The sequence below is a fragment of the Eurosta solidaginis genome, chromosome 5 (assembly GCF_040869045.1).
Source record: "Eurosta solidaginis isolate ZX-2024a chromosome 5, ASM4086904v1, whole genome shotgun sequence".
Classification (NCBI taxonomy): domain Eukaryota; kingdom Metazoa; phylum Arthropoda; class Insecta; order Diptera; family Tephritidae; genus Eurosta; species Eurosta solidaginis.
Genome location: NC_090323.1, coordinates 100,522,110 through 100,594,198, shown reverse-complemented (window position 1 = coordinate 100,594,198; position 72,089 = coordinate 100,522,110). Strand labels below are relative to the sequence as shown.

General features: G+C 39.9%; 1 long non-coding RNA gene across 1 annotated transcript; it reads right to left on the bottom strand.

Annotated features, from left to right (window-relative positions):
• Positions 1 to 21,616: 21,616 nt before the first annotated feature.
• On the bottom strand, positions 21,617 to 50,365 carry LOC137252628 (uncharacterized). Its single transcript, XR_010953634.1, has 5 exons — positions 50,054 to 50,365; positions 49,883 to 49,964; positions 49,486 to 49,819; positions 22,534 to 22,615; positions 21,617 to 22,470 (listed from the first exon to the last, which is right to left on the bottom strand). It is a non-coding gene; the product is annotated as an uncharacterized lncRNA (long non-coding RNA).
• Positions 50,366 to 72,089: the final 21,724 nt, after the last annotated feature.

Here is a 72,089-nt window from a genome sequence, read left to right as displayed (position 1 = left end):
TGCACCAATTCATACAACTGTTCCAAATGCCACTCTCGTCACCACACGCTGCTGCATGCGGACACAATTCAGCAACCGGCGGTGCGCAGTCCTTTCAAAGATGCGGATAATACCCCGTCAACTTCGGCACAGGCGCGGAAAATACAGGAATCGGGACAACCACCTTCCTCTGCGAATCAGAATGTCAAATCCTGCCATGCCAATTCCAGTACAGGTGTGCTATTAGGAACTGCTCGCATACACATTCGCAATAATGGTACCGACTTCTCAGCGCGGGCATTAATTGATTCTGGGTCCGAATGTTCCTTCATAACTGAAAGAGTGAAACGTAGAATCAATTTTCCAGCGAAGAAAATGCATGCCCAGGTTTCAGGCATCACAAATGCGGTGTCAGCTCAGGTGAAAGAGGCATCCAATATTTAATTACGTTCACCAGTGGATCCTTGCTTCAGCCTGACTACACCCGTTCTAGTTCTAGCCAAACTCACTGGGAATCTACCATCCTGCCATATCAATGCCATGACGATGCACGCATTGCCAGACTTGGTTTTGGCAGACAAAAGGTTCTACGTCAACGAAGACGTATACCTCATACTTGGCGGAGACATATATCCCCAAATTATAATAAGCGGTCTAAAAAAGAATGTGCTAAACACACTCTTAGCCCAAGAGACAGTGTTCGGTTGGATACTAACCGGTCGTATCGAATCACCGAATCCAACGAAGAGCATTATGTCTTTCTACAACGAGGTGGCGTTACACAACCAACTAAGAGCTTTCTGGGAGGTAGAAAATGTGGCCAAGAATAAAATATTAAATGATGAAGAAAGGTATTGCGAAAAATTATATAAAGAAACAACGAAACGTGATGAAGATGAAAGATACACCGTGTCACTACCATTCAGGCAGGATTACCCTAATAATATTAATTTAGGACCGTCCCTGAAACGCGCATGCTCTCAATTCTTCCGGAATGAGGGGCGGGTAATAAAAAACCCAGAATTAGGTAAATAATATGTTCGAGTGTTGTCAGAGTATGAAACGCTCGGACATATGAAAAAAATTTAAAAGAATATCCCATCCGACGATTAAGATAATTATTTCCTGCCCCACCACGCCGTTACAAAAGCAGAAAGTATAACCACCAAGGTACGAGTTGTATTTAATGCCTCAAGCCCTACGGCGAATGGCACTAGCTTAAACGATATTCTACTCCCAGGCCCAGTTCTACAAGCCGATCTACCCATACCAATCTTACGATGGAGACTATAGCGCTTCGTCTTCAATAGCTACATCGAAAAGATGTATCGACGAATTTGGGTGAACGAAAATCACACCAAATTTCAACGTATTGTGCATCGCACTTCCCCGAATGACCCTATTAGTCTTTACGAATTAAAGACAGTTACCTTCGGAGTGAATTGTGCTCCACATCTAGCGATAAGAGCGCTTCTACAACTGGCTGACGACGTAGCAAATTCACACCCCACACCGGCTAGCATACGAAGAGAGAGTATGTACGTAGATGATGTTTTATCTGGAGGACACACAATAGCGTCAACCATCAAAGCAAGAAACGAGATTCGCGAAGCCTTACACTCAGGTGACTTTCCATTACGCAAGTCGACTTCAAATTGTGACGAAATTCTAAAGGACATCCCCAAAACGAATTTGCTCAGCGAGGATTTCTTAGCGTTCGAAGAAGCTAGTTCGGTAAAGGCCCTGGGAATACGATGGAACGCTCACTCAAATGTATTTTATTTCAAAGCAGGAACCCTAGAAAATGGCGAAAACATCACCAAACGAGCAGTCATATCCGATACAGCCGAACTTTTCGTCCCTTTAGACTGGCTTGTGCCAATGGTTATTGTGGCAAAAATACTCATGCAGAATATATGGTTAGAAGACACCGCTTGGGAAGAACCAGTATCGACCAGTACGCTGGAACAATGGAAAACGTTCACCCACCAATACCATGAGATCTATAAAATAAGGATACCTAGATGGGTCAACTTTTCTCCAGGAATCGACATCGGGATCCATGGATTTTGTGACGCATCCGAAAAGGCTTATGCAGCGGCCGTTTGCATGCGCGTAAAAATGGATAATGACACCTGGACAAACCTGCTTCTAGCTAAAACCCGAGTAGCCCCAGTGAAAACTCTTCCTCTTCCACGATTGGAACTTTGCGGACCCGTGCTGTTAGCGGAAATCACAGAATCAATTTTCAGGAACCTCAAATTGGGACCAGTGAGAGTCCACCTTTGGACGGATCCAACTATCGTACTCGCATGGATACGAATGCCGCCCTGTTCCTGGTCAACCTTCGTCGCACAACGGATCACCAAGATCATCGACATGGTTGGTAGCAAAGACTGGCTTCACGTGAACTCGGAGTCAAACCCAGCAGATTTAGGCAGTAGAGCATTACTTGCGTCTGAGTTGGTCAACAATTCGTTGTGGTGGCAGGGACCTTCTTGGCTGCAAGAAGACACTTCCCAATGGCCAGCACAAGGAAGTGACTACACCACCTTCGTAGAGGAAAAGAGGGCGAAGAACTGCGCAACAACAACCGTAAATACCACCTACATTCTTCAACGCTTTTCTGACCTACCTAGGGTTTTACGGGTGCTATCATACGTTATGAGGTTCTACCGAAGAACTCACCCCGTAACAAAAAATTCATTCCATGTCATGTCGCACATAATCTCCCCTGATGAAGTTAAGGCCACTACACGACTTTTAATTAAAATCTATCAGAAACAACATTACAGTTCAGAATATAGAGATTTGAAGGCCGGAAAATCAATTGAAGGGATAAGTGCAATACTCTCACTTAATCCCTACTTAGACCAAGATGGCATCATTCGGTTAGGAGGGCGACAATCCTCCTCCCATACAACTGCTGGTTATTCCATCTGACAGTCCTAATGTTTAATCAACAAAGTCTGCATGGGGAAAACCAACTCATATTACGTCAGATACGCACCCAATACTGGATTCCTAACATCAAAACCATGATTAGGGCAACAATTTACAATTTCAAAGTTTGCACTATACACCGAAAGCGGGTTCAGACCCAGCTTATGGGTATTCTCCCTCGCAAATGCACGACATTCAGCCGTGTATTCACAAATACTGGAGTCGATTTCGCCGGACCCTTTTACATCAAAAGTTACCGCGGCAGGGGGTGTCGCCTATCCAAAGTCTATGTTTGCCTTTTCGTGTGTTTTTCCACACGAGCAATTCATCTGGAGGCCACTACTGACCTCAGCACACCATCATTTCTTGCGGCATTTGCCCCGTTTCATATCTAGGTGCGGATGCCCAGAAACTATGTACTTCGACAATGGTACGAACTTTGTCGGAGCGTCACGATCCTTCCGATGAGAATTCAGGACTTTCATCTCACAAGCGCGAGAGAACACCGTCTCAAAATACAGCCACCAATCACTCACTTGGCATTTCATACCTGCGTGCGCTCCCCATATTTGAGAGCTGTGGGAGGCTGGAGTGAAAAGCTTCAAAAGCCACTTCAAAAAGTTAGCCTCACCACACAAATTCACCTTCGAGGAATTCCATACACTCTTGTGCCGAATCGAGGCATGCCTGTACTCGCGGCCGCTCAGCCCGGCATCCAGTGACCAAACGAACCTAGAGCCGCTTACCCCAGGCCACTTCCTCACAGGCAGCGACCTACTGGCTCCGCCAGAACCACATGCGAGTGGGAGCCTTGCCTCGATGATCAATCGGTGGCAGAAACTCAAAGCCCTCCATCGCACTTTTTGTAAACGATGGAAAGTGGAATATCTATCCGAACTTCCAAAACGCGTGAAGTGGATGTATCCCAGACAAAATATAAAAGTGGGAGATCTCGCTGTCCTCAAAGAGGACAACTTATCTCCCAACGAATGGAGGTTAGGTCGAGTTGTCAACGTACACCCCGGCGAAGATGACCGAGTACGCGTATGCATAACTCAAGAACGGATGAACAAATTTGGCTGAAAATTGGTGGAGAGGTAGCTTATAACCAGGGAACGGATATACGATACTTTTTAGCCCGTTCTGGCTAGAGTCTTGAAATAAAAACGTGGACCTGGGTAATCCTGGGATGTGTTTGTACAATATGGGTATCAAATGGAATCTGTTTATGAGTAGTTTGATACTGAGTATTTTTCGTACCCCTGGGTGACTCGGGTCTCGAGATATAGGCCAAAACGTGGACGCGGGCACCCCTAGAATGTGTTTATACAATATGGATATCAAATGAAAGCTGTTGCTGAGTGCTTTACTACAGGGTAGTTTTCATACCTATTGGTGACTAGGGTCTCGAGACATAGGCCAAAACGTGGACCAGGGCACCCCTAGAATGTTTTTATACAATTGGATATCAAATGAAAGCTGTTATGAGTGCTTTAGTACAGGGTAGTTTTCATACCTATTGGTGACTAAGGTATCGAGATATAAGGCCAAAACGTGGACCCGGGCACCCCTAGAATGAGTTTATATAATATGGATATCAAATGAAAGCTGTTGATGATTGCTTTAGTACAGTGTAGTTTTCATACCTATTGGTGACTAGGGTCTCGAGATATAGGCCAAAACGTGGACCCGAGCACCCCTAAAATGTGTTTATACAAAATGGATATCAAATGAAAGCTGTTGATGAGTGCTTTAGTACAGGTTAATTTTCATATCCCTGGGTGACTAGGGTCTCGAGATAAAGGCCAAAATGTGGATCAGGGTAATACTAGGATGTGTTTTTACATTATGGGTATCAAATTGAAGCTGTTGATGTGTGCTTTAGTGCAGAGTAATTTTTATATCACTGTGTGACTAGGGTCTCGAGATATAGGCCAAAACGTGGACCCGGATACCCCTAGAAGGTGTTTGTAATATGGATAGCAAATGAAAGCCGTTGATGTGTGCTTTAGTACAGAGTAATTTTTATATCGCTGAGTGACAAGGGTCTTGAGATATAGGCCAAAACGTCGACCCGGATACCTGTACAATGGTGTGTATTATGGATATCAAATGAAATCTATTGCTGAGAGCTTTAAAGTAATTTCCATTGTAATATTCGATTTAGCAGCATCAACCTGGCAAAACTGATAAATAAGCATGCGAAGCCGAAATAAAGACATGAATTAATCAGCCCTATTCTGCATTTCGACTTGGATTGGAATTTTTTCGATTTGGCAATTTTGGTATTCTGTGTTCCAATCACTTTCGATCCAACTTCGAATCGTTCGATTTTTTGTATTCTGCATTTCGATCGTAGTTCCGTTTTTCTAAGTTGCAAATTAGTTGGCGGAAAAATATTTTCTTTTTATTTTTTTATTAATTTATAACAGAATTTTAACAAAAATGTAAGTAAAACTTGTTAAGAAACGTAGAAGGCTTGATGATGATTGTTTTTTATATGTTTCCAGGTCAAAAACAGCATGTCGATGTCGAAGTCCTTGAACGTATTTGCCCCGCAAAAGTATCTAGCACATACTTGAAAGCTTCCTTGTTAAGTCGAAAGTTTTTTTTGAACCTAAATAAGAAAATAAGTCATTAAACTTTACCACTTTTAAGTTCAATTTCTTACAATTCGTCACTCATCTCAAATGGATTACACAAATTTCGCAATATTTGCCTTTCCATTCTCGCTTGGCAATTTTCGTATGCGTTGCTTTCCAACTCCAAAAATAATGCCGCGACTATTGATTCCATTATAATAGACAGCTATAATTTGTGTCTGTTCGTTGAGTCCAATTATATGCCACAGCAAGCTGCCGGCGTAGAGGAAGGTGAAGCGAAAACGTAAACAATCCTTGCGGAAAGAATAAATAAACCTTTATAAAGTATTTTAGGCCACTGCAATGAAATTAGCATCCTTAAAATTCAAAAATGTCAACTATATTCGTGCAGGATACGTTTTAACAAAACTTGGTGGCCACGGCAGGGAATTGGCCAAAAGAACGACAAAAACGCACTTACAATTATGAAAGCACTTCACTCAAAAAAATATAATTAAATATAATATATTATATTGCTTTTTTTTGTACAAAATGGCGTGGATAATAAAATATAAACGTTTTTCAGTGTTTTTTACAAATTTTCATTAATTTATTTTGTTCCAATGTTCACACATTCCGTACCAACAGCTGATTTCGAAAAATCATTTGCTCTTCCTCTTCTCTTTACGATTCCGTCGTAATGCAGAATACCAAACTTCGATTAAAGCGGAGCGTAGAACGGGAACGTAATCGAAATGCAGAATAGGGGTGAATAATACCCACATACCTGTATATGTACCTATGTACGTCCTATTCGATTTGCCTGAAATTTGGTGTATTAATTTGCCTGTATTAGTATTTACGATCCTTTTTTCCGGGAACTAGACCAGAGACGGACAGGGACTGGGATTAAAACCACCCTCTGGGACTGGCAATAAGAGATGAAGGAGAATGAGAAGAACTTGATAGAAGAGAAAAGAGAGTAGGAGAAGGAGACTGAGAAAGAGATAGAGTGAGACGAAATAGAGATAGATGAATCGAAGAAGACGGAGGGAGGAGTGAGTAAAAGATTAAGAAAAATATAAGAGGGGGGAGGCAGAGTTGGACGGAAAGAGCTTATTAAGATGTATGCAGATAGAGCAAATTTAGGGCAGAACAACGTCTGCCTGGTCTGCTAGTAATCCATTAAATGACATTGCTCAAATTAATTGGTTGGTTTGTTGAAGTCTGAGCTCAGCACATGAAAAATTAAGATTTTTGGACGATATCCTGTGATATCTTTATATGGCTCATGTTCCGGTACGTGCCTATCAGGGTAAACCATTTTGCCTTTGGTTTAACAGATCAGTTCGAGCAATGATCATCAAGCGCAATAAAAGATACTCCATTTGGAAAAGGAACCGCAATGAAACAAATTGGGTTTACTGCAAATTTACTTTTTTTTAATTGCTTTAAATGCAAGGAAATGACATTTCACCGGGTGAAGCCGGTCCTGACATCTTATATACTTAAAGGCAATCCTTTGGAGCGGACATCTGTTGTAACTAATCTAGGTGTTATTTTCTATCCGAAAATAAGTTTTAACATACTCGTACTCTATAAACAAAGCAATGGGTGTACTAGGATTTATCAAACGTTGGGCTAAAGATTTTGATGACCCTTATTTCACCAAGATCCTTTATATCTCGCTGATACGTCCTATTCTCTAGTATTGTTCACGTGTTTGGTCTCCAACCTATCAAAGCCATATTAATCGGATTGAGTCGGTCCAGAGACAGTTTTTACTTTTTGCATTACGTGGTCTGAACTGGGAATCAAGTACGCATCTTCCACCATATAGAAAAAGGCTCCTCTTAATTAATTTGCCATCTCTAGAAAATCGTAGAATTTTACTCGGCGTTATGTTCACTCATAAGCTCATCATCAGCGTGGTTGACTCCCCTGACCTAATCAGTCAACTAAATTTTGCTGTTCCTGCTAAAGCCTCCAGACATTTTGCGCCTTTTTATTTACCTATATGCCGGCAAAATATTGCTAGAAATTTGATATTCTAGCAAATCTCTGCGTGATAAGACCATCAATTAATATCGTCTGCATAAAATAATTGAATTACTGTGTTTAAAAACACTATCAGCCCAATTCTAAACCAAAATTCCGTGCGAGTTTTTTCCCTTCTCCCATTCCTCGTATTCTAAATAAAAATTCCTTGTGAGTTTTTTTCACTTCTCCCTTTCCTCCTATTCTGAACAATGTTCGAAAAAGCGGAAACCGGCTATGGGAGAAAAGTAGGTATTATGAATGTGAGGGAGAGGGAGATTTCTCTGCCATTTCATAGGAGTTTTTTCACTTGTTAAATTAAAGGGAATTCATCAAAATAGTTAATGGAAATTGGTTCTTTTAGGAAAGAACACTTATTTGTATAAATTTGTGCTAAAATATGTATTTACATTCTACCACAATATTCTCACTGTTAATACAACAACAACTATAACCACAAAATTCTTTATTTTAAGTCGAAAAGTATATCATAAGCAACGGTAGAGCTCTTGGTATACATATTTGATGCAGCCATCCAGAAATTGCGCAAGGATTTTTTAATAAGGCTTAATAGATTTTGGCATATGACGAAGGACGAATTCAACTCAACTTGGCCGCCAGAAAATTGCTTTGCTGAATGAAAGCAGGCAACTCCGGCAGATATGTGTTATGCGGCCGTCTTCTTCTTATGTTCCGTTGTTGATGTTGCTGTGGCACCAATTCATTACTCATTTCAGTGAATACCACATGAAATGCAATAAATACTGTGCATTGTTTATATTTTATTTCTTAATTTCCAACAAATTTGCAACAATAATTAAACTTTTCAATTTTTTAAACAAAATAAGAAATGTGCAACGAAATTTCAATTGACAAAACAGCTGACTTCGAAAATTCGAAATCCCTATTCCCCAATTATTGTTCTCCCTAGGAGAACAGAATTGGAGGAATTTTTCCGCGGGAATAAAAAAATCCGCGAGAACAAAATTCCGCGAGAATATTTAGAATTGGTCTGTATAAATAAAACTCGAGACAGGCAAATAGCATTAAATTTTAGTGCTTTGAATTGTGATATACACTTGAAGTGTCATTTGGCATTGTCGTTAACAAAGTTAAAACAAAAAATTTTAAATTTTACCCTCTGACACACATACATACTCCATTCAAACATTGTTATTGCGCCAAAAATTAAGCGAAAGACGACAAGGGTAATGGCCAAATCACCACTCATTTTCCCCAGTGAACAAGGTTGCCAGTCAACTGACAAATATTAAGGTTACCAGGTGTATCGAGACTCCCAAATTTTCTTTTAATTCGCATTGGTCACGTCCAATTGTTATTATGCCTTACACTGCTCCTCCTGCTGCCCCGAGACGTCGCTTGAGCAAAGGTTCTCCCACACCGAAGACTCCGAACATTGATGAGGGTACAGTTGTCACTTTAACAGTCGTTTATAATACACTGAAGGAAGTAGAGTCGAAGGTACAGCAACATACTGATCAGTTACGGATATTAATCGAAAGTGTCTCTCAGAGAATTGGTGAGGTGGAAGCCAAGCTCACAAAACGGATCGAAGCGGAGATTTCGTCGGTTTCTGCTGCTTTTAGTGAATAATCGGAGCGTATACTGTAGCTGAATGAGAAGGTGGGAAAGGCGGAGGCAGGAGTCGAACGATTAAATGCGGATCTTGCAAATAGTTTAAAGAGTAGATCGACTCCTGACACTTCTGCTGACACTGTCGCCTACAGCGTGCCGTTCAAGGAAGGAGAAAACCTTAAAAGCATCTTCAACCTTGTTTTTCGGTCAACTGACTTCCAATCTCCACAATTTAGAGACATTTTTCGAACTACAATAAATATCCGAATAGCATTGAAGACAGTAACCTTGCTATGCTGAACATATTATGCAAACGCCAAAAAGGGTTTAATGTTGTTATTTTAAATGCGCGTAGCCTGAACATCGAAAAGATTATTAGAGCCGTGTTCGAACCTTCGTGTGTTGACGTTATTTGCGTATCCGAAACCTGGTTTAGACCTGAAGTCAAGGACGCCCATTTTGACATAAAGGACGACGTACTGTATAGGATGGATAGGAAGGATAAGAAGGGTGGTGAAGTAGATATATATTGCAGAAAGTATCTTAAAAGTCGGTTAATATCAGTTATATCTGATAGCGATACTGAGCATTTGTTAGTTGAAGTGCCTGGTTCATTGTGCAAAGTCCTTTTATCATGTGTTTATAATCCTCATAAATGTTGTAGTGTTAATGAATACTCTACAATGTTGTGCTCAATCGCTGTTGATTTTATTGATATTATTATATGTGGACATTTTGATGTAAACATTTTATGTAGTGACGTATATAGCAGCCGCTTGTTGGACGATGTTTCCGGTGTTGGTCTTGGTGTTGTTAGGATGTCTGTTCCCACAAGATTCGGACAAAATTGCTGTCCTAGTCTTCTCTATTATTTCATTGTGTCTCATGTGTCAATTGTTTTAAAGTTCGATCAAATGTTGTTTGTCTCGGACCATTGCCTAATTTTCTATTCGTTTTAAATTCAGTTTAAGTATAGTTTCTAGTCCGTCCTTTTCCCAGATGACTGAATGCTGAACGTTAATAATCCATTAAATGACATTGCTCAAATTAATTGGTTGGTTTGTTGAAGTCTGAGATCAGCACATGGAAAATTAAGATTTTTGGACGATATCCTGGGATATCTTTATACGGCTCATTTTCCGGTATGTGCCTATCAGGGTAAACCATCTTGCCTTTGGTTCAACAGATCAGTTCGAGCAATGATAATCAAGCGCAATAAAAGATACTCCATTTGGAAAAGGAACCGCAATGAAATAAATTGACGTGAATACAAGCTTGTCCGGAACGAGGCCACAGCCATTATAAGGCGAGACGAGAGAAGTGTAAATATTTTAGTAAAATGTTGGACATATCGTTGCCGGATCATATTTTATGGCGTAATTTAAAAAATCTTCGTGAACATGTAAGTGACAGTTCTGATTGTTCCCTCTGCCCCGACTTTCTAAATAATGCATTTGTTTGCCGTGTTTTCCGGTCTTGTGTTAGTACTAGTACCCCCACCTGTACTTCCTCTGCCATGCCTGTGTATCGAGTCTTTGAATTTAAAACTGTATCGGAATGTGATGTGGCTAGATGCATTTACAATATAAAATCGAATGCAATTGGTGAGGACAACATACCCATTAAGTTTGTGAAATTGATTGCACCATACATTTTGCCAACCCTCACCCATATCCTGAGTCATAGTAGCACGACTTCATGCTTCCCTAATAGTGGATAGTTGCAATGGTTCGACCCGTCGCCAAAACTTAGTCTGCGTGTTGTCCCAGTGATTTTCGGCCAAAAAGCATCTTGCCTGCTCTCTCAAAGGTCTTCGAGATATTGCTGTCCGAAGAAATACATGACCATATTGAAAAGTTTGCACTGTTGTTGTTGTTGTAGCGATAAGTTTACTCCCCGAAGGCTTTGGGGAGTGTTATCGATGTGATGGTCCTTTGCCGGATACAGATCCGGTACGCTCCGGTAACACAGCTCCATTAAGGTGCTAGCCCGAACATTCAGGAACGATTTATATGGCCACATTACAGTCCACAGGCCATCCCTCCCTCCCCACCCCCAAGTTCTATGAAGAGCTTGGGGTCGCCAGACCCTTGTCTGTTAGTGAAACACGATTCGCCGCGGATAGATGAGGTTGACAACTGGGTTTGGAGAAGCTATATATTGCGCTGGCAACCTGAAGGTTTGCGCTACACAGCCCTTGAATCTGGTGTTTTAGTCGCCTATTACGACAGGCATGGGTGCCTTTGATGGGGATGTTGCACCTTGCTCTCACCGGCGTCACCCCAAATCGTCGACTAGTAGGTGTTTTTTGCACCCTCCCTCCCTCATAGAGGGGCGGAGCCTCCTCGTGGTGGCACCTGATAACTCTTCGGCGACGAATTCGAGCGGCGACCTTTCCTCCCGCCCTTTACCCTATCTTTATTTCTGTTTCCCATAATCTTCCTTTGCATCTCCCCTCCTCCTTAAAAATGGGCTGGATCAAGCTATTATACGCCCCGTGCCGAGGATGATCCTAGCTGGGGCCCATAAGTAGCCCAGTCGCTAACGGAGTGCATCGAATGCCGGGCGACCTTCGATACTATTTAAGCCTGGACCTTTCCCCTTCTCCGCTGCTCGTGGGTTTTTAGTATGGAGAATAGAATTTTTGATGAAAAAAATAATAAGGAGGCGGCTCTCCTAGTAAGAAGTCGAGAGGAGCTTGCTCCGCAAAGGTTACGGCTCAGCCGGGCCTCAAGTCAGCTGAGAGAACTCCTCAGAGGTTCGCTGCCACAGCAGCAGCCAGGCAGAAAAGAGCCGAGAGATTATTCCGGTGGAGTAGTCCGAGGGCCAGTACCTCTCATGGAGGGGGTACTGGCCGGGGAGCCATCAGTGCCGCTACCGCCCTATCTTGGCCCCCACCAGCAGGCCTTCCACCCAGCGACAAGCGTTTGGTGTGTTCATTGCTGGGGGTCATGGGAAGTGGTTGGGGTGTGCTATAGGACCAAGGGCCAATATAGGCAGGGTAGGGCTGAGAGAGAGGCCACCTTGGGGTGTCCGAAGGCCGGTACCTCTCGGGGAGGAGTCACCGGCCGGGAGGCCTTTGGGGCGGCTGCCGCCCATCCTGTAGCCCCCACCAGCATGGCTGCTACTCAGCGTCAAGCGTCTGGTGGGTTGGCTGCTGGGGCTCTAAGGATGTGGGGGTGGCCGGCTCTAGGGCCAAAGGACTAAAAAAGCCCAGTCACCAAGAAAAGCTCTGGGCTGCCCGGATCCTGCGCAGAAATGCCTCCTCGCCTGTTAAGGAGGGGGGAAGTGTCTGCGGAGGACTTGGAGAGGGCGCAGCGTGATCTTGCTTGGGGGAGACAAATGTTGCCGTACTTCAGGCTGGACTGGGTCGAGAGTGATGAAACTTCGAAACGCTAGCCGTCCATAGATGAGTCCAACCCCACGGCACCGAAAAGGGCCAAGACGCAGGGAGGCTGGACGTGGATCATTGGCATTATAGACGAGAGCAGCGAAGATGGCAGGATCCCGATACAACAGTGGAAGTGGATCGAGGCCGCGCTCGCTACGGTGGCCGTTAAGGTTAAAAAAGGCAACCCTGGTCCACCGCCATCTTACACCGATGCAGGGTGGTTCCAGGGCAAGGTCAAGCTAATTGCCTGTGACGACGCCAGGTCGGTAAACCTCTATAGAGCCGCCGTCACGCTGATAGGGGAGGTACTTCCGGGCGCGCGCCTCAAGGTAGTGGAGGCGCGTGATATCCCCTCACGACCAAGGGCTAGAGCCTGGGTTCCATGGACGTCAACGGACCCAGCTGACATCGGGGAGCTGCTCCAGAAGTACAACCTGGGTCTACCGACCAAGAACTGGAAGGTGGTAATCGTGGAGAAATCTGAACCAGCCACGATGCAGATAGTCCTGTTGCTAGACAGCGCCAACGTCGAAGCGCTGAAAAAGCAGGACTTCAAAAATATAAGCCTTAAGGTTTATAAGGCTAATGTCGAAGCCTTGGTCAACCTTCAATCTCGCACGATCACCAAGGCTCATTACCACCGGATAATTTCAGGGAATTCGTGAGAGCACCAAATTCAAGAAATGACTTCATCATACTCGGAGGCGATGCCAATGCTCACCATGCCCAGTGGGGCAGCAGTGATACAAATGACCGAGGTGAGTCTTTATTTAACTATCTTTTAGGCACTAATCTAAGTATATGTAATAGGGGAAATGACCCCACTTTCTTTACCAAGGACCGTGAAAAGGTCCTTGACATAACCCTGGTGTTTAGACAGGATGCCTAATTTTCCGCATCTGTTTGCGATCCCCCAAATTCAACCCTGCAATTTGATACTCGATACTCGATTTAATTTATAACCACCCACACCATCATCGCCATATGCATGTGCATGCATGTACATGCACGTGTATGGGTGCCTTTTGTCAGCACTCATGCATATGCAAGTCGGGGTTGATGTGTGGGTGCCTTTCCCCTCCAAAACGGAGGATTTTGCGGGTCGATACAACCGGCCTCTTGGATTCTAACAGCTAACCTGCACGCACCTGCCGTCAGTGATCTCTACCGTTTTCAACATTACATTCAGGTAATATCGTAACCTTAATATTTCTTAGCTCTACATAATAAAGCATATCCAATTATAACGAGAAATTCTCGTCTTCTCTTATTTCATTTCAAACGCAATTTTCCCATTGAGATCCACCCCGGTGCGCCCACTTACTCAGGAGCAGACGCACCCCGGCCGAACATTTGCACCTATCTCACCGTAACAAGGAACTAACGCTTATATACAGTCCAAATCCATACAAAAACATTATATACACGCTTGGTGATACACTTTGGTGGTAAAATTATCGTGGTGATACACTATTGGTGGGTTTTACTGTTTTTTGGTGATACTCATCATCCACGTTAATCAACAATTTTTTAAAAACCAAAATCATCTTGGTGATACACTGCAATTGACGAACAACATCTTGGTAAAACACTGGGCAAGGGGCAGCCAGCTGAAGCAACTGCAACATTGCAAGCCAACTTGCCACATCAACACCACGCCAAACCACAAATCGCCACAAAGAAGTCAAAAGTAAGTGCAATATTTCTTGCCACTTTTTTTTGGTCATACAAAAACCATGTATAAAATCGATATTCTCAGTGCCACACGCGTAGTGATTTGTTATTAAGCGCCTAAAGTGTAAACAATTTAGTGCCGAAGAGAAAAAGAAGTGCAACGCGAAACATTAACGTTTTTTAATTCCTTGTGACTATCTGGTCTGTCCCCCCACCAGCGGTAAGGCTCATCGGACACAGAACAAGGACGAGGTGCACATAACCTCATTTTCATATAAAAAGTTCACGTCACTCGATTGTGACAATTTTCATTTATCTTTTTGCATCACGTTAATTTTGCTATTTTTCTAAAAAATTTTTGTTACACAGTTTCTTCGTTTTTCGCACAAGATTTATTACACACTTTTACACTTTCCGTCGAGTTTTATATCAGCGCGCCCACTTGTTTATAACAAATTTGAACGTTGAAGTGGCGAGTGGCCCCTTTATTTCCACAAAAGACGTTGTTGTTGCTCTCCCCTTCTCCCTGATTTTTCGGCACAAAATAAGCTGCAAAGCCAGTGAAAAAATAAACAAATTGAAAGCGTTAAATAAAGGGGTTTTTTGTATTTTAATCGGTTGGTTGGGTGATTCGCTCAGTTCATTCAAATTTATATTCCTCACTTAATTCGCTCACAACATTTCATCCAGATATATGGAAGCTTATATCAGGTTGGCCGATCGAATAACCGAGTTCGAGGCCGACTTTAATGATATAAGTGCGGCGCTGCACACAGCACACACTCTATCAATACAGCAAAAAATCTGCAAACTAAGTGGGAAAAACAGAAACCGCCCTCGATGAGTTACTTGACTCTGACACGCTTGAAGCAAAAAAGATTGCAGCGGTCAAGATTAAGCATAAAGCGGCATATGCCGTATTCCTGCGATGCATGTCGAATATGGCTGAACTTCAAGCCAAATTAAAGCAGGAAAAAGATAGGGAGGCTCGTCCTGAAGGAGAACGCGGGCGCGATTATAGTATCCGCCTGCCTGCTTGCGATACTGAGGTATTCAAGGGTGACTACCTAACTTGGCTAACATTTCGGAACCTGTTCACGGCCATCTACAGAAACAACAGTCGATTATGCCCGGTAGAAAAGTTGTTCCACCTTAACCAAAAAACCCAAGGTGAGGCAAAGGATATCGTCAAGAAATGTCCCTTGACAAATGAAGGCTACGAGACAGCCTGGAAAAACTTGTGCGAGAGGTACGAGAATAAATGGATTTTCATAAATTCACAGCTTAAAATTTTGTTTAATTTAAAAAGACAGCGAGTGCGGCAGCTCCAATAAAATGTTACAGCGCGACATAAACAATTGTTTGTCATCCCTAAAAAGCTATCAATAAGATATTTCAAACTGGGATGCGATTATAACCTATTTATGCTCGACAAAATTGCCTGAGAGTACGTTGGCTCTATGGGAGCAGAGAATTGACCACAAAACGGACATATCCAAGTCGGAGGATATGGACAAATTCTTGTCAAATCGTTTTCAGACACTTGAAACCGTGTCTGGTTTTACAGGGAATGCCACTTCTAAAGTGCAAAAATCAAACGCGTCGCGACAATCGACAGAAACCCCTACGAAAAGACTTGGTGCTTTTGAAACAAAAGTATCCAAGCAAACAAAATCAAGTTGTTTGCGATTTAGCCCCGGTAGAAAGGATTAGATTCGTTAAATCCACAAATGGCTGCCTGAACTGTTTATCCCCAGCAGACACAGTGACGAGGTGGACCAATTCATACAACTGTTCCAAATGCCACTCTCGTCACCACACGCTGCTGCATGCGGACACAATTCAGCAACCGGCGGTGCGCAGTCCTTTCAAAGATGCGGATAATACCCCGTCAACTTCGGCACAGGCGCGGAAAATACAGGAATCGGGACAACCACCTTCCTCTGCGAATCAGAATGTCAAATCCTGCCATGCCAATTCCAGTACAGGTGTGCTATTAGGAACTGCTCGTATACACATTCGCAATAATGGTACCGACTTCTCAGCGCGGGCATTAATTGATTCTGGGTCCGAATGTTCCTTCATAACTGAAAGAGTGAAACGTAGAATCAATTTTCCAGCGAAGAAAATGCATGCCCAGGTTTCAGGCATCACAAATGCGGTGTCAGCTCAGGTGAAAGAGGCATCCAATATTTAATTACGTTCACCAGTGGATCCTTGCTTCAGCCTGACTACACCCGTTCTAGTTCTAGCCAAACTCACTGGGAATCTACCATCCTGCCATATCAATGCCATGACGATGCACGCATTGCCAGACTTGGTTTTGGCAGACAAAAGGTTCTACGTCAACGAAGACGTAGACCTCATACTTGGCGGAGACATATATCCCCAAATTATAATAAGCGGTCTAAAAAAGAATGTGCTAAACACACTCTTAGCCCAAGAGACAGTGTTCGGTTGCATACTAACCGGTCGTATCGAATCACCGAATCCAACGAAGAGCATTATGTCTTTCTACAACGAGGTGGCGTTACACAACCAACTAAGAGCTTTCTGGGAGGTAGAAAATGTGGCCAAGAATAAAATATTAAATGATGAAGAAAGGTATTGCGAAAAATTATATAAAGAAACAACGAAACGTGATGAAGATGAAAGATACACCGTGTCACTACCATTCAGGCAGGATTACCCTAATAATATTAATTTAGGACCGTCCCTGAAACGCGCATGCTCTCAATTCTTCCGGAATGAGGGGCGGGTAATAAAAAACCCAGAATTAGGTAAATAATATGTTCGAGTGTTGTCAGAGTATGAAACGCTCGGACATATGAAAAAAATTGAAAAGAATATCCCATCCGACGATTAAGATAATTATTTCCTGCCCCACCACGCCGTTACAAAAGCAGAAAGTATAACCACCAAGGTACGAGTTGTATTTAATGCCTCAAGCCCTACGGCGAATGGCACTAGCTTAAACGATATTCTACTCCCAGGCCCAGTTCTACAAGCCGATCTACCCATACCAATCTTACGATGGAGACTATAGCGCTTCGTCTTCAATAGCTACATCGAAAAGATGTATCGACGAATTTGGGTGAACGAAAATCACACCAAATTTCAACGTATTGTGCATCGCACTTCCCCGAATGACCCTATTAGTCTTTACGAATTAAAGACAGTTACCTTCGGAGTGAATTGTGCTCCACATCTAGCGATAAGAGCGCTTCTACAACTGGCTGACGACGTAGCAAATTCACACCCCACACCGGCTAGCATACGAAGAGAGAGTATGTACGTAGATGATGTTTTATCTGGAGGACACACAATAGCGTCAACCATCAAAGCAAGAAACGAGATTCGCGAAGCCTTACACTCAGGTGACTTTCCATTACGCAAGTCGACTTCAAATTGTGACGAAATTCTAAAGGACATCCCCAAAACGAATTTGCTCAGCGAGGATTTCTTAGCGTTCGAAGAAGCTAGTTCGGTAAAGGCCCTGGGAATACGATGGAACGCTCACTCAAATGTATTTTATTTCAAAGCAGGAACCCTAGAAAATGGCGAAAACATCACCAAACGAGCAGTCATATCCGATACAGCCGAACTTTTCGTCCCTTTAGACTGGCTTGTGCCAATGGTTATTGTGGCAAAAATACTCATGCAGAATATATGGTTAGAAGACACCGCTTGGGAAGAACCAGTATCGACCAGTACGCTGGAACAATGGAAAACGTTCACCCACCAATACCATGAGATCTATAAAATAAGGATACCTAGATGGGTCAACTTTTCTCCAGGAATCGACATCGGGATCCATGGATTTTGTGACGCATCCGAAAAGGCTTATGCAGCGGCCGTTTGCATGCGCGTAAAAATGGATAATGACACCTGGACAAACCTGCTTCTAGCTAAAACCCGAGTAGCCCCAGTGAAAACTCTTTCTCTTCCACGATTGGAACTTTGCGGACCCGTGCTGTTAGCGGAAATCACAGAATCAATTTTCAGGAACCTCAAATTGGGACCAGTGAGAGTCCACCTTTGGACGGATCCAACTATCGTACTCGCATGGATACGAATGCCGCCCTGTTCCTGGTCAACCTTCGTCGCACAACGGATCACCAAGATCATCGACATGGTTGGTAGCAAAGACTGGCTTCACGTGAACTCGGAGTCAAACCCAGCAGATTTAGGCAGTAGAGCATTACTTGCGTCTGAGTTGGTCAACAATTCGTTGTGGTGGCAGGGACCTTCTTGGCTGCAAGAAGACACTTCCCAATGGCCAGCACAAGGAAGTGACTACACCACCTTCGTAGAGGAAAAGAGGGCGAAGACCTGCGCAACAACAACCGTAAACACCACCTACATTCTTCAACGCTTTTCTGACCTACCTAGGGTTTTACGGGTGCTATCATACGTTATGAGGTTCTACCGAAGAACTCACCCCGTAACAAAAAATTCATTCCATGTCATGTCGCACATAATCTCCCCTGATGAAGTTAAGGCCACTACACGACTTTTAATTAAAATCTATCAGAAACAACATTACAGTTCAGAATATAGAGATTTGAAGGCCGGAAAATCAATTGAAGGGATAAGTGCAATACTCTCACTTAATCCCTACTTAGACCAAGATGGCATCATTCGGTTAGGAGGGCGACAATCCTCCTCCCATACAACTGCTGGTTATTCCGTCTGACAGTCATAATGTTTAATCAACAAAGTCTGCATGGGGAAAACCAACTCATATTACGCCAGATACGCACCCAATACTGGATTCCTAACATCAAAACCATGATTAGGGCAACAATTTACAATTTCAAAGTTTGCACTATACACCGAAAGCGGGTTCAGACCCAGCTTATGGGTATTCTCCCTCGCAAATGCACGACATTCAGCCGTGTATTCACAAATACTGGAGTCGATTTCGCCGGACCCTTTTACATCAAAAGTTACCGCGGCAGGGGGTGTCGCCTATCCAAAGTCTATGTTTGACTTTTCGTGTGTTTTTCCACACGAGCAATTCATCTGGAGGCCACTACTGACCTCAGCACACCATCATTTCTTGCGGCATTTGCCCCGTTTCATATCTAGGTGCGGATGCCCAGAAACTATGTACTTCGACAATGGTACGAACTTTGTCGGAGCGTCACGATCCTTCCGATGAGAATTCAGGACTTTCATCTCACAAGCGCGAGAGAACACCGTCTCAAAATACAGCCACCAATCACTCACTTGGCATTTCATACCTGCGTGCGCTCCCCATATTTGAGAGCTGTGGGAGGCTGGAGTGAAAAGCTTCAAAAGCCACTTCAAAAAGTTAGCCTCACCACACAAATTCACCTTCGAGGAATTCCATACACTCTTGTGCCGAATCGAGGCATGCCTGTACTCGCGGCCGCTCAGCCCGGCATCCAGTGACCAAACGAACCTAGAGCCGCTTACCCCAGGCCACTTCCTCACAGGCAGCGACCTACTGGCTCCGCCAGAACCAGATGCGAGTGGGAGCCTTGCCTCGATGATCAATCGGTGGCAGAAACTCAAAGCCCTCCATCGCACTTTTTGTAAACGATGGAAAGTGGAATATCTATCCGAACTTCCAAAACGCGTGAAGTGGATGTATCCCAGACAAAATATAAAAGTGGGAGATCTCGCTGTCCTCAAAGAGGACAACTTATCTCCCAACGAATGGAGGTTAGGTCGAGTTGTCAACGTACACCCCGGCGAAGATGACCGAGTACGCGTAGTCGACCTCAAAACCGAGAAGGGTCAAGTCAGACGACCTTTGGTCAAACTGATCCTTCTTCCAACGGAAGAGACGGATTGCGAAAAGGCTAAGAGCTCCTCCCAACAATCCCTCCATTCCTCCATATCCCTACTTTCAAAAAAAAACTAAGCCCAGCTCTCGTCCACTCAGAACGAGGCCAATCAACCACCCTAATGCAGATCGGTTATCTGCCACAGAAAACAAAGGCACTCAGCCCATTATAATTTAAAATTTTCAAAATTTCAAAACCCAGCTCTCGTTCACTCAGAACGAGGCCAACCAACAACCCTGATGCAGATCCCCCATCTGCCACAAAACACTTATTTTTGAATTTTTACAAAATCAAACCCAAATTCACTCGCTCCCCCGAGCGAGGACCCCAAAACCCTAACATAGATCCACAAAACTTGAATGCACTCTGCCAAAGACACGAGACCAACAGCATTTAGAATAAATTTTTGAAGAGTTTTAAAACATTTCCCCGATTAAGGTGAATTTCAGTTAGCTTAGCTCTTTTGAGTCGACCGACACTATAAGCCCCTGAACTAAAGTTCATCTTCAACAAAGGCACGTTCGAAACTTTCCATTATATTTTAAAACTCAACCCACTTATTCACAAAAAACGTAAAAAGTTTTATGTTTTTATGAACATTGTCGAAATTTATGTTTTTATATTAAGAAAATTGTGAGACAAAGCTGTCGGTTTTTAAGCTAACTGAAATTCACCTTAATCGGGTGAATTTCAGTTAGCTTAAAAACCGACAGCTTTGTCTCACAATTTTCTTAATATAAAAACATAAATTTCGACAATGTTCATAAAAACATAAAACTTTTTACGTTTTTTGTGAATAAGTGGGTTGAGTTTTAAAATATAATGGAAAGTTTCGAACGTGCCTTTGTTGAAGATGAACTTTAGTTCAGGGGCTTATAGTGTCGGTCGACTCAAAAGAAAATGCAATTCGAAAGCTAGCATATTCCATAAAAAATATTAACAGCATACCATTTTCAAAAAAAGAGTGTTGTCCAAAATTGACATTTTTTAATATACCTTATATTTCAAACTGATTATTTCGACGGCTGAGCAGAATATTACCCTATCTCGGCTGTCTTTTCGAAAAAGCGCTGTCTCAGACAACGCCCTATCTTAGAATCCGGTTGAAGAACGGACGGTCTTAGAAAACACGACATGCTTCTGGTAGTTACGTTATGACAATTGTAAAATTAAAGTTGTGTTTCAAAATTTTTCTTGAGCATATATGTATATTTCTCCTTGGCCATGAAAATCTTATTTAAAAATTAACACCACCTATGTCTATTCTTTCAAACAATTACTACTATAAAGTTTGCTAAATCAAGATAAAGGCTTTCATACGAACTTGCAGAGTTTGGAACAAAAAATCTCAATTTAAGTGTTTTCTTTAGCTGAACTTCGTTATGAGATGAAAACAGTGATGCCCAAAAATCTTATACCCACCGCAAGGTTTCGATATCGTGCACCTATCTATCGTGGAATGACCCCAATGTTTATTAATTTGCAAAACAAGATTTTTATACAAAAATTGTTATTCATTACGCAGTAGAAATATGATTTTGATAATTTTTTAGGAATTGTAGCATGTCATTATAGAGCTGCTCTCATTTCTTTAAAATTAGAAGGCATATACCGCTATAATAAATTGTATCAGAAGCACCAATGACTAAAATATATATTACGAGGGGGCTGTCGTCGAACTGCGAAACCTAATATCAATTTTTCGGAAGCTCACTTGGGAAAACAGAGAAATAACTTTTTTGCTTTATCACAGACAATACTATCTCGCTCCATTCAAGCCCCACATCTAGCGGAAAATTCTAAAGAAGCAAAAGCTAATATGCAATTTTTCAAAACCAATGCATCTGTAAGTTCATTTGAAAACCTTTTCACGACCGAGTAGCCCAAACTTATTCCCTTAACCTCTGTCTTCCTCTTTTTCAGTGCGAATTTAAATACCAGTTGAGGTTCTTATCTTATTATCATTTTAAGTTTAATTAGTAAAACTAAGTTTATGTAAAATTGTAGGTAAATGGGCAAAGTAGTAATGTTCAGTTTAAGTTTTTAAACTCGCATTGAAAACCGGGCCTTAGGGCCTTAGAGCTATTTCGGAGTCTTATCTTAAGACCTTTTACGTACCGATCCATGTTTAATATTTAAGTCATCCATCAATATACGCTCTGAATCCGCTGGTGCTGTGTGAACAATTTTTCCATCGAAATAAACGCATTCATGAAAGTGGCGGCCTTATATACGGCTTCCTCGGTGCATTTGTGATCATAAGTACCAAAAATCATTCATAAATATTCCCTCATATATATTCTCCTATTACTTTGAAAATTCATATATTAAGAACCTTTGCCCGTAAACCGATGGATTTTATTGCACGGGATGCTGAAAAGGAAGCTGTTCCACCACCAATCAATAAAGATGGTAGATGTTAGCAGATCCGCTGAGCTCGCTGGCAGTGTCACTAAAAAGGGATAAAAATGAAAATTTCATCTTTTTTTGGTAATAAAAATTTTAATAATTTCACCTGTGGATAATGTCGCTGCTGGTAATGAGCAATCTATGCCATCTGTAGTCTTTTGTGCACGCCTCGTTATTAACCATAAAACCTAGATTTTAAGCATAATAAAAATATATATGTTAAGCTTTTAGTCAAAAGCAGGCGGTTTGGGGGTACTTAACGTCCCGCATTTTATACCTAATTCACTTGGGTAAATCATTTTTCGCTCTAAGTGCCATTGTCAAATTCTATAGCTTATAGCTATCAGTTGCTCAGAAATCAATACAGATTTTTTTTTCGTAAGTCCAAGTTCATGAGCAGCAACAAAGTTAAAAGTAATTTCGTTTTTCTGTTAACCTCATCATCTCCCATTAGCGAATCTTGACCACCACTATGACAACCGGAACTAGAAGGAGTTGTAAGATGTGTCGTTTAGAACTAGTGCTATAGGTGGCATGCCAACTCACTCGCTACACACCACAAAACTGGTGAAAGAATCGATCAGTGATAGTTTTAGATCACGGTCAAGCAAATGCTCCTATGCAAATTAAACCGGACGTTGATATGAGCTCCGAACATCAATCAATGCCAGTGGATATTTCTGCTGCTACAGCTCCATTTGAACATGATGCACCAAATTTCCCGTACCTCTCACATGGAATATATAGCTTCCACTGGAATACTATCTTTGTTTTTGTTGTTTTTTTATTTCGCTTAGATTTATGTCTCTAATATTGCGCTGGGTATAGTATAGGGTTAATCGATTTACTATGGCGTGCAAAATAAAGAATATTTCCCAATGAACGCAGTTAAATATCATATTAAAATAGCAATAGCAATCTTATTCTTCATGATGTATATGCTGCCATATTTTTGTTGAGTAATATTCGCAGTTCAATACGTTTTACCTATATAGCACATTCGGCTTATCGTGCACGCAGTGGCAAACCACAAATTATACCAAACGATAGAAAATAAGTTGTGCAGATTTGATATTCAGTTTATAATACAAATATTTTTGCTTGAAAAAAGTGCTTATACCCTTTTTGGGTAACGCGTTACAATCTGCATTTTATGTCTACTCTACTCGCTATACTCGTTCGAAGATAAATGGAATAATAGTGTTTGGGAGTTACATCGTCGTCTTAGTTCCACCGAAAACAATTATCCATATTTTTCGCGATCTGGCTTACAGTTGACTATACTAATGAATATGACTGACTCGATCACCTTCAGCTCATGCATAGTTCAATAATTTTTCCCACCCTTCTTGCTGAGCAGCAACGAAGCTATACCGATAGTTGATACAACCAATGTTCCCATGCGCTTATTTATGCGTCATAGTGGCTTCGAATTTACTGTTCACGCGCGGCCGTCCACCGAAGTTAACTGCCGCGAAACCAGCACAACAAAACCAATTGTTATTGCAGCAGGAACTTAAAGTTCAAGAGTATATGTTGATAGGTGTGAAATGGGACAGGGATATTCTCTCAAATACTTAAGCTTCACCGGAACCTACAACGCCCACGCATCTAGAGCTTGACCATTTTAACATGTCTCCCAGCTCTGTCCCAGCAGTAGTGCCCATTCGAATTACATACCAGCGCATGCTTATCAATCGCAAACGCATACACATTCCACCAGCACCATCACTTGACTCGCAAGGCCGTTAGTATGACCAAATCAACTTCACTCAGAAAAACATAAGTATGCTCTTTGACCAATTTGTCCCTCTTGTAACAAAACCTACTAAATCTGAAAGACGCCCGTGGTTTAAGGCCTATATTCAGAAATTAATTGAAAGACGTAATAGAGCGTACTCGGTTTGAAAGAAGACAAAGTCAGAAAGAAACTATAAGACTTTGAGAAGAGACGTTACTAGAAGTATTAAGAATCATAAACGGAAATACTACGAAAACCTATTCAGTACAGCTATTGGCTCTCAACAAATCTGGAGGCAGATTCGTAATATAGGAAGCACTAACAGAAGTACGATCACACATGATAATATAAATATAAATGCCAATGAATTGAACCGAGAGTTCGTTAGCTTGCTTTGCAATCAGAGTAATGCAAACTACTCTCGCTATAGTGCTAGTTCTGATTTTTCTTTTTCCGGTTTTGGTTTTCAGTGTGTTGATGACTGCGACGTTGTCGATTTTATACTGTCAGTAAAATCATTTGTCGTCGGCCTTGATAGCGTTCATCCAAAATTTGTTAAATGCCTATTGCCAAAAATTCTACCATACCTCACTTATGCTTTCAATACAGTTTTAACCACGGCGGTATTTCCAAAATGCTGGAAAGAGGCAAAAATTATTCCCATTCCAAAGCCCAATGGTGATTTTAGGCCTATCGCTATTTTGCCATTTCTGTCAAAAGTGTTCGAACGTATAGTGAATCGGCAGATAAACTCGTTCGTAAATAGTAACTCCCTAATTAGTCCATACCAGTTCGGTTTCAGGAAAAATAGAAGCTGTATCACTGTGATATTAAATGTCTCGGATGATATCTCGGATGTGATCGTGTTACCTTTCTTGCTCTTTTAGATCACTCGAAGGCATTTGACTCGGTCGATCATGCATTACTTTGTTTTAAGCTTAAGCACCTTTTTAACTTTTCTAACCCAGCTGTAGATCTAATCAAGTCGTACCTCAATGAGAGATCCCAATCAGTAAGTGTGGGTAGTTCTATGTCTGACCTATTGCCTGTAACTAAAGGTGTTACGCAAGGATCTATACTTGGGCCTTTACTTTTCGTGTTATATATAAACGACCCACCAAATGTTCTTAAGCACAGCAATGTTCACATATATGCAGATGACGTTCAAATATATCTAAGTAGTCCATTCGTCTCCATTGAAACTTGCATACGCAATCTGAACGTCGATCTATGCCTATTAAATGAATGGGCTGGTGATAATGGACTATTCTTAAACCACAGTAAATCGCAGTGCATCGCTATCTATAAGAAACCCTTTGACCTTAACCGCTATCCCAAAGTAATGCTTAACAATACTGAGATACCATTTGCCGTCACCGTAAAAAACTTTGGTGTTACTTTCAATAGAACGTTGACGTGGAAAAATCATATTTTTGCAGCAATAGGCAAAGTCTATGGAAGGCTAAGAGTACTGTGGACTACTCAGCACTTCACACCATTTAAAATAAGGTTGCTCTTAGCGAAGTCATATTTGATTCCAACGTTACTTTATGGTTGAGAACTTTATGCGAATTGTGACAGTATCTGTAGTAGAAAAATTAATGTTTTGTACAATAATATTGCACGCTATATTTACGACATTAGCCGTTACGAACACATTTCGGAATATGCTGTGAAAATATGTTGTGTTCTAGTTCAGGGGACCTTTTCAGTAACTGTGAGTTTTAAAATGTACAATTTTTTCTTCATATAATTTGTATGAAAGAAAAATGTACATTTCAAAACTCATAGTTACTTAATAGGGCCTCAGGTCCGTAGCACTCCTACAAAGGATCCTGGTAAATAAGGAACCCTTAAATCTTAGTGAACGGCTAAAATTCACAAAATCAGTGCGCTCCTCACAAATACTGCATTTGGCATTCAACTCATGAACATCTGAGCGTCAATTTTTTGTTTCTGCGGTTCGTCTTTGGAACACATTACCGATGGAGATTAGAAGTATCAAGGGAACATTGCCCTTTAAAAGAGAACTCTTGCGTTATTTTGTTCAACAAATTTAAATATTTTAAAATGTGACCCTTTCTTTCTATAAACTTTCCACACTTTCCTACACCTATTTTTCTTTATTCTTTGTCTACTACCTATTGCCCTTACAACCTCATCAATCCTTCTTACTATTAAAATTTAAACTATTTAAAATTTTTTAAACACACTTTGTATCTAAGTATATTTACTTTGTTTTAAGTCCTAGTGTCAAAAACTGTAAATAAAACTTATGGTTGTTGTGTTTGATTACTTAAATAAATAAATAAAAATAAGTTTGTAAAACAGAATTAATATGAATGTGACTGAATTCCGTCCACTTACTGCTTCTTGCTCTTCTCAATTGCGCAATGACCATACGCTATCCACGCGCCGTAGTCAAAGAATTAGACAACGGGAAAAATCTTTCGATTTTAGTCCCGTTTGTGTCAATTAATGAGAATTTAAATTCTATATACGGGTGTGTATGGATGTTTGTCTTTTCTTCTCTTCCTTTTTTGCTAAGCCGCTGGCATACTTGTATCAGTGCGCGGACTTTTTATAAACGGAATGTTGGTAAACGACAAATTTAACCCTCCGATGAGTGAGAAGGTCCCTAGGGACTTTTTGCCTTTTCACACTGAAATTACTCCTACTTCGGCCACTACTGGGATGCGATTATAACCTATTTATGCTCGACAAAATTGCCTGAGAGCACGTTGGCTCTATGGGAGTAGAGAATTGACCACAAAACGGACATATCCAATTCGGAGGATATGGACAAATTCTTGTCAAATCGTTTTCAGACACTTGAAATCGTGTCTGGTTTTACAGGGAATGCCACTTCTAAAGTGCAAAAATCAAACGCGTCGCGACAATCGACAGAAACCCCTACGAAAAGACTTGGTGCTTTTGAAACAAAAGTATCCAAGCAAACAAAATCAATTTGTTTACGATTTAGCCCCGGTAGAAAGGATTAAATTCGTTAAATCCACAAATGGCTGCCTGAACTGTTTATCCCCAGCACACACAGTGACGAGGTGCACAAATTCATACAACTGTTTCAAATGCCACTCTCCTCACCACACGCTGCTACATGCGGACACAATTCAGCAACCGGCGGTGCGCAGTCCTTTCAAAGATGCGGATAATACCCCGTCAACTTCGGCACAGGCGCGGAAAATACAGGAATCGGGACAACCACCTTCCTCTGCGAATCAGAATGTCAAATCCTGCCATGCCAATTCCAGTACAGGTGTGCTATTAGGAACTGCTCGCATACACATTCGCAATAATGGTACCGACTTCTCAGCGCGGGCATTAATTGATTCTGGGTCCGAATGTTCCTTCATAACTGAAAGAGTGAAACGTAGAATCAATTTGCCAGCCAAGAAAATGCATGCATTTAATTACGTTCACCAGTGGATCCTTGCTTCAGCCTGACTACACCCGTTCTAGTTCTAGCCAAACTCACTGGGAATCTACCATCCTGCCATATCAATGCCATGACGATGCACGAATTCCCAGAATTGGTTTTAGCAGACAAAAGGTTCTACGTCAACGAAGACGTAGACCTCATACTTGGCGGAGACATATATCCCCAAATTATAATAAGCGGTCTAAAAAAGAATGTGCTAAACACCCTCTTAGCCCAAGAGACAGTGTTCGGTTGGATACTAACCGGTCGTATCGAATCACCGAATCCAACGAAGAGCATTATGTCTTTCTACAACGAGGTGGCGTTACACAACCAACTAAGAGCTTTCTGGGAGGTAGAAAATGTGGCCAAGAATAAAATATTAAAGGATGAAGAAAGGTATTGCGAAAAATTATTTAAAGAAACAGCGAAACGTGATGAAGATGGAAGATACACCGTGTCACCACCATTCAGGCAGGATTACCCTAATAATATTAATTTAGGACCGTCCCTGAAACGTGCATGCTCTCAATTCTTCCGGAATGAGAGGCGGGTAATAAAAAACCCAGAATTAGGTAAATAATATGTTCGAGTGTTGTCAGAGTATGAAACGCTCGGACATATGAAAAAAATTGAAAAGGATATCCCAACCGACGATTCGGATAATTATTTCCTGCTCCATCACGCCGTTGTAAAACAGAAAGTACAACCACCAAGGTACGAGTTGTATTTAATGCCTCAAGCCCTACGGCGAATGGCACTAGGTTAAACGATATTCTACTCCCAGGCCCAGTTCTACAAGCCGATCTACCCATACTAATCTTACGATGGAGACTATAGCGCTTCGTCTTCAATAGCGACATCGAAAAGATGTATCGACGAATTTGGGTGAAGGAATTGTGCATCGCACTTCCCCGAATGACCCTATTAGTCTTTACGAATTAAAGACAGTTACCTTCGGAGTGAATTGCGCTCCATATCTCGCGATAAGAGCGCTTCTACAACTGGCTGACGAAGTAGCAAATTCACACCCTACACCGGCTAGCATACGAAGAGAGAGTATGTACGTAGGTGATGTTTTATCTGGAGGACACACAATAGCGTCAACCATCAAAGTAAGAAACGAAATTCGCGAAGCCTTACACTCAGCTGGCTTTCCATTACGCAAGTCGACTTCAAATTGAGACGAAATTCTAAAGGACATCCCCTAAACGGATTTGCTCAGCGAGGATTTCTTAGCGTTCGAAGAAGCTAGTTCGGTAAAGGCCCTTTTCGACCCCTTAGGCTGGCTTGTGCCAATGGTTATTGTGGCAAAAATACTCATGCAGAATATATGGTTAGAAGGCACCGGGACGATGGAAAACCTTCACCGAACAATACCATGAGATCGATAAAATAAGGATACCTAGATGGGTCAACTTTTCTCCAGGAATCGACATCGAGATCCATGGATTTTGTGACGCATCCGAGAAGGGACATCTGAACAAACCTGCTTATAGCTAAAACCCGAGTAGACCCAGTGAAAACTCTTTCTCTTCCACGACTGGAACTTTGGGGAGCTAGCAGCACGGAAATCACAGGATCAATTTTCAGGAACCTCAAATTGGGACCAGTGAAAGTCCACCTTTGGACGGATTCAACTATCGTACTCGCATGCATACGAAAGCCGGCCTGTTACTGGTCCACCTTCGTCGCACACCGGATCACCAAGATCATCGACATGGTCGGTAGCAAGGACTGGCTTAGCGTGAACTCGGAGTCAAACCCAGCAGATTTAGGCAGTAGAAGATTACTTGCGTCTGAGTTGGTCAGCAATTCGTTGTGGGACCTTCTTGGCTGCAACACTTCCCAATGGGCAGCACAAGGAAGTGACTACACCACCTCCGTAGAGGAAAAGAGGGCGAAGACCTGCGCAACAACAACCGTAAATACCACCTACATTCTTCAACGCTTTTCCGACCTACCTAGGGTTTTACGAGTGCTATCATACGTTATGAGGTTCTACCGAAGAAATCACCCCGTAACAAAAAATTCATTCCATGTCATGTCGCACATAATCTCCCCTGATGAAGTTAAGGCCACTACACGACTTTTAATTAAAATCTATCAGAAACGACATTACAGTTCAGAATATAAAGATTTGAAGGCCGGAAAATCAATTGAAGGGAGAAGTGCAATACTCTCACTTAATCCCTACTTAGACCAAGATGGGATCATTCAGTTAGGAGGGCGACAATCCTCCTCCCATACAACTGCTGGTTATTCCGTCTGACAGTCCTAATGTTTAATCAACAAAGTCTGCATGGGGAAAACCAACTCATGTTACGTCAGACGCGCACCCAATACTGGATTCCTAACATCAAAACCATGATTAGGGCAACTATTCACAATTTCAAAGTTTGCACTATACACCGAAAGCGGGCTCAGACCCAGCTTATGGGTATTCTCCCTCGCAAACGCACTACATTCAGCCGTGCATTCCCAAATACTGGAGTCGACTTCGCCGGACCCTTTGACATCAAAAGTTACCGCGGCAGGGGATGTCGCCTATCCAAAGGCTATGTTTGCCTTTTCGTGTGTTTTTCCACACGAGCAATTCATCTAGAGGCCACTACTGATCTCAGCACACCATCATTTCTTGCGGCATTTGCCCGTTTCATATCTAGGCGCAGATGCCCAAACACTATGTACTCCGACAATGGTACAAACTTTGTCGGAGCGTCACTATCCTTCCGATCAGAATTCAAGACTTTCATCTCACAAGCGCGAGAGAACACCGTCTCAAAATACAGCCACCAGTCACTCACTTGGCATTTCATACCTGCGGGCGCTCCCCATATTTGAGAGCTGTGGGAGGCTGGAGTGAAAAGCTTCAAAAGCCACTTCAAAAAGTTAGTGAAGTATTCGACGTAAATGAAAAGAATGTTTGACTTTTGGAAGTCTGATAATAATTTGAATTTATTAAAGAAATTCTTTCTCTTTTATAGCTAATTTCTTAACCTACACATTCATAAATATCCTAATACTAACAAACTAAAAATATGTACATTTGTATTACTATGCATATATGTAGATTTGTATTACTATGCATACATGTAGATTTGTATTACTACTAGGCATATATGTAGATTTGTATTAGTACTATGCATACATGTAGATTTGTATGCAAAGTCAGCAGATTGATATTCATGTAAAATGTTTGTATGTGAATATTTGGTTAATTCACATTATTGGTTGTATGTAAATATTTTAGTGACAAACTAATATTGACGATCGGCAGTGTATTGACCGGAGTGTATGACTAGGCAGAATTTGTTAGGTGTGAACTGGCAAAGGTTTCATATTCGGCATTCCATTGATGTTAGCGAACCGCTGTGTTAGGTCAATGTAATTTATGTCGCATAATATTGTAATATGATTATGCTATTACTAAAATGTATTGGCATAGAAGTTCATGGTGCGTAATGCCGCAAATGTATTGCATAGGTGGGCATAACGCATAATGCTACACCATCCGCCTTAGAAAAAGAGTATTATATAATTGTTTTTTGAACAATTGTATAAGACCCTTTGTTCGCATTTTAAATGATTTTGGTATTTTACTGTAACTTGATATTGTAGTGAAAGAGTTTGTGTACTTTGTTTGTAATTTGCTGACCTTGATACTTTTATTATTTTTACATTATATATATTTTTTTCCATATTTTGTACAAATCTTTTTTTTTTTTTTTATTTTAAATTTAACGATTATTTTACGTATATAAACATTTTTTTTTTTTTAAATTGGACAATTATTTTACCTATTTTACTTATTCTATTTATTTTACAGCCAGATTTTAAATGTGTGCACTCACTTAAAATCCGCTTGTCTTTAGAAATTTTTATTAACTAACCGAGTTAATTGGAATGCTTATTTTACGATTATGTTTTAAGTTTTAAGTGGGTTTGAAACTATTCTTATGGACTATTATTTCCTTATCTTTGTTGTTCCTATCATTATTTAGTAAATTATGCAAACTATTTTCCTATTAATATTTTCTAATCTATTGGGGTTAAAGTAAAAAAATATGACCTAATGTGTAAAAATATGACCTTATGAGACCTAAGCAATAAATGATTGTATTCATTTTATTTTATTAAACTAATTTCGCATATTCTTCAAGGTGAAATTTTTTTTTATTTATAATAATAATAAATTGTATAGACAATAAATTGTATAGACAATAGAGGGGTTGCTGATGGAAGAGCGGGGTAGCTATGTATTGAGAGTAGTTCTATTAATGGATGAGTGGAAGGTACAGTGGGTGCAAAGAAAAATGTTTCGTTTCTTTTAAATGTTATTTTTATATTTTCGATAATTTCCCTATTTTCCAGCAACATCATTGTTCTTATGTGTCATGCGATTTCTGCGGCGGCCACCAAGACAGAATCGTCATGACTTTTATGAAGAATTATTTTTATTTCTATACCGGGATTGTCACATGCCCAACCTCTTTGGTTAGTGCAATTATTTGATCTTTGAGAACTTGGGTACCAATTATTATTTTATAAATTCGCCTACTGCAGTAAATATTCAATCATTTTCACCAATTTGTCCCTCAGGACAACTGTGTTTTTCTCATAAATTTCAAGTCCTGGATTGCCGGCATTTCTCTTATGCCTGGTCGAATATTGTCCTAAGTCAATAACTTCCTCAACAATCTGGTTGCTTGAAAATTTTCTACGATACCATTTTTCTATTCTAAGATGAAAACGAGCGCGACTAGTCTTTTATTGCAAATTTATATAGCGCTTTAATATATATATATATATATATATATTGGTTCTCGTTGTGACTTTCTCTTCATGTTTTTTGTTATGAGCTGGTTTTTTAAAATTTTTGTATATTTTGTTTCTTAGGGTTTGCTTATTTCCACTGTCCTAGAATTTTCTATTGCTTCGTGACTATTCTTGTCAGGGGCATTCAGATGTGTTATGCAAATTTTTGATTTGCTGTTCGCTTTAGGCAGGGCTGCCTTTACTGTCGATTGTGACATTTTGAGACTTATTATTTGAAATTTTACTTCAATTGTTTATTGCTCTTCCTCAGCTTTGAGTTTAGAAACTTGGGTAGAAGAGAAAAAAAATTTTAGACGCGCTGTTGCACGTTATTCATTTGCCTATATTTGATTTTCATATATTTTCTTAGTATTGTGGCCATTGCCATGATCAATAGCCCGACTACGCAAATCATTGCGCCTAGCCAAACATCTGGAATTTTTGGGGTGATTTTTGTTTCTACCTCGGCTGGAGGTTCATATTTTGCTATCCTGTTCTCTGACGTTTCAGAGTTTCCTTTTCCTACCTCGTAGCCAGCTATGGCTATCATAAATGCCTTGGGGTATTTTTGTCCACCAAGCCATGTTCAAATTTTCCTATAATTATTTTTCTGCTTTTGTGAGAAATGAACTAAATTAAATTTTTAATAAAATTTTTGATTTTATTCTTTATCCTATGCATTCCATTTTACTTTGTTTATTCTTCCTTATTTAGTTGACATAAAATTTTAAGAAAAATTTTGTTGGAAAAATTTGTTTAATTTTAGCATTTTAATGTAATTTTTTTTTCAATTTACACAATATTTTAAAAATAAGTTTTTATGCAATTTTTGCCTGATTTTTTTGACATAAAGATCTAAGAATAATTTTGTTAATATTATTTTTGCTTATTTAATTAATGTTATAGAAACTACTGATACAAATTTTCTAAAAAATTTTTTTCTAAAGTTAATATATTTAACATTTCTTAAAATTGAAAATTTTTTTTTTAAAGTATTTTTTTTTATTAAATTTTATGTTATTATTGTATTTTTTTTCTACGCCACATTGGGCTTCAATTCTTTCCCAATTTTTAGGTTTAGTTTGTGTCATTTTCAAAGCTGACATCAAACTTTTTGTAAAAAAAAAATTGGTTCATCCTACCATATTTTAGCGTCCATAGAGGCCGCCCAATTTGTTTCTAAATTTTGTACCTATATTGTTGCCTCAAGCTGTACGCCGCCAATTGTAAAGGTATCTTCTGGTCCCATTTTGCTGGTAAATTGTATGCCACTTCTTCTATGCTCGCTTGCTACCAGTTGGTCACCTATACTTAATTTTCTGCTTTTATTGCTTTACCGAATCCTTGCCTCCGTCTGCATAATACTGATTTTATTATGGTAGTCATTACATTGTCCTTTGGTGATTCTTCCTCATTTTGCGATTTGCCAAAAAAAATCCGAACGAAAAGGTTTCACTTGTTAAAATTCCAATCTTTACTGGTACCAGATAGTAGTACCGTTATTGTTCCTTGTATTTTCCCTTATTCTCCTTTTTAACAAAAACGTTTTAACTGTTTAAAATGGTCAGGATTCCTGGACAGTCAGATCTTTTTTAGCAGTTGTGCCAATTTTGATCTGGACTGGCAGGATCGCCATGAAGTGTGGCGTATCCTGCTCCTTGTTATTAACGCGACAGGCTCTTCTGACCAGCTAGATCTTTAGCAGTTGTGCTAATTCCTGATCAAGCTGGCAGGATCGCCATGAAGTATTCGACGTAAATGAAAAGAATGTTTGACTTTTGGAAGTCTGATAATAATTTGAATTTATTAAAGAAATTCTTTCTCTTTTATAGCTAATTTCTTAACCTACACATTCATAAATATCCTAATACTAACAAACTATGCAAAGTCAGCAGATTGATATTCATGTAAAATGTTTGTATGTGAATATTTGGTTAATTCACATTATTGGTTGTATGTAAATATTTTGGTGACAAACTAATATTGACGATCGGCAGTGTATTGACCGGAGTGTGTGACTAGGCAGAATTTGTTAGGTGTGAACTGGCAAAGGTTTCATATTCGGCATTCCATTGATGTTAGCGAACCGCTGTGTTAGGTCAATGTAATTTATGTCGCATAATATTGTAATATGATGTAATGGTCGCTTGGGCTGCAATATGTGTTTTTGCGTGTACCTATCCCCCTTTGAAATAAAATTTCTCGCATGTGAGAAATTGACTTAAGAACTTTATTGCCGCTCTAGGGCATTTAATTGATTACCTCTAGTAAAAACGACAAATTGTCACCTATTGGCTGAAACGTAAACAATAATCGCTTGGATTTTCCCAAGGTAAATCTTTCCGAAACTTTCAAATGCTGAAATTCGCCAGAAATAGTTGAATATGTCTTGTAGGCTAGGAAAATTGCAAACAGTAGCAAAATCAAATCATCCAAGTCATTCTGTCTTAGTTTTATTACAATGATTGAAAAGACGCATTTAAGTGACATTAAACATTTTCTCAAACGAAGTTAGGAAAGTGTTAAAAACAGAAGCCAAAAGATAGGAAGTCCGAGGGTTTAAAAGAGCCTGAACAGCTACAGTTAGCCTCTCCTTCCTGTTTTTCATCGTACCAGACGGACAGCTCCATTAAAGATATTCAGGCACTTCCCGCAAACCACATGGGTTTTGTTTTCTCTTAATAGGGTAAGACATTTTCATTTAAATCTCCTTAGATAGGAAATAATTATAGGGTATTTTTCTTCAATAGGCGTGACTACCATATAGGCAGAAATTCCTACCCACACTCATCGCCTCCTGACAAGTTGGAAGTCACTTTCCCATTGCACATAGGTGAGGGTGTGGAAGCTTTTTGATTACGAACCATTTGTACACATTGGAGCTGAGGAGCATCCAGAGTGAGCCTCCACTACTTCCAAAGCGACCAACGAAGATTAAGATTCTAGAAAGATCCTGGGGCTTGGTTTTACCGCCCCACCTCATTCAAGCACCATCAGGCGCACATGAAATAGGCAGCATTTTCGTCGCTGTTTGCCATCCACCACCCATTTGCAGAACAAATTAGTGCACAGTGTGACAAAAATTAAAATTGTCATAGTGACAAAAAAAAATAAAATAAAATAAAATAAAATAAAATAATGAGTTTAGCGCAGTGATTTAAAGGAAAAAGCTAGAAAAAGTAGTAAAAATTAGTGTTAAAGAGAAGATTTTGTAGGAAAAAAAAGAGATAAAGTTAGTTACGAAGGCCTAATATAAGGTTATATCAATTTAAAGTAGTTAAAAGTAACTAAAAGGAAGATAGAAAGAAAAGAAAATTAAAAGTAAAAAGAGTAAATGTGTTAAAAAAAACATTAATAATTAATTGAAAGTTACTTAAACATAAAATGTGAAAATATTTGAGTGCATAACAAAAACAAAAAATAATAATAAATAAAATTATTTAAAAAATTAAAAAAAAATAATAAATTAATTTTGGTAAAAAAAAAATTATATTCAAATTAAATTGTGCGGCTACCGAACGGTTTTATGTCTCACTGTAAGCGATCGCACTCCCTTACAGTGTAAATCACATCATAGCCCAAAAACAAATCCAAAGCAAGAAATTTGTCAAACAGATATTCCAACTGCATCAACACCGCGGAAAGGCCTTTCATCGCTGGATTGCATCACCCACATACATACCTCCCACCATAAAATATGTAAGTAATATTGTACCAATATCTTTGTTGCCTTTGTTATTGTTTAGATTTGTTTTGCTTTGATTTACAACCAAGACAAATCGGCATATTAGTGGGCATAATTACCTACCTACATTACAAACGTATGTACATACATCGGTATACCTGTTGTGCGTACTTATGTATGTAAATTCGTAAAAATCGTTTTGTAGCTAAAAAGGGTCTACATAACTAGGTATGTAAAGCCGAGATGGGCACGTTAAGTTAAAAAAAATTTATGTTTAATCGCTTACATTTTTTTTAAATTTAATTATTTACCATAATTATTTGGTTGGTTTGCGTGAATACAAACCAAACAAACTACTTTATTATGCAAAATGTATAAAAATTCCTAGAAAAACACAAAAAAAAAAAAACAAAAAAGAGACAATCATAATCATCCGGTGCAAAAGTACAGTCTATCGTTCTTTCGAACCAACTCAGTTTTGAGCGTAGTAATGGTCGTTACAGTTCGTAAGTTTGCTACCAAACTGAAATAAACAAGAAACAAAAAAAAAACGAATTTTCTTCTTAAATGTAAAATCAACCAAATAATCGTGGAATGCCCTTCCGATGCAAAAATACATACATTTCTACATAGTTATGAACCGGCATATAAACAAAAACTTCTTATAAATACCTAAAGCAAAGAGGGCAAAAAAAATTCTTTGCAGAGTGTATGTCCAGTAATTTCAATCTAGTAAATATATATAATTTTGCCATATGATGATTGATTACCTTTTGCTCATATGATCTTCCGTCCGTAAGTTTTTTTTTTATATTCTTTGTCTTTTCTCAAACCGGGTAAATTTAAATATACCTCGTAACAATATATAATATTGATAAATTTTTATAGAGTACGTTTTTGTTCAACAATTTTCGATACGCGTTGAAATTAAAAGTTTAAAACATTATTAAAACCCATTTTTCATGGAACTCCCCCCTTCCTATTAGTCTCCCTACCTACATTCTCACTTATGCACATAAATATGAATTTTTTCCAAATGTAAGTTAAAGAAAAACAACAAAACATTTACCCAACAATATAAGAAAATAACGTCAGCTAGTAATTTGTATGACGCCCGGGTATTTTCAGTAAACTACCTATAGTCAATAATGATTTTGTCCATTGATCTGCTATACTTTAATGATATGAATTTATTTGGATATTGAATGTTCTAACTTACATGGTAAGTCATGCATGTTGGTAATAGTTCATGAGAAACATGTTAATCTATTTAAATTAATTTATTACGCTAGAGAAGGGAAAGGTTTTCTATTCAATTATGGTTTCGGTCCAAAAATTTTTAACCCGCATTGAAGTTATAAACCTTAAGAAAAAAGAAAAAATTATTAAATTTATTTTAATTGTTAAAAATACCACTTGTTATGGAATGCCCCCAGCTAATCTTAGTCCATGCACATACACATTTATGCACTTACCTATAAACATATCCTAGTTGTAGTTGAAAGAAAAAAAGCAGAAGGGAAAAATAGAAACAAACAAGCAGGGTTACCTAAATATGAACCCTAAATATAAGTAAAAATCGTAAGCTAGTGTTTTTTATGATAGCCTGGTATGACTAGCCACATGAAAGATAGTTAAATTGTAACGAAATTTCTATCTGCCCTTTAGTATAACAACTTTATACATAAGCCGCTAATAAGCGTGTAATGTTAGGGTTGTCCTAAATATTTTGTATATTTTAGTAACGAATATTAAGAATTAAGATTAATCCTAAACATCTTTCCAAATAAGATTAAGGATTGAATTTTTGATTGTAGTTTGGCAATTAATTATTATGGTTAATAAATGTTGAATTGTTATCGACTTGAAAATATGAATCTGTAAGTTTTTGTATGTTCCTGGAGGCAAATGTGTTGATGACATAAAATGTAGTATACCTTTTTTTTCGGGATCTTCGAATTCTATTCGCATCAAAGATCATGGTAGGGTAGGGTAAAGACAGCGAATGTCGACTATCAGCTTAGACCTCGCCCCAATATTCACTTAAACAGATGTCCGCTTTCACCTCTTTAGCATTTAAAGTTCGTTGTTTGGTTCTTTTGAGTTGGTTAGTTACCGATCTCGTTTTTTTGTTTCATTTCGTACATATGTATCTAGTTTTTGAGTTAAGGGCGGGTAGCTCCTGTATTTAGATTCTGGTTAGGAGGCCTAAAATTAAACTTTATGTAATGTCGGTTGAGACATGGCAAAAACCCACCCCATCCCGAAAGAGCTACGGTCGTCCTCTTGACCCCCGCCGTGACCTCTCAACTGCCTGTGTGATTACCAGAATTCCACCCAATGGTAACGTGCCTCTTCATATGTGTATGCGTACATGTATGGGGAATCACACACACATACGAACATTATACACCCGTTCTCTTCGGGGCAGGTTACATAAATTTGTGGCGCCCAACGTGTGTGGCTAGCTAATGTAAGCTTTTGGGTCAGCTAATGCCAGCTGTTGCAAGCTAAGGCTCGCTAAGGCCAGCGGTTGCCTTCCCAAATGTTGAGATGCAAACACCAAATCTCTGTTGATTTGATTATGATCGTGTGTAGACGTACACACAAATATGTAGATCAATAATTAACTTTTTATTAGCTGCCGCACACCTTTTGGTTGTGTTAAAGTAAATTGTTATTGAATTATTCATATGAAATTAATATCGCATCACACCTGCCGATGTTGTTTAGATGGGTTTCGTCTAACTTCCGCAAGTGGAGATGTGGGAATGGATAGTCTAGTTTAAGAAAACTATTATGCTGGTGATGCAGCCTGTATACCATGCTGAGAATTTTATTATTCTTTTCTAGCCTTTCATTAATTCAGTATACTAGTATAGCAAATAACACCCGCTATAAATATTACTGAAACTCACACCAAAATTTTGCTCGCTTGTCTTCTTACGCATTGGAAACATTATTGGTCTGTTACGTTATTGCTTGGCAATACTGTTTAATACAATTACAGAATACTGAGTATTTGGAGAAAGCTGGATACCAGTACTGATTTTCCCTAAAATATATTTTTCCTTGCTTAGCGGATGGATTGATTCTAACTTTCATTTGTCATAATCTCGAATAGGTTTACATATGGCTTGGATCCTCATTTTGTAATGTTCTAATTGTTGTGCGTTCACTTGCCGAACAATAAGAATTGTGCAACTTTTGATCTTCCTCCATTTAGTATCCTTTCGGTCTTAGATTCATTAACCCAATTAAAATTTTCACGGTCATCAAGTTAATGTGTATTATTGGTCAATAATACTACCTTTTTGTGTTTGTTATCAACACATGTCGTACCCAGGAACAGCATAGTTTTGTTATTTTGAAATAATGCCCTTACACAGAAGTCCACAACAACCCCCGCGGTCAGGACTTGCTCCAGAAAACCAATGTGCTATTTGTAGCTAGGAAATAAACAATACTCACCCTTTTTTTTTGTTACCCTGCAAACTTCTTTTTCATAAGCTGTGTTTTGAAAGTTGGTTCGCTGAGAATAATGTTTGGTACATTTGCAAAAAAGAAATAACTCAGCGAGACTTGAAAGTAGTAGTAGGAAACTGCTCACCAGGAGCAATTCCAAAGATATCTTCTGCTTCAGTCGCAGATAGAACAATCATAACCCGAAGTTTGACGAGTGCGTTTAATTAAACTGAGACTTCACAACTTCAAGATTTACAAGAGCAACGTAACGACGAGGCTGGCACAATGCAGTCGTCTGCATTAGATAATAGTCATAGCCTGGATTATACGCACGCTCCTCCACCCAGACAATCAAATAGAAGACGAGGTAGACCCAATCGTTCTGGAAATACCCATCGATATAATGAGGTAGACTACACCGTAGTTCAAGGAATGATTGAACAATCCATCACCCGTATCATGTCAACGTTAAAAGTTAACAATAACCCTAACTCCCAGCCAAGCTCTAGCCCTAGCAATACCCAAGGATTATTACCTGCGCTCCGCGAGATTCAGTCGCCAGCGGTAGTTCCTCGAAAGGTTGCAAACACCATGCAAAAGTGGAATCTCCAATTCGATGGATCTTCTGAGGGGTTAGGAGTCGAAGAATTTTATTTATCGCGTGAAGTCCCTCACGGATGAAGCTTTGGATAGTCATTTTACTTCTATGTGAAAGCACATACATATACTTTTTGTTGGAAAAGCACGAGAGTGGTATTGGCGATACCACAACAAGTCAATCAAGTCGTTTGGTCGAACATTTGTGCATCCCTTCGCCAACATTACAAAGATTATCGTTCTGACTTTATGAGTCGAGAAATGGTTAGGTTCAGGAAGCAAAAGCCTGGTGAATCATTTTCGGCGTATTATGATGCCGTTGCTTCCCTCATTGACAAATATTCGGTCAGAATAGAGGAAGAAGAATTATTAGAGATACTTAAACATAACTTACGCCCAGAAACCCGACAAAACCTGTTGTACCAGCCGGTACACTCTATTGGTCATTTGCGGCGTTTGGTCAAAATGGGTGAAAACTTGACACAAGAGCTTAGTGGTGCAATAGACACCCTTAGTAAACCAAAACCAAATTTCAATCGACGCCAAGTATGTAGTCTGGATGAAGCAGAGCCAGTTCATTCCGACAATGAAACAAATGAATTTGAGTTAGCAGCCGTTCACAGTAGCTAAGCAAAGTTAAAGTGTTGGAACTGTGATGAGGTTGGCCATACATGGGAAAACTGTCTAGCTAATCGTCGTATGTTTTGTTATGGATGTGGTGCTCTTAATGTGTACAAACCCCAATGTCCAACATGCGTTCGGAAGTTTTCGGAAAACCGACGCACGGGTGCATCCAATCCCAGCCGGATGCCCCCGCAAGCATAAATAGTTTACCTTTGCCTTTATTACAAAGGAAGCCTTTAACAAAAGACTCATACACACATGGGGAAAATATTCCCGAAAATGTACCAATTCGATTTCGTCCTTGCGAGGAGCGTTTACAAAATTATTTGCAAGTGAGAAATCGAATCTTTAGTGGTGTTAAACCCAATATTTGTAAACGACATTCAAGACTGAAATCATTTTACGAAAATATAAAAAGAAACCAACAGCTGTTAGTGTCAACAGTCTTTAGCAACCAAAGTGATTTGCGTAGCTACGCCGAGGTTTCCTTCCTTACATTTACCGAACTAGGTTTGCTAGATACTGGTGCAAATATTAGTTGTATTGGCTCATCGCTTGCGTCCGAAGATTTTACGAGGTTTCCTGAATTCAGACGGTTGAAGTCACATGCCACAACCGCTGATGGGGGAAAACAGCATATCATAGGTGTACTTGACGTTATTATGACCTATAAGTCTCTACAGAAGCCAATTAAACTATATGTTATACCATCTATCAAACAAAAACTCATTTTAGGCCACGACTTTTGGAAAGCCTTCGAGCTTGCTCCAAATGTCATATGTTCCCTCGAACAATTCCCTGGTTCCATTACATCTGACGAAGTCAACTTTCACCCATTGAGTCAACAACAAAAGCAGCAGATAGAAATTGTTAAGAATCTGTTCCCCAGTGCTTCGGAAGGTTTAGGTCGCACTACATGGATACAGCATGATATCGATGCAGGAAGTGTGAAGCCTATTAAGGTTGCCAATGAGCACTTACGTTTGCAAATGACGTAGGCAAAAAAAATGTTTGTTTGACAGATTTAATGTGTTTTTTTATACCTTTCATGAACATGAAATGGTATATTAACTTTGGTCCGATGTTTGTAACGTTGAGAAATATAGAAGATAGACTCACCATTAAGTATACCGAATTGATCAGGGCGACGAACTGAGTTGATACAGCCACGTCCGTCTATCCGTCTGTCCGTCCGTCTGTCCGTCGGTCTGTTTGAACGCAAACTAGTCCCTCAAATTTTGAGATATCTCAATGAAATTTGGCACAAGGATGTATTTTTGTATTATATTAGACATTTGTCGGATCCGGTAGGATCGGACCACTATAACATATATCTCCCATACAACCGATCGTTCAGATAAGACGATTTTGGTCATTCCTGCCGCAATTTAGAAAGTATAAACGTGAAACTCGGTGATATATATTGTAATATATCATAGAAGTTATCTTGAAAAAATCACTTTGATCGGAGCTATATATAATATATATCCCATACAACCGATCGTTCAGATAGAAAGATTTTTAGCCATTTCTCCCTTAATTTCCAATATAAAAACGTTAAATTTGGTGATATTTATTCTAATATATCATACACGATTTCTTGAAAAAATCACTTTGATCGGACCTATATGTATATAGTATATACCTATCCCATACAACCATTTCTCCCTTAGTTTCCAATATAAAAACGTGAAACTTGGTGATATATATTCTAATATATCATAGAAGATTTCCTGTAAAAATAATTTCGATCGGATCTATAGATAATATATATCCCATACAACCGATCGTTCAGATAAGGGGGTTTTTTGCCATTTTTTATTTTATATTTATCTTAAAAATCGTTTAGGTATATACATCTGTTCGCTATATATTTCTTATCTTATAAATCCGATTATTGGGAGATTGCGAACGGGATAAGATTATTTTTCAGCCCCATTCATGAAAGGTATGAAGTCTTCGGCACAGCCAAAGACAGTCCCGTCCTTATTTGTTTTTATTTAATAATGCGTAAGTATTATAAATATGTTTACACAAATTCTTAAGAGCTATAAAATTGTTCAAAACAGTTTACTGGATGAATAAAGACACTACATTTTTTGCACAGAAACCCTGTTCGTCCCCCAAATTTTTTGCAGCGGTGGTATTTCGACTCGCCCTTGACTACTATGTGATCCTTTTTGTCATCTCTTAAATTATCTACCAAACATTTTTGACCAGCTGATGATGGATCTGGTCTCAATCGCGGTTTTCCATATGATCTTAGCAAAAACATGGCACATTGTCGTCTAAACTGGAGAAGGGGTATATTGTTACCCAGCTTTCTATAGACCAACCATTCTTGGACGCAGCTTACGCTGTTTTCCATATGATCTTAGCAAAAACATGGCACATTGTCGTCTAAACTGGAGAAGGGGTATATTGTTACCCAGCTTTCTGTAGACCAACCATTCTTGGACGCAGCTTACAAAGCCCACGAAAATAATGGCCACCACCATTTTTTGATCTGATTGACAAAAGTTGGTCACACAAGTCTACGCCACACATATATTTATTGTATTGCTTTATCGGAAAGGGAATATTGACGTCGATCCGGTTTTTTTTCTTAGCGAGAGTAACGGTCAATTTTCCCAATTGGTTCCAGTGGTACGCAATTAGTAAGAACAGTTACTACTGCGTTATCCATCCATCTAACGCCAAGCAAAGTTTCGGAAGCAGTAGTTTCATATGTTCCTCTCTCTTTTTTGACAAACTCCTTCTTGTTAGTTAAATTCATATGTTTAGAAACCCTATTTTCTCGTTGAGTTCCTGTTCCACCAATTTTCCTCTTCAGCAATTCTTCTAGCAAATCGACACTTGTGAATAGATTATCGAAGAAAAGCTGAGTTCCGATGGGTAGATTGCATTTCGAAGCCAAATCTAGGACAACATCTCCACCTTGTCCCAATGCAAGGGAAGATATTTTCGTACTTGATCCACAATAAGGCCCTGCATGGAGTAAAAATCCATTATGATCAGCGATGCACCACAGTTTAAAACCAAATCGGATTGGTTTACCGCGAATGAATTGTTTAGTGCCGTGCTTTCCATAATACGGGATCATGCTTTCATCGACACTAAGAAGTCCGCTGTGCTTTTTTGAAATTGTCGTTGAGAATTTCAAAAATCGGACGTATTTTGTACATTCTATCGTTCATATCAATTATAATATCCTTTCCAGTATATGTAATAAATGGATATTTAAAAATAATATTTTGAGTAACTGCAAGCAAATACAATAAAGCGTATAAAATCGAAAACATGGTTGCAATGTCTATGTAAGTGCTCATTGGCAACTAAAGATGCCGGTGTTATAAAACTACACTTGGCTACACACAGGCAACAACTTTTTTATAAATTTACTTAGAATGAATAAATACACTACTTTTCTAAACAAAACATCAATTTTTCACTTCATATGTACTATAAGTTTAAAAAAAACTTACATTTTGTTCGAGAACTTTCACACAAACACGTGTCTGAAATATACACGAAATTCCACGTCTGTTTTCAGGAACTAAAAAGCACAAACTAAATCAAATTGAGTAGAAATAGAGCAAAACGGTACATCTCTCAGCTATTGTACTCTTTTTTAAACCACACTTCACATTCACCTCACTCTTAAAATGCAAATAAAAGCCAATGAGCGTTAATGAGTTAACGATGCTACAAAAAAGGATGCGTATCCATTACCTAGCATCGATGGTATTTTTTCTAGACTGCCTAAGGCAAACATAATTACCAAATTAGATTTAAAGGATGCGTATTGGCAAATAGAGCTCAGTCCCGAGTCTAAACATTTGACAGTCTTTACGGTTCCCGGTCGTCCGCTATACCAATTTAAGGTAATGCCGTTCGGCCTTTGTAACGCGCCGTCGACCATGTGTAGATTGATGGACACAATCATTCCGCCAGACCTCCGACATTGTGTGTTCGGATATTTAGACGATTTATGTATTGTGTCCGAAGACTTTTCATCACATCTGGCTGTTTTAGTTCGCCTCGCTGCGCAGTTTCGTAAAGCAAATTTAACGCTCAACGTAGCTAAGAGTCAATTTTGCGTAACAAGCATTAACTATCTAGGATATATCATCGGCAGTGGAGGTACATATACAGACCCTGAAAAGATAGCTTGTATCTTGAATTGGCCCGCGCCAAGAAATCTGAAACAGGTACGAGGATTTCTCGGTGTCTGCGGATGGTATCGCCGATTCATCCATAACTTCGCCGAACTTACTTATCCCATAATGGAAGTACTTTCGACGAAGAAGAAGTTTGAATGGACATCCGAGGCGCAGCGAGCCATGGATCAGTTGAAACAAATACTGACCTCTGCCCCGGTCTTAACAAATCCCGATTTCGAGAAACAGTTTTATTTACACTGTGATGCCAGCGATGTTGGTATCGGAGCTGTCCTAGTACAGTTGTCTGACTACAATGAAGAAAACCCCATCGCTTTCATGTCAAAAAAATTGAGACGTGCCCAACGCAATTATAGCGTAACCGAGCGCGAGTGTCTGGCCGTAATACTTGCCATTGAGAAATTTAGGTGCTACTTAGAACTTCAGGAATTTGAGGTTGTTGTTGTTGTTGTAGCGATAAGGTTGCTCTTCGAAGGCTTTGGGGAGTGTTATCGATGTGATGGTCCTTTGCCGGATAAAGATCCGGTACGCTCCGGTACCACAGCACCATTAAGGTGCTAGCCCGACCATCTCGGGAACGATTTATGTGGCCACATTAAACCTTAAGGCCATTCCCCCCTCCCCACCCCCAAGTTCCATGAGGAGCTTGTGGTCGCCAGAGCCTCGTCTGTTACTGAAACAGGATTCGCCGCGGATAGGTGAGGTTGACAATTGGGTTCGGAGAAGCTATATATTGCCCTGGCAACGTGAAGGGTTGCGTTACACAAACCCTTGAATCTGGTATTTTAGTCGCCTCTTACCACAGGCATACCTACCGCGGGTAGGTGGTGACGGACAATTCTAATCTTTTATGGCTGATGCGCCAACTAAACGTATCTGGTAGACTGGCAAGGTGGATATTCAGGTTGCAACAATTTAAGTTTTCGATTTCCCATAGGAAAGGTAAAGAACAAAGCATCCGGTCCCGGCTAGAGGAAGAAATAACCGAATTGGATATGGGACCTGTAATAGACCTCGAATCAAATGCTTTTGACGACGATGCCTATGCAAAGCTTAGAGTTAAATACCAAGAAAACAAAGAGAAGTTTCCTGATATAAAAGTCGTAGACAAGTCTTTGTATATGCGCACAGAACATGCAATTGGTAATGAAGTTGAGGATAAGTATTCTTGGAAATTATGGGTTCCCGAAAGGCTAAGGATCGATGTGCTCAAGCAGGCCCATGACAGTTGCACTTCATCTCATGCAGGTGTACAGGAGACCATTGAGAAGTTGCGGCGTTATCTTTTTGGCCTGGTTTAGCGCTTATATAGCTCAGTGCGACAAGTGTAAGGAGAACAAAGCCACAAATGTAACTCTTCGTCCTCCCATGGGTTCCCATAGTCAGACGTGTAGACCGTTTCAACGGTTATATATTGACCTGCTTGGCCCGTATCCGCGCAGCAAGACCGGCCATATAGGGATTATAATCGTTTTAAACCATTTCAGCAAGTATCATTGGATACAACCCCTTAAAAAGTTTACGTCTGCTGCCATCCAATACTTTTTGTTAAAGAATATATTTCATAGTTTCGGTGTGCCCGAAACTATAGTCAGTGATAATGGCACGCAGTTTAAGTCTAACGACTTTAACGCCTTCCTGACGGAGCTTGGTATTCATCATTTGTATAGTGCGTTGTACTCCCCTCAAAGTAATGCTGCAGAGCGGGTGAATCGTTCACTATTAGCCGCTATTCGGTCATACCTGAAGCATAATCAGACTGAGTGGGACGTACACCTGACTAGTATTTCATGTTCCTTACGATCATCATTGCATCAATCCCTAGGGTGTTCTCAATATAGGGCTTTATTCGGATTGGACATGATAACGCATGGATCGGATTATCAGTTATTGAAGGAGTTATCGCTGTTAGAAGAGCCAGTAGTGCCGATTGCGCGATCAGATAATTTGGCCTTGCTTAGAAAAGGTATTCAAGCAAACATACGTAAAGCTTATAAACGCAATGAAAAAAAGTATAACTTGTGCTCAAAACCAGTATCGTTCAGGGAAGGTCAAGAAGTCTATCGTCGAAATTTTGTCCAAAGTAAATTTACTCAAAATTTTAATGCCAAACTAGGTGCACTGTTTGTCAAATGCAGAGTTCGTAAAAAACTTGGAAACTGCTACTATCAACTTGAAGATTTGCAAGGTAGAAAGATAGGTACTTATCATGCTAAGGACATTCGTAGTTAGTTCCCCATAATACTCCGACTTACGGTGTCGTATTATAATGATTATGCTATTACTAAAATGTATTGGCATAGAAGTTCATGGTGCGTAATGCCGCAACTGTATTGCATAGGTAGGCATGACGCATAATGCTACATTAGCCTCACCACACAAATTCACCTTCGAGGAGAATCGAGGCATGCCTGTACTCGCGGCCGCTCAGCTTGGCATCCAATGACCCAACGAACCTAGAGCCGCTTTCCCCAGGCCACTTCCTCACAGGCAGCGACCTACTGGCTTCGCCAGAACCAGATGCGAGTGAGAGCCCTGCTTCGATGATCAATCGGTGGCAGAAACTCAAAGCCCTCCATCACACTTTTTGCAAACGATGGAAAGTGGAATATCTATCCGAACTTCCAAAACGCGTGAAGTGGATGCATCCCAGACAAAATATAAAAGTGGGAGATATCGCTGTCCTCAAAGAGGACAACTTATCTCCCAACGAATGGAGGTTAGGACGAGTTGTCAACATACACCCCGGCGAAGATGACCGAGTACGCGTAGTCGACCTCAAAACCGAGAAGGGTCAAGTCAGACGACCTTTGGTCAAACTGATCCTTCTTCCAACGGAAGAGACGGATTGCGAGAAGGCTAAGAGCTCCTCCTAACAATCCCTCCATTCCTCCATATCCCTAAAAAAAACTAAACCCAGCTCTCGTCCACCCAGAACGAGGCCAATCAACCACCCTAATGCAGATCGGTTATCTGCCACAGAAAACAAAGGCACTCGGCCCATTATAATTTAAAAATTTCAAAACCCAGCTCTCGTTCACTCAGAACGAGGCCAACCAACAACCCTGATGCAGATCCCCCATCTGCCACAAAACACTTATTTTTGAATTTTTAAAAAATCAAACCCAAATTCACTCGCTCCCCCGAGCGAGGACCCCAAAACCCTAACATAGATCCACTGTCTGCCACAAAACTTGAATGCACTCGGCCAGAGACACGAGACCAACAGCATTTAGAATAAATTTTTGAAGAGTTTTAAAACATTTCCCCGATTAAGGTGAATTAAGCTTAAAAACCGACAGCTTTGTCTCACAATTTTCTTAATATAAAAACATAAATTTCGACAATGTTCATAAAAACATAAAACTTTTTACATTTTTTGTGAATAAGTGGGTTGAGTTTTAAAATATAATGGAAAGTTTCGAACGTGCCTTTGTTGAAGATGAACTTTAGTTCAGGGGCTTATAGTGTCGGTCGACTCAAAAGAAAATGCAATTCGAAAGCTAGCATATTCCATAAAAAATATTAACAGCATACCATTTTCAAAAAAAGAGTGTTGTCCAAAATTGACATTTTTTAATATACCTTATATTTCAAACTGATTATTTCGACGGCTGAGCAGAATATTACCCTATCTCGGCTGTCTTTTCGAAAAAGCGCTGTCTCAGACAACGCCCTATCTTAGAATCCGGTTGAAGAACGGACGGTCTTAGAAAACACACTTGCAGAGTTTGGAACAAAAAATCTCAATTTAAGTGTTTTCTTTAGCTGAACTTCGTTATGAGATGAAAACAGTGATGCCCAAAAATCTTATACTTACCGCAAGGTTTCGATATCGTGCACCGATCTATCGTGGAATGACCCCAATGTTTATTAATTTGCAAAACAAGATTTTTATACAAAAATTGTTATTCATTACGCAGTAGAAATATGATTTTGATAATTTTTTAGGAATTGTAGCATGTCATTATAGAGCTGCTCTCATTTCTTTAAAATTAGAAGGCATATACCGCTATAATAAATTGTATCAGAAGCACCAATGACTAAAATATATATTACGAGGGGGCTGTCGTCGAACTGCGAAACCTAATATCCATTTTTCGGAAGCTCACTTGGGAAAACAGAGAAATAATTTTTTGCTTTATCACAGACAATACTATCTCGCTCCATTCAAGCCCCACATCTCAGCGGAAAATTCTAAAGAAGCAAAAGCTAATATGCAATTTTTCAAAACCAATTCATCTGTAAGTTCATTTGAAAACCTTTTCACGACCGAGAGGCCCAAACTTATTCCCTTAACCTCTGTCTTCCTCTTTTTCAGTGCGAATTTAAATACCAGTTGAGGTTCTTATCTTATTATCATTTTAAGTTTAATTAGTAAAACTAAGTTTATGTAAAATTGTAGGTAAATGGCCAAAGTAGTAATATTCAGTTTTAGTTTTTAAACTCGCATTGAACACCGGGCATTAGAGCTATTTCGGAGTCTTATCTTAAGACCCTTTACGTACCGATCCATGTTTAATATTTAAGTCATCCATCAATATACTATCTGAATCCGCTAGTGCTGTGTGAATAATTTTTCCATCGAAATAAACGCATTCATGAAAGTGGCGGCCTTATATACGGCTTCCTCGGTGCATTTGTGATCATAAGAACCAAAAATCATGCATAAATATTCCCTCATATATATTCTCCTATTACTTTGAAAGTTCAGATATTAAGAACCTTTGCCCGTAAACCGTTGGATTTTATTGCACGGGATGCTGAAAAGGAGGCTGTTCCACCACCAATCAATAAAGATGGTAGATGTTAGCAGATCCGCTGAGCTCGCTGGCAGTGTCACTAAAAAGGGATAAAAATGAAAATTTCATCTTTTTTTGGTAATAAAAATTTTAATAATTTCACCTGTGGATAATGTCGCTGCTGGTAATGAGCAATCTATGCCATCTGTAGTCTTTTGTGCACGCCTCGTTATTAACCATAAAACCTAGATTTTAAGCATAATAAAAATATATATGTTAAGCTTTTAGTCAAAAGCAGGCGGTTTGGGGGTACTTAACGTCCCGAATTTTATACCTAATTCACTTGGGTAAATCATTTTTCGCTCTAAGTGCCATTGTCTAATTCTATAGCTTATAGCTATCAGTTGCTCAGAATCAATACAGTTTTTTTTTTTCGTAAGTCCAAGTTCACGAGCAGCAACAAAGTTAAAAGTAATTTCGTTTTTCTGGAGATGACCATTAGCGAATGTTTACCACCACTATGACAACCGGAACTAGAAGGAGTTGTAAGATGTGTCGTTTAGAACTAGTGCTATAGGTGGCATGCCAACTCACTCGCTACACACCACAAAACTGGTGAAAGAATCGATCAGTGATAGTTTTAGATCACGGTCAAGCAAATGCTCCTATGCAAATTAAACCGGACGTTGATATGAGCTCCGTACATCAATCAATGCCAGTGGATATTTCTGGTGCTACAGCTCCATTTGAACATGATGCACCAAATTTCCCGTACCTCTCACATGGAATTTATAGCTTCCACTTGAATACTATCTTTGTTTTTGTTGTTTTTTTATTTCGCTTAGCTTTATGTCTCTAATATTGCGCTGGGTATAGTATAGGGTTAATCGATTTACTAGGGCGTGCACAATAAAGAATATTTCCCAATGAACGCAGTTAAATAGCATATTAAAATAGCGATAGCAATCTTATTCTTCATGATGTATATGCTGCCATATTTTTGTTGAGTAATATTCGCAGTTCAATACGTTTTACCTATATAGCACATTCGGCTTATCGTGCACGCAGTGGCAGACCACAAATTATACCAAACGATAGAAAATAAGTTGTGCAGATTTGATATTCAGTTTATAATACAAATATTTTTGCTGGAACAAAGTGCTTATACCATTTTTGGGTAACGAGTTACTATCTGCATTTTATGTCTACTCTACTCGCTATTATACTCGTTCGAAGATAAATGGAATAATATGGTTTGGGAGCTACATTGTCGTCTTAGTTCCACTGAAAACAATTATCCATATTTTTCGCGATCTGGCTTACAGTTGACTATAATAATGAATATGACTGACTCGATCACCGTCAGCTCATGCATAGTTTCAATAATTTTTCCCACCCTTCATGCTGAGCAGCAACGAAGCTATACCGATAGTTGATACAACCAATGTTCCCATGCGCTTATTTACGCGTCATAGTGGCTTCGAATTTACTGTTCACGCGCGGCCGTCCACCGAAGTTAACTGCCGCGAAACCAGCACAACAAAACCAATTGTTCTTGCAGCAGGATATGTTCCTGTGTCATGATTGAACGCATAAGTTCAAGAGTATATGTTGATACCCAGTGTGAAACGGGACAGGGATATTCTCTCAAATACTTAAGCTGCACCGGAACCTACAACGCCCACGAATCTAGAGTTTGACCCTTTTAACATGTCTCCCAGCTCTGTCCCAGCAGTAGTTCCCATTCGAATTACATACCAGCGCATGCTTATCAATTGCAGACGCATACACATTCAACCAGCACCATCACTTGACTCGCAAGGCCGTTTATAAGAAGTAATTTTTTCTTTTACTTATATTGTAGTCCTTTGCTTGGAGTAACCCAGCATTTGTACCACAACTTTCGCACCTGGCCGCAGCTCCTGTCCGCACATGAGCCAGAAGGTAGGAATGCCGGCAGAAATTCATATCCAAGTCTCGAAGGCTGCAAATCTTGACTCCGAATTACGCTGGAATTGGAAAAAAACAAAATTTTTATTCAATAAGTTTTCAAAACAGAATTAATATGAATGTGACTGAATTCCGTCCACTTACTGCTTTTTTATCTTCTCAATTGCGCAATGACCATACGCTATCCACGCGCCGTAGTCAAAGAATTTGAAAACGGGAAAAATTTTTCGATTTTAGTCCCGTTTGTTTCAGTTAATGAGAATTTACATTCTATATACGGGTGTGTATGGATGTTTGTCTTTTTTTCTCTTCCTTTTTTGCTAAGCCGCTGGCATACTTGTACCAGTGCGCGGACTTTTTATAAACGGAATGTTGGTAAACGACAAATTTAACCCTCCGATGAGTGAGAATGTCCCTAGGGACCTTTACTTAGGAGCAGACGCACCCCGGCCTAACACCTGGTAACAGACTCTTTCAGTGACCTGATCGTTTCATGGAGAGTTCTGAAGCCTGACCATAGATATATAAGCTTTCCTATATCACAGGCGCACACAAGTCCTAAGTACATACAAAATATTAGAAGAACGAACTGGGGCTACTATAAGAAGATAATAGGTAAAAAGCTATCTGAAGAGGTGCGAGCCCCAGAAAGCGAGGAGGAGCTGGACGTGCTTGTAAATAATTTTAGTCAAAAATGTAGGAATGCTTTAAATAGGGCTTGCCCGACTAAAAAGGTTATGGAAACTCACACACCACCATGATGGTCGTCCAACCTTGATAAGCATAAGAAATCATGTAGGGCAGCCTTTAATAAAGCAAACCATGATGGAAATGAATCCTCATGGGCTGCTTATAAAACGAAAATAAATATATATAAAAAAGCAATCCGAAATGAAATGCGATCCTCCTGGAGGGATTTCTGCGGCAGGTTGAATCCACATCCGCGGCCTCCCGGTTAAGGAAGGTGCTATCGAAATCTCCAACTCAGCTAAGTTACATTCAAAAGCCGGATGGGCACTGGACGGACTACAGTGCTGAAACCATAAACTTGCTTATGGATACACACTTCCCAGCAAGCAGGGGCGTGTCATCAAATATTGTCAGCGGAGGGTCACCTAATGATCAGCTAATGAGCGAAATCATAGATGATAAAAGGATAGATTGGGCCCTATAAATCGCCGGGGCCGGATGGAATTTTTCCGGCTCAGTTACAGTATACTGTCGAACTTATAAGGTCCTGGATAAAAGGGATGTTTATAGGTTGCCTTACGCTCAATTACGTACCAGTATCGTGGAGGGAAGTCAACGTGGTCTTTATCCCCAAGGCAGGGAAAACCTCCCACTCTAAACTAAATGATTATAGGCCTATAAGCTTATCTTCTTTTCTGCTTGAAGCACTCGAAAGACTCCTAGAGGACTACATCAGGAGGAGGATTGAGCCATCGCTTCTTTCGCAACTTCAACATGCCTATACTAAGGGCAGGTCAACTCACACGGCCTTACACTCACTGGTATCCGTTATCGAAAGGTCAGTAGACCTCAAGGAATACACACTGGTGGCATTTCTAGATATAGCGGGTGCCTTCAACAACGTTCTCCCGGAGGGCATCACCTCGGCGCTGACCGATATGGGGGTCGACGCGTGCATGGTGTAGTTTATATACAATCTGCTTACGCGTTGGCAGATTAAAACTGAGCTAGGTGGATGCGTGATCCGCAGACCCTTCGGCAGAGGCACTCCGCTACTTTGGGTGGTTACCGTCAACCAATTACTACGCCTCATGGAATTAGAAGGTCACCAAATGAACGCGTATGCAAACTCCGCAAACTCTTTGCAACCTAATGGAAGGGGCACTATCCAAAATTTCGCCCTGGGCCACAGCCACAGGTTTGGAAGTCAACCCGGATAAAACCGAGCTTGTCCTCTTCATGAGGAGGTACAAAGTACCAAATCTAACACCGCCAAGAATTGGGGGTACGTTTTTAGCATTTAGCGATCAAGTCAAGTATCATTCTGGATATGAAGCTGTTATGAAGTGACCGTATAGTGGAGCGATCGAAGAAGGCAGCAGCAGCGCTGTTCACCTGCAAGAGGGCAATTGATACCTCCTGGGGATTCTCCCCTAAGGTGGCCTACTGGATTTACACAGCCACTGTGCGCCCGATTATTCTTTATGGTGCCTTGGTCTGGGGGCCTGCACTAGCTTAAAATGCTTCAAAAGGTGCAACGGAGTTCGGAAGTCTGCATTACCGGGGCTCTCGGCTCGACTCCGTCTGAAGCACTCAACATAATGCTATACCTTCCGCCTCTTGACCTGGTGGCGAAGGAAATAGCGGTCATAGCCGCTCTACGCATAAGGGAAACAGGTCTCTGGTCAAATGGATCTAGTGGACACACAACAATCCTGGGAACGAACGCCCCGGTCCCAATACCGGTGCGTACTGGCTACTGCACGCCAAAAAACGTCTTCGTTAGAAATTATAGTATATATATACTATCGCGACAAGACTGGAATACCAGACAACATACGGTACCGGGTGCCATCAACATATTCACGGATGATTCTAAGCTTGACGGGAAGGTGGGAGCAGGCATCTTTTCACCGCATCTGGGTCTAGAGGTCTCTTTTCGCCTACCAGATCACTGTAGTGTTTACCAAGCGGAAATGCTGGCAAAACACATGGCTGTGAATCATCTCGGGTTTATTCTGCCAGGCAGAATTAAAGGCCCTGGACTCATTCGTCGACAACGCAAGGTCGGCCACTGAATGCCGCAGATCTCTTAACGAGATGGCTCAGCACTTCAGTATCAGCCTTATATGGGTACCTGGGCACAGGGATATTGAAGGCAACTGCAGAGCAGACGAGATGGCCAGAAGAAGCACCACCGACCATATCCTTCCGGGAAATGATTCGGTAGGTATACCCATTGCCATTTTCAGGCTTCGTGTGAACACATGCACTATAACAATTGCTAGTGGACTATGGTCAGCGATATCATCGTGTGAGACATCCAGGCTAACCTGGACCACAGGAGCGCTTCAGATTTTAAACAAATCAGTTCTATCGTACCTGATAAGGGTTCTGACCGGCCATTGTTTAATAGGCACGCATGGTGCTAGAATGGGGGCAATGACCTTCCACTATTGTCGCAGCTGCAGATGTACAGAAGAGGAGGAGAGTGTCCAACACCTTCTCTGTCATTGTCCAGCGCTTAGTAGACGTAGGTTGGCCATCCTTTGTAAATCTTTTCTACATGACATTGCTGAGGTCCCTAGCTATGAAGTCAAGGCTCTAACAAAATATATAAATTTCACGAAGTGGTTTGACCCGCTTTAGGCAGGGTAGGAGTCCTCTTCGAGACCGTATAGGGTATTAAAATGGGCCCATTGGTGGCCTAAGTAGTGAGCTGTTACCATAGTGTCCAGCTCAGCCCTTGCAACGTAACCTAACCTACGACAGGCATACCTACCGCGGGTATATTCTGACCCCCTAACCCGCTGGGGAAAGAAGTTTTTCCTCCTGTCCTGTCTCAGTCGGGCTTCAGAGCTAGGTACAGTTGTTCCACGGCTGTATTAAAAATTTTATATGACATTAGGAAATCCTTCGACAAAAATCAAAGCGTTTGATTCGGTGAATTATGGTCTAAAACCGTTACTCACTGGGGTACCGCAAGGATCTATTTTGGGGCTGCTACTATTCAGTATTTTCATTAACGATATTTTCTATGTATGCCAGCATGTACACATGCATGCTTATACTGACGATATCCAGCTATATCTATCAGGGAATCATGAGGGCACAGGTGATATATGCTCGAAGTTGAAAAGGGACCTAACATCAATTTCTGAATGGGCGATGAAAAATTAATTTTGCCTAAATAGTATTAAATCGTATGTGCTGCCTATAGCTAAAAAGCGAATAGATTTTCAAAATATACCACTACAACTTTGACTTGCAACGACCATGTGAACTTTGTTGTTAGTAAGGTTCTGAGGAACCTGAGAATGTCTGCAACCTTTGCTCCCGCTAACGTTAGGAGAAAGCTTGCCATACAATTAATTATGCCGATAATTTGCTACTCTGAGCTAGTGATAAGCTAGTTTTCCCCAGATCTGCCCGAATCAACGATTTAATAGTGCCAACTTATAATTATTTAACTTCAGCCCGGCTATTCTTTGCCAATGCTATTCCTACATGGAACTCTTTTCCAGCACCTATTCGAAGTAGTCTTAAAAAAGCAACTTTAAAAATATTATTTATACTTATTTCAGTTAACGTAAATATGTGTATCTGAGTTTTCGCTATCTACAATTACCAGTCAATGTAAACGAGCCTCCCACATTCTTATTTAAAAATTTGAGTTTGTTATTAAGTTTGACATAGATTGTTCTACTATAAAAGATCTTAGATCTTATTTTACTAATCTCTTGTCAATAAATAAATTAAATGAAATGGTCCCATGCGTCGTCGGTGCTCACGTTACAATGATTAGTATAACTGCATTAGCCTTAAATGTTCGTTTCCCGCCTTACATACTGCCATACTCTTAGGTTTAGCCTGATATTTATATTTTATTTTTTCTTATGCAATGCGAAGCCACCAACTTGGCTTCCGCAAAATGTATAGCACAACCACCGCGCTAAACCCCACAAACATTCAGGTAAATAACGCACTGAATCAAGAAAACTCCCATCACATGACGGTGCTCTACATAAGGAGCCGAGAGTGCTCCCCCCATTAGGTAGATAAATGAAATGCTAACCAGTTTCTGTTGAATACCCTGAAACCTGGGCATCCCAACAGACATCTGATTGATGCGTCTACACCGCCCACGGTCTTGAGGGGTAATCTCCGTAAACATTATGAGGAAATACGGCACCTGAAAATACAGCCGTATGAAGCAAAACAGCACAAGCAGGTCCTCAGTGATATTCACAAACAGGCGTCGGACCTCTATGCCAGGAATTGCCTGGCGAATGCAGTACTTAAAGAAAAACACCCAGAACTAGCAACAGGTTAAACTCTTACCTATCCAGAATAAACCCCGACACACAGAATATATGTCCTGCTTGCAATGTGTCCCCACACGACACCAACCATCTCTTCAATTGTATTGTCGAACCAACGCCTCTAACACCCCTCTCATTATGGTCCACCCCTCTGGAAACAGCAAGTTTCCTTGGACTCGCGTGAGAGGACACTGGTGACAATTTGTGATTAGCCGCACCGATTGGATAGGGAGAAGCATTACTACAACAACAACAATCATTTTCCATGCCGACTGCATAACTACGGCAACGGGACCTGGCCCTTCAATAGATTTATGAGTTTCTAAAATAAAAAGCTATCCCCCATATTTCTAGTTTCTTCACCTTGGCATTATCACCGATAAAATCCACGGCCACTCTGTTTACGACGTGGAAGGAACAGATGACGCAAATATTGACGTTCGCCTCGGTGGTGTCACGCTACCGACTGTCATTCACCCAAAACCTTAGGGGTAACGTTCGATAATACTCTCACCTTCAAAGCGCATGCCACCGAAATTGTATCTAAAGTACAAAGTCAATGAGGGAGCAGAACGGTTTCCAATGCCTTAGCTACTGGCGAAAAGAGTGATATCGGTGAATAAGACTCGCCTTCGTTAGCTGGTTTGCCAGGCTTTAGTAGCGGGATTATCCTTGCCATTTTCCATTTTTCGGGAATAACGAAGGATTCCAGTGACAGGTTGAGAACATGTTTGAGGTATTTTATTTCCTCATCGCCAAGGTGCTTAAGCATTGGCATGTCTATTCGGGGCCTATCGACTTGGAGGGCTTGGCCTTACGGATGGCTTCTTCAACCTCTGTGGGTGTGATGGTAATGTGCCGATTTTCAGAGGTGATAAAATTGGCAGGTCGCTCAATTGAAAGGAGTATGGGCAGGTGATCAGAATCTAAAGTAAGGATCGGTTGCCATTCAACGCAATTTATGAGCCCTGCACTGACGATTGAGATGTCAGGTGAGCTGTGACAATTACCTGCAATTTTGGTGGGGGTATCGCCGTTTATCGTGCAGAAAGTCGTATTGTCTATTTGCTCTACTAGCTGCCTGCCTCTGATGTCGACTGGCAAGCTGGAATGCCAGAGATTGTGATGAGCGTTGAAATCGCCAAAGATAAGACGGTTTTCGCCACATAGTAGTTTACTGATATCAGTGCGATAGCCACTTGGACAGCAGGTGGCAGAGGGAATAGATATTAATTATTTCTAAGTCAACATCGCCTGATCAGATGGTTATGCCTTGACTTTTCAAGGTATTCCCTGCGGCTGATGATAGGTTGAAATAGACTATATTGCACGGTGTGATGAGTGATAAAGGCAAGGCCACCACCATTACCCCTTGTGCGATCTTGCCTATGAATTTTGTAGCCACCGCAACTTCGGAGGTCCGATCTGACAGTTAGCTTTGTTTCTTGAATTGCGGCTATACGGATATTATTTTTAATCATGTAGTCAACTATCTCCGCGATCTTGCCAGTTAACCCGTTACAATTAAGTTGCAGAATTCTGAAGTGCATAGGGGGGCAGTCGTCACTCTGGGAGCCAGAGGGGGATGAAGGCGCCTTGAATGATAAAGGATTTGTCGAGTGTGCTCTCCGATTGCTGCTGTGATTGTACCTGGTGTCAATTAGTTGTACTAGTGTTTTGGCAGCAGGGTGCAACGACTGTGCCGGTCGGACGATTTCCGTCTGCAAGCCCAGAGCATCTATGAAGGTGGCATAGACCAAGGGATGAACTGCATTGGACCGATGCAGCGGTGTGGGGGACAAGGAGTTGATGACTCCTTACGCGAATACGAGTGTCGGAAAGGGAGGGGAGGGATGAGTGTAAAAGCTTGTGCTCGGCATTGCTACTATCCATGCTGAGCAGCCTCGCATCTTTGTTGAAGTGGTTCAACAATGTCGTAGAGGAAAACTTGTCTTTAATTTTCTCGAAAGCCTTATTTGATATCTCATCCCAAATTAAAGTCTTGTTACGTCTTTGACTCGCCTGATTTATTAAGTCATATAACTTTGACGTAAACTCCGCTAATTTTGGTATGTACCGATGTTAGTAGCTAACCATCCCAATATATTTTTCTGTCTGTTTTGTTGTCCTCGGGCACTCAAAATTTTTAATAACTATTACTTTTTCTTCAGATGGTCTAATACACGTATACGAAACATTATGGCCTAGAAAATCAACGTTTGTAACACCAAAAATACATTTGCTTAGTTTGATATTTAAACCATATTCTGTTAGACGTTGAAATAGTAAGTCCAGATCTTTAAATTTTTGTCATTCGTTTTCACTTTCAACTAGCAAATCGCCAATATAAGTAAAAACAAAATCTCAACAAATAACTACTTTATTGATGAACCTTTGAAATGTTTGAGCCGAATTTCGAAAGCCAAAAGGCATTCTCATAAATTCAAACATTCCAAAAGGTGTTGTGATTGCGGATTTATAGATATCCCCTCTGCCATTGGAATTTGGTCGCAGGCTCTTACCAAATCTAATTTTGATAATATTTTCTTATTTCTGAGATTCATATTAAAGTCATGAACATGTGGTAAAAGGTAGCGGTCACGAATAGTCGCCACATTAAGTCTACGAAAGTCACCACAAGGACGCCAATCATTTAATTATTTTTTGGGTGCTAGGTGAACAGGTGATGCAACTGAAGAATTTGAAGGCCTAAAAATACCTGTTTTAACTAAAAAATCAAATTCCGTTTCAGCAACTATGTACTTTATCGGATCTAAACGTCTTGGTTTATGAAATGGCAGCTTTTCTTCTGTAACAAGCTGATGTACCGTATTATGTTTTACCGGCTTTGTATAATCTGGTTCCATAATCAATGAAGGATATTCTTTTAATAGTTTTGAATATTTATTATCAACTACAAAAATGTGAATGGAAACTCGCGTCTTAATCATAAATTTATATTCAACACTTTTTGCCATATGTGGAAATTGTTGAACCGTTAGCTGCTGTAAGAATTGAATCTGAAGAACGTTTAGTATGAGGGAATTTTGCTATCGGAGGCACAGATATTTCGGCTCCACTATCAATTAGAAAATGTAACTTGTTTGTTTTTCATAAATAAAGAGGCGACACGTGGAAGTATCCAAGTTCCCGTTGTTTGTCACCGCAACAAAGGATGTCCTTAGTTTAACGAATTTTGATTTTTAGAAAATGCACTAAGCTGTTGACATTTTTGAGCTTTATTTCCAAACTTATAATGGTATCGACACAACCAATTCGGATTATTACGCGAATTAGATCTGGATTTACTTTTATATCCTCTCCTAAAGTTATTCCTATTAGCAGAACTCGATCTGGAAGTTTGGTTCATTTCTTGTCGTATAGTACTCAATTCAAGGGAAGTTTCAGAAAATTTTGACACATAATATTGGTTGTCCTAACTAAATTCTAAATTATTGAATCTTGGGATTTGGAATTTTTAAAACTATTTGGAACGGAAACCTCTAACCTATTAACTAAAAAAAATAAATGTAAGGCGCGATAACCTCCGAAGAGATCTAAGGCCGAGCTTCTGTCCCAATTTGCGTCGTGCTCCTCTTGATTTTTCCCTACAAATTGGCCGGACGGGACCTACATGTTTTATGCCGACTCCGAACGGCATCTGCAAGGCAGATGAGTTTTCACTGAGAGCTTTTCATGGCAGAAATACAATCGGAGCGCTTGCCAGACACTGCCGAGGGGCGACCCCGCTTAGAAAAATTTTCTTCTAATTGAAAAATCTTATTTCTAAAATTTTGATGTTGCTTTGCCTGGGAGTTGAACCCAGGGCATACGGTGTGATAGGCGGAGCACGCTACCATCACACCACGGTGGCCGCCACCTATTAACTACTTCCCATATATTGTCAGCTAATTTTGTTAATTCATTTATGTTATCTAAACTAGAGCTAGCTAACATTGCCTTCAGATTATTAGGCAATTTCCTCATCCATAATTTTCTTAAAATATCTGGACCAAAATTGGAGCCAGTAAGTAGCAGAAGCGACCGATAAAATTCAGAGAGTCTACGATCACTCATTTCAGAATCTGACAAAATTTTATCTAATTTTTTATTTTCCCTTAAAGAATTTCTTTTAATTAAGACTTTCTTTAATTGTTCAAATTAATTATGTTGTGGGGATTCTGAATGTAATTTAAAATTGTAATTATAACTTCTTGAGGTAGTGCTGTAATTGTGTGTCCATATTTTGTAGTGTCTTGTGTAATGTTTTTTATGTTAAATTGTGTTTCTACGTGTATAAACCAGGGGGGGGGGGTCAATTCACGTTCTATGAAGTGATGAAGTGAAAAAAATTCATGCTCACTGAGAAACTAATTTTTTCATTTTATCACATCACTTTTTCATATTAGGCGATTCGTGTTCTTTGCAACACTCGTTGTGAAAATCTAATATCTGATGGCGTTATTGACCCCTAGACTGCTTAACCTCTCTACGCCCTCAAAGACTGTTGATGATTTAATCTCAACTGAACAGCTGGGTATAGCGATTCCCTCGTTTGTATATCCCCGCTGTAAATTTATCTCTGCACACCGGCTCATGGGGAAAACTTCGGCTTGGAAGATGCTCGGACATTTTCCGATTGATAGGGGCATTTTGGTTCGGGGGCCGAAGATCTCCGCTCTTATGCCCTCCGGTGTCTTCCAGCCATCGGTGCACCATATTATAGTGTGTTCCTGGTGAAGCGCTTCAATTCTGGAGGTGTCCTATATACACTTGTTCCCCAGCTCAATTTGAAGCGCTTCTCAAACTTAATTAGTTTCCTCGTCTCATCACCGGGAAGGTGGATGAGTGGAATCTGCTCCTCAGCTTCGCCATGTTCCGTGACTGTATTACTTTGCCTCTTCCGCATCCCTCTTTAGCTATGTTTACTGCAGTACTCCTGGCTGACTGCTCAATTATTATGCGTAGAGGCGTTAACTTAAGCAGCACCACTATTGCCGCCGTCGGCCATGTTCGCATACTTCCCGTAATGCAGACACATGCCAATCGTTGAAGCTTCGTGAGTGACTTTTGTACGGTCACCATGGTTGTACTTGATGCCCACGCAACTGCTTCATACATCCATCTTAGGATCTTTGGGCTGCATCCCTAGGATCTTCCTGCAATACGTCTGCACACCAATGGCTGTCTTGTTAGGGTTGATACTTAGCTCCACCTCAGTACACCATTCTTTCGTTACCCTCAATGACCTTTGAACTATGTCGCAAAGGGTGCTTTTAAATCTGCCTGCTTTCAATATCATCCGCGTAACCCTGACATCGGATGCCATTCTCTGAGAGCCTCTGTTGAAGTTCATCTACTACTAGGCTCCACAGTAGGGATGTCACGACGCCCTCTTGTGGACATCCCTTCGTTGTCTCCCTCTTCCTTCTCCTTTTCCGTTCCGTTTTCCTTCTCATTTCCTTCCCCTTCTTTTCGTTTCATTTTTCCTTCTCTCTTTCCTTCGCCTTTTTCTTCCCCTTCTCCTTTTGCCTTTCTTCTCCTTTATATCTCCGCCCCCTATCCTTCTCTTCCATCTTTTTATCCCTCTCCTCCCAACCTCTCTCGTTCGACCTCCCGATCTCTTACTCTCCATTTCCTTGTCCCTATACTTTTTAATTTTCGTTTCCGTTCCCTTTTCCTTCTCCTATGCCTTCTTCCTTTCCCTACTCCTATGCTTTTTCTACCCTTACCTGTATTCTTGTATCTATTCTTATTCTTCGGATAGGGACCATTCCCAAGAAATGGACATCCTTCAAGTGGTATGCATCACTACTATATATATATTATACTAGCCTTTACCCGTGGCCTCGTCCGCAAGGCGAAAATAAAATATATGGACTATTCACGTTAAGCTGCTAATCAAGTTATTTGTTTTAAAAAAATTGTCTGTCTAATATATTTCATTTTTGTAATAACTAGAGTAAAAAAAAAATAACTAAGTGAGCTGATAACTTGATAGGATCCCCAAATGATCGAAATTATCCAAAAAAAGCCACGAAATGAGCCAGGCGGTATCGCGGACGGATCCCGAAAACTATCCGGAAATGCTCCCGGAAGGGTCTACAAATGGTCCCAGAATAGTCCCAAAAAAGTCCCGAAATGACAACGGGGTGATTCTAGACGTATCCATAGAACCACACAGAACTGATCCCTGAAGGGTACCGAAATGATGCCGAAATAGTCTCGAGAAAGTTCCGAAATGACCCTGACGGTCTCCCGGATGGACCCCAAGCACCATCCGAGAAAGGTGCTTAAATAATCCCGAAATGTTCCGAAATTACCCTGACGTGATCCCGGACGATTTCCGCAAACCACCCAGAAATGGTCCCGAAATGACCCCGACGGGATCCCAGAAGGATCCCGAAATAGTCCCGAAAAGACCCTCACCGGATCCCGAAAATCATCAAAAAATTATGCCAGAAGAGTCCCGAATATGATCCTTGAACGGATCCAGAAATGATGACAGAATGTTCACAAATTACCCTGAGGGGATCCCGCACGGATCCTGAAAACTATCCAGAAATGATGCCTGAAGGATACCGATAATGTCCCGAAATAACCCCGACGTGATCTCAGCTGGATCCCGAAAACTATCCAGAAATGATGCCTGAAGGATACCGAGAATGTCACGAAATAACCCCGACGGGATCTCAGATGGATCCCGAAAACTATCCAAAAATGATCCCGGAGGAATCTCCAAATAACCTTGACATAGTCCCGAAAAAGTCCCAAAATAATCCCAACGGGATCCCGGACGGAACCGGAAAACCATACAGACGGGATAAAATGTATCCTATGTCCGTCTCCTTGCCCTAAGCTACCTCTCGCACCAATTTTCAGCCAAATCGGTTCATCCGTTCTTAAGTTATAGTGTAACTAACACCACTTTCTTTTATATATATAGATTTTTCACGGGAAAATTCAACGGTGAAAAAATATTCGTTAAATGAAAAAAATTTGATAGTAAATATAACTTTTTTTTTTCAAACTGACTCGCATATCAGATGAAGTGGTGAAAAATGCTTTCACTTCACCACTTAATAGAACGTGAATTAACCGCCAGAGCTGTAAAACGATTGAATACATTGAGTGTGCATTCCCTCAGCATTCTTTTAAAAATTGTGATTTTTTGGTTGCATATTGTTACGAGTATTAGCAACACTAAGTGGTACTGCCATCTCTAAGCCGATGCTAAGCAGCGCCTTGTATGCACATCCATAAATCAATCATTATGTATCTACATAAACGAATCAATCATTATGTCTACACATATGTACGTACACACAGCGGAGAAGCAGCGCACAAACACATGCAGATATCTTATCTGAAATATGCAATTATAATTGTGGAAGTGCCGCTCACAAACACACGCGCATATGAGAGCTATACACGTACATCTGTAGTTATAATTATAGCAGATAACCAACTAGTAGATTCTAGAACAGAAGCGCCTAGAAGATGCAACGAGGAAATCAAAGAGTATAAAAGGCCGCAACAGTAGAGGCGCTAGATTCAGTTTTGATTAAGCACGCTACCTGTCGAGCAATAGTAGAGTTATTAAAAGTAGTCTAATAAAGACCATTTTGCATTACTGAATAGTGGTGTTATTTATTCAACAGTTTTGTGATTCGAACTTAGCAGAAGGTTGCAAATAAGAGGATTTGCAGTAAATTCTTTATAATATTTTACGTCTCCATTCCTGAATGACTTAAAATAGTTTAACTCAAAGACAACGTGTGTGTGTGTTATTGAATGGTAAAATATAATTCAATATAGAGTGTGAACGTAGGAACCATTCCCAAACTTGAATGAATGTAAACTTGAAATGAATGCACACTTTTTTCCATTCAGTACTAAATGCTTTTTCCGCTATGTTATTATACTCATCTGAGCAGAGCTCACAGAGTATATTAATTTTGTGCGCATAACGGTAATCCGTAACGGAATAAGCTTAACGAGATAGATATAGACTTCTATATATCAAAATGATCTGGGCGAAGAAAGAAATTCATTTAGTCATGTCCGTCCGTCCGTCCGTAAACACGATAACTTTAGTAAATTTTGAGGTATCTCGATGAAATTTGGTATTTAGGTTTCTGGGCGCTCATCTCAGATCGCTATTTAAAATGAACGAAATCGGACCATAACCACGCCCACTTTTTCGATGTCGAAAATTTCGAAAAACGGAAAAAGTGCGATAATTCATTACCAAAGATGGCTAAGGCGATGAAACTTAGTAGGTGGGTTGACCTTATGACGCAGAAAAGAAAATTAGTAAAATTTTGGACAATGGGCGTGGCACCGCCCACTTTTAAGAGAAGGTAATTTCAAAGTTTTGCAAGCTGTAATTTGGCAGTCGTTGAAGATATCATCATTTGGCAGGAGCATTACTCCTATTACTATTTGTGTGCTAAATAAAAATTAACAAATTCGAATTACGAACACGCCCACTTTTTGAAAAAATTTTTTTAAAAGACAAGTTTTAACAAAAAAATGAATATCTTTACAGTATATAAGTAAATTATGTCAACATTCAACTTCAGTAATGATATGGTGCAACAAAATACAAAAATAAAAGAAAATTTTAAAATGGGCATGGCTCCTCCCTTTTTCATTTAATTTGTCTAGAATAATTTTAATGGCATAAGTCGAACAAAAATTTACCAATCCTTGTGAAATTTGGTAGGGGCATAGATTCTATGGCGATAACTGTGAAAATGGGAGAAATCGGTTAAAGCCACGCCCAGTTTTTATACACAGTCGACCGTCTGTCCTTCCGCTCGGCCGCTAACACGATAACTTGAACAAAAATCGATATATCTTTACTAAACTTAGTTCACGTACAAATCTGAACTCACTTTATCTTGGTATAAAAATGGCCGAAATCCGACTATGACCACGCCCACTTTTTCGATATCGAAAACTACGAAAAATTAAAAAAAGAAAAATTCCATAATTCTATAACAAATATGAAAAAAGGGATGAAACATGGTAATTGGATTAGTTTATTGACGCAAAATATTAATTTGGAAAAAACTTTGTAAAATGGGTGTCACACCTACCATATTAAGTAGAAGAAAATGAAAAAGTTCTGCAGGACGAAATCAAAAGCCCTTGGAATCTTGGCAGGAACAGTATCGTGGTATTACATATATAAATAAATTAGCGGTACCCGACAGATGATGTTCTGGGTCACCCTGGTCCACATTTTGATCGATATCTCGAAAACGCCTTCATATATACAACTAAGGGTAACTCCCTTTTAAAACCCTCATTAGTACCTTTAATTTGACACCCATATCGTACAAGGATATTATAGAGTCACCCCTGGTCAACCTTTATGGCGATATCTCGAAAAGGCGTCCACCTTTAGAACTAAGGCCCACTCCCTTTTAAAATACTCATTAACTCCATTCAATTGATTCCCATATCGTACAAACACATTCTAGAGTCACCCCTGGTCCACCCTTATGGCGATATCTCGAAAAGGCGTCCACCTATAGAACTAGGGCCCACTCCCTTTTAAAATACTCATTAAGACCTTTCGTTTTATACCCATATCGTACAAGCACATTCTAGAGTCGCCCCTGGTCCACCTTTATGGCGATATCTCGAAAAGGCGTCCACCTATAGAACTAAGGCTCATTCCCTTTTAAAATACTCATTAACACTTTCATTTTATACCCATATCGGACAAACACATTCTAGAGTCACCCCTGGTTTACCTTTATTGCGATATCTCGAAAAGACGTCCACCTATAGAACTAAGGCCCACTTCCTTTTAAAATACTCACTAATACCTTTCATTTTATACCCATATCGTACAAACACATTCTAGAGTCACCCCTGGTTCACCTTTATTACCTTATCTCGAAAAGGCGTCCACCTATAGAACTAAGGATCACTCCATTTTAAAATGCTCATTACCACCTTTCATTGGATACCCATATCGTACAAACACATTCTAGAGACACCCCTGGTCCACCTTTATTGCGATATCTCGAAAAGGCGTCCACCTATAGACCTAAGGCCCACTCCCTCTTAAAATGCTCAGTAACACCTTTCATTTGAGACCCATATCGTACAAACACATTCTAGAGTCACCCTGGTCCACCTTTATTGCCTTATCTCGAAAAGGCGTCCACCTATAGAACTAAGGATCACTCCCTTTTAAAATACTCATTACCACCTTTCATTGGATACCCATATCGTACAAACACATTCTAGAGACACCCCTGGTCCACCTTTATTGCCTTATCTCGAAAAGGCGTCCACCTATAGAACTAAGGATCACTCCCTTTTAAAATACTCATTACCACCTTTCATTGGATACCCATATCGTACAAACACATTCTAGAGTCACCCCTGGTCCACCTTTATTACCTTATCTCGAAAAGGCGGCCATCTATAGAACTAAGGATCACTCCCTTTTAAAATACTCATTACCACCTTTCATTGGATACCCATATCGTACAAACACATTCTAGAGTCACCCCTGGTCCACCTTTATTGCCTTATCTCGAAAAGGCTTCCATCTATAGAACTAAGGATCACTCCCTTTTAGAATACTCATTACCACCTTTCATTGGATACCCATATCGTACAAACACATTCTAGAGTCACCGCTGGTCCACCTTTATTGCGATATCTCGAAAAGGCGTCCAACTATAGAACTAAGGCCCACTCCCTTTTAAAATACTTATTAACACCTTTCATTTGATACCCATATCGTACAAACACATCCTAGAGTCACCCCTGGTCCACTTTAATGGCGACATCCCGAAATGGCGTACACCTATAGAACTATGTCCCACTCCCTTTTAAAATACTCTTTAATACCTTCCATTTGATACTCATGTCATACAAACATATTCCAGGGTTACCCGAGGTTCATTTTCCTACATGGTGATTTTCCCTTATTTTGTCTCCAAAGCTCTCAGCTGAGTATGTAATGTTCGGTTACACCCGAACTTAACCTTCCTTACTTGTTTTTTGTATACCTTCATTGCCCTCATATAAGTTAAATCCCCTTCTAATTATTCAAGTAGTTTATTATAAATCTAGAAAGCCTTAAATTATCTTCATGGTGTCCAAACACCATGCAAGCAACAGCACTTCATAGCAGATTTTGTATACTTCGTATTTGGGTTGATTATTCCTTCATTAATAGTGTAAGATCAAAAAATTTAAGGCTCTTGTGAGTGATTGATTTTCTTTTTAGGCTGGATGGAAAGGTTGGTGGGGGGCGGGGGGGGGGGTCTTTTGTCAAGAGCTAAATTTAAGCCGTAAGTTTAAGTTGGCTGATCACTGCAGTGTATTCCAAGCGGAAATTGCTGCCATTAAGGATGCGGTGGATGGAATGCTATCCAGTGCTACCACGGTTAGGGAATTTAACATCTACTCTGATAGCCAAGCGGCTATCAAGGCCTTGAGCTCAACTACAGTGCGATCGAGGGTGGTCTGGGAGTGCCTGACCTCGCTTGCGATTGCATCGAATTATTTTACAATTAAGATTATCTGGGTCACGGGCCATAGTGATATCCCGGGTAACTGTCAAGCGGATCTCTTAGCCCGCATCGGCACAACTGAACCGGATGAAGATGGCTGTAGGGATTTCGGGATCCCGCTGGCCACCTGTGGATTGCTCCTCCATAGCTGGGCCTCGAATCAGCTCAGCAAACGTTGGGCGGATACCACGTCTTGCAGGGTAGCAAGATCTTTCTGGCCAAAAGGGGATGGCAGGAGGTCTGCTGAAATAATTGGGTTCACTAAGGCTCACCTATCAATGGTCATTGGGGTTTTGATAGGGCACTGTCCCATGCGTATCCATGCGGTACGTCTCAATATACTGGAAACTCCATCCTGCTGCAGCTGTATGGAGGATGATGAGGTGGAATCACCAAATAACTTTATGCTTGATTGTCCAGCTTTTGCCAGAATTAGGCGAAAGTACTTCGGTCGCGACTCACTTGGATCTCCCGAGGATATATCCAAAGTTGAGATTGGTATCATTCGGAGCTTTATCGTTGCTACCCAACGATTCTCTAAGTAGCTAGATCTAAGTCACCGTTATTTTTGGTGTATGTGGTATCACAACGGGCCTTCGTGTTGTCCAAGTGAGCTATCCCTATCAGGGCAGCTACCACCTAACCTATCCTATCCTATCCTAGGTATATCTCGCGGATAACTTGCTTATATAAAAGCACAGGGCAAAGTACTCCAAAAATATGAAGATGAAGTCGAATTTTGCTGAAGGTTAGGTTAGGTTAGGTGGTAGCTGCCCTAATAAGGGAAGTTCATTTGGACAACATGAAGGTCCGCTCTGATACTACATACAATAAAATAATGATGATGTAGATATAGCTATTTAGATTATCGTTGGGTAGCGACGATAAAGCTCCGAATGATACCGATCTCAATTTTGTTAAATACTCGGGAGTCCAAGTGAGTCGGACCGAAGTACTTTCGCCTAGTTCTAGCAAAAGCCGGGACCCAGATAATCTTAATTGTAAAATAATTCAATGCAATCGCAAGCGAGGTCAGGCACTCCCAGACCACCCTCGATCGCACTGTCGAGCTCAAGGCGTTGATAGCCGCTTGCCTTGTAAATAATTAAACCAATGCAGTATGATGTTTGGATCATCAGTAGAAAATGAATCCGAATGATGTTTTATTATGAAAATGCTTCTGCTTTTATACAAAATATTCTTACTCTACTTTTACCTATTTACACTAATACTTAAATGTACATATTTCCTGTATGCGGATTCAGCATATTGGAATGACCTATTTAGATACATGAGTACATATGTATGTATATGGACAAAGTGTATCAGTCAGCGTGACTAATTGACCGATATAAACAAATATGTGCACTCAGTGCAGAAGTGCATACTTCGCAATTGGATATTTGGGTTATTAATATTTTGTTACGTGTGTGGTCTGCATGTGTGTAAATATGTAATGAACAATTGAATGCAGTGAAAGTAGAACTAATTCTCCCGCCTTTGGAGAATGGTCATACATAATTTGCGCGCTAAGTTATGCATGACTATTCAATTGACATAATTAAATTTTAATTGTGCCGTCCTGTACCGTTTTACGTTTTATGACCCGTTTAAAACTCTTTGGGTTTACAAAATTTCAGTTGTCTTTCGCATTCAATTGTTGTGTGGTTGTAATTTATGACATAATGGTAACTTGATGCCTAAAGTAATGAATTTGTTTGTTTATCTGGTTTTTTATTTTCATTTACTTACATTTGTTTTACATGTGTGCCCATTATGCTGACTTTTGTGTTTTTTTTATTCTTTATATTTGAACATATTATGCTGACTTTTGTGTTTTTTTTTTTTTGTTCTTTGCATGTGTACATATTGAATTGATATTTGGTTTTCCTTTTTTAATGAGCGATTAGTGATTATTATGAGTAAAGTGGAATGCTTATAATGAGATTGTTGTTTTTTTTTTTGTTAAATTATTTTGATAATAACTAAAGGTTTATTTCTGCCATGAGAAGCTTCTCTGTGAAAACTAATATGCCTTGCAGATGCCATTCGGAGTCGGCATAAAAACAGGTAGGCCCCATCCCACCAGTTCGTAGGGAAAATTAAAAAAGGAGCACGACGCAAATTGAAAGAGAAGCTCGGCCTAAAATCTCTTCGGAGGTTATCGCGCCTTAAATTAATTTTTTTATTTTTTATTTTAAATGGATTAAATGTAAATTATGAAATAGAATGTAAAATTATTTTCCTATAGATATTTTTTCTAAGGGAATTAAATTAAAAATATTTTTCGTATTGATATTTCCTATTCTACCGGGCCCTCTATATCTACTCTCTAACTTAACTAGGTATTAGAGCTGTAAAATGATTCAGTCAGTACAGTTATAAATCAAGATTGATGCTTGTTTGATTTCTAATATATAAGCCAAGTTTCAATGCGATTTCATTCTTTCCATTCAAAAATTCCCTTAGTGATTGCATGACTGTAAAAAAAGCATTCAGATTGATTGTGAATGCATCGAGAGCACTCCTACTCACGACGATTGCAAAATTTGTTGACTGCAATCACTTTTTCATTCAGTTCCATTGAAATATCCGTTTTCAGGGTTGATACTTTCGTACTTTTGATGGCTAACATATCTGTGATTGGTTTGAAGGTGTCAAATTAGTTATAAGTAACCGGGCTGCCATATTTCATTTAAAACATTATGTTTTATTCTAAACAGTTTTATTCGGGGAATTTTGCACCAAATGAATGAAATTAACTTTTACATGATTCAATTCTGATAGAAATAAAGAAGAAACACGAATAAATGAGGTAATACATTCATAAAACATAATTGGAATAAAATATTATTTCCAAAAAAAGAATTTCCAATCATAAATCCCAAATGTGGTTCTCGCATTCAATAGCGACGTTAACTCTGACTCAATATTTTGACATTTTATATTGTAAAACCATATTTTGATATTTTCTACAAAAATAAGCATAATTTTTTTTTTAAAGTTAAGTAGAAATCAATTGCCACATAAATAAGGAATATAATAAAGTGCCTTTTGTACATTTTAGTGCAGTGAAGGTGGAGAAAAATGCGTTTAAAAACCTGAAACGGTAGACGTCAAATAGTTGTGCACAGTGTTCCACTTTTATATCAAAAACACATAAAATGTAATTGTATTATTCAAAGGCCCAGCATTTCTTGATCTTCTCCAAATATATATTCTCAGACCGCGAGACTATTTCACTTGCACATATAAGCTTGCCTTTTTAATACATTTATTTCATCATTTCTTGATATGGTTAACTATGCTACTCAGTGATTTTATACTTTATAATTTTGGACCTCTGTCTATTTCACCATGCACAAGTAACTTGAATTCTTTTATTACAGCTTGTTAGAGAAATCTTTATGAAGTAAAAGTCGCATCTGGGACAGTCTTGAATGCTGTTACTAGCAAATATGTATCGAAATTCAACAACATCTGTAAAGCATGTTCAAACTTGGTTCAATTATATGGTTGGCTCATCTCCTCAGCTGATTTGATTTATTTCATTGCATGGTCGATGGGATTGTCAAAAGAAGATGGCAAACTCAAAATGAAACCAACACATTGGCAACATTTTCTTACAATACAAAAAATTGTAAGTTTTATTTTCCATTCCATACCGTTCGCACAAACACCAATACACAGATATTGACAATTTGAACAGACATATTTTGTAATTGTACATATGAGCCAACCATATAGTTGAACCATGGTTTCAATGTATCTAAGTATAAGTCAAAAGTAAAAGCCATTATCACAAAAAAAAAAAACTACTCTGAAACTTAAAAAAGTAATTTTTTTGATTTACAAAGTC